Below are 72,089 nucleotides of genomic sequence, written 5' to 3' on the forward strand. Positions count from 1 at the left end.
AGGGTTATATTATATTCCTTCTCAAGAGCCAAGTTATCCATCTCAATCCCAAAGTACATATTGGTACACACCACCACACCCACCAGGTTTTGAGACATCGGTTCTGATGACAACAACACATATCTGTGAGTCACTTAGTTTAGACTCATCACCGGAACCCATTATGTCATCAGAAATGATTGATGATATTTTTGGACAATCCTCTTTAATAACTCCACAACCAAGTCTGCCATAGGATGCCACACAATAGAGTCAGGAAGCACCGTTTCATATTCCATATGATCATGATTATATCAGTCGTGCTTATACATCAGGTCGTATCATATTTTATTATTTTGTTATTCTTTTCTTCTTATACTTATTATGAATAATTATAATTTATGTGTTAAATTTGACGTTATAGGTGTTGATTTGCATCCACAATTTTCTACAGAGGCTAGTCATCCACCATCACAGCCAGAACAATTACGTGTTCGAAGAAATCCTCAAAGGGCAGCACGGGAACGACCACGACGGTGTATTCTAACTCTTGGTACTGTTAGAGGGCATCATCATGACGACCAGTGGCAAGCAAAAGATTATGAGGAAGATCAGGAAGACAATGATGAGTAGACATTGTATAATTATGATTAGACATTAGTAATTACATTATCTTTGACAATGACCATCATGAATAGACATTAGTAATTACATTATCTTTGAAAAACACTAAACATGCTCAAAACGAAATAGACTAATCATTAGAGTTAGACGGACAATTGCGCCTGTTGTGACCTTTTTGTTTGCATATGCTACATTTTGGTCATCGTTGTGAGCTTTCAACCCAATCCATTTCGTTTCTAATTCTTGTGGATTTTGGTCGCCCTTTGCCGCACACAGATGTTGGATCTGGGACAAGTATCCAATCCTCATTACTCGGAGGGATTAAGTCTTCATTTCCAATTGGTTCCCACGGACCATAGTACGCTTTTAAAACATAATCACTGGTATAAACAGGATCTATAAACTGGTAGTAATCAATGCTAACAACACCACATGCAGCTATAACATGAGAACAAGGATAATGAAATGCTGTAAACTTTCCGCATTGATAGTATCATTCCTTTAAATTTACTACCCATTTCTTCCCTCTTGTTTGTGTTATTGGATCAAATTCCTCTTCAACCTCAAATTTTGAAGATTGGATGTCATATCTACAAACTTGGTGGAAACAAGCCTCTTCTTGATTTTTTTGCAAAGCTTCAACCAACTTTGAAACGAAAACTTTCCTAGATGAAACATCGGCTAAAGCGCGACTACCACGATTACTAAAATACTCAGCGCACCTGGTATAAGTCGACCGAACTAATGCAGTGATAGGGAGATTTCTACAATCCTTTAAAACCTTGTTAACACATTCAGACAAATTTGTTGTCATGTGACCATATCTTCGACCATCTGCATCATATGCCATGCTCCATTTGTCTTTTGATATCCCTCCTATCCACCTTTCAACATCAGGGCTAGATTCACAAAACTTTGGCAAATTGCGATCAAAAATGTGTTTACACGGTGTATACCCTGCATACAAATTATAAATAATGCACAATAAAATTTTTGAAATGATTCAAAAATTTAAAATAACAATACGTACTTATCTTCAAAAGCTTTTGTTTTAGTTTCACATCCTTGAATCGATTATTAAAATTACTTGCAATGTGCCTAATGCAGTACTTGTGATATACATTTGGCGGTCTCCAACCAGGTACCTCATTGTCAATGGCCGATTTAATGCTACGATGTTAATCAGATATTAAACATATTCCTTGTTTATTTGTAACATGTAAACGCAAATGAGACAAGAACCACGACCACGCAAGTAATGTTTCTCCTTCAACCACAGCAAATGCAAGAGGAAGAACGTTGTTATTACCATCTTGTGTTGTAGCAATGAGCAATGTACCTCGGTACTTGCCATATAGATGAGTGCCATCAACTTGTATCAAGGGTTTACAAAAATTAAAGGCATCACAACACGGCTTGAATGTCCAAAATAATTTGTGAAATTGACGGTAACCACGATCACAACGATTACCAACAAAAAACTTATCATGACACAGATCATAAAATGACCCTGGAGCAATTTCTTTCATGTATTGGAGTCATCGAGGTAAATAAGCATACGATTCTTTCCAATCTCCAAAAATTTGAACAATTGCTTTTTGTTTGGCCATCCAAGCCTTTCTATAAGATATTTTAAACCCAGTTTGAGATGTTATTCTCTCTTGGATAAGGCTAATCTTGATTGCTGGATCTTGATTAACCATTCTTACATATTAAATATTAGTAATGAGTAAGATAAATTATTATTAATATAAACTATAAACTTTGCAGAACTTACCTTGTATAAATGATGCAATTAACTCAGAATCTAACTTATCATGATCTTGTGACAAAGACATGTTCAAACACGTATGATGTCCACCCCACTGAGTCACTTTTCACTTATCAGATTTCTTTGACTCAATGGCTCTCATGTACCATCCACATCCATCATGTGCATTTGGACATCTAACAACCCACTTGGTCTTTTTCGACTCAACCACATAAAAACTTTGATATATTCTCATTGCATTTTGCTTTACTGCATTTTTAACCACATCTTTATTCTCAAACTCCAACCCCACATATAAATCTTGGCCAATTGACCAAGTATTACGCAGATCCATCCCTGAGATATCTTCTTCATCTGGATGATTCTAATTGATGTTAGTGTAGTGGGGTAAATTACCCCAAAATTGACTTCCACCTATTTTAATAATAATGAATTTAGTAATTTCAATAAAATCAATTTCAACAATTTTTTTTAAACAAATAACAAATTATTGACAAATTTAATTTTCAGATGTTACCTTCAGTAGATGGATAAATTGAAATTGGTTCAACCATTGGACTATTAACAATAACATCCGGCTCCACCTCATTATCAGATGGTTCACAATCATCAATTTTCATCTTCATTGGATTCATCAATGCTTTCATATGATAATGAAACATGATAGTCTTCATCTGCTTCGTCATCTTCATCTTCGTCTCTTGTGATCAAAGGTGATTGTTCAATTGACAAATTTTCTAATGAAAAAGTTGAAGATTCTTGCATACCTATTTCAGCATATAATTCCATTATTGGCATCACATTCTGGCTCTGAAATGCTTCTATCATGCATTGTACATCATCATCGTCACTCAATTCCAATGAAGAATGTATGTTGTTATCATCTTGTGAAACTAAAAATCTGTAACTTACAGATAATATCACTTGATTTGACTTAAGACCAAATTTGTTGTGAATCCTTCTCTTTAATATATCCAAAGTTATACCTCGTTTAATATACATTCCTTTTCTTGGTCCATCAAATGTTACACCTTGAGAACCTTCATACATCTTTTCAGTGTAAATATAAGCAATAATTTGATCCATAATATCTGCAAAAAAATTTTTTAGTACAAATAGCTACAATTTATATTTTAACAACAACAAAATTTTACTCACAAATTTCAATCAGAGCAAAACGTAACTGGTAGGAGGAGTATATATATATGATTTCAAATGTGAACAAAACGTAAGTGGCTCGAGGGGTATATATATTGCAATAGTTGCTTTGGGCCATAGCGACATAGTGTCGCTATGGGCCATAGCAACATCATTTTTTTTTTTTTTATACTTATTTCTGTGTATGTTTTTTTTTTCAATTAATTCAAATAAATCTTAAAAACATGAAAATTTATTAAATATGAAACGCTGAAAAAATTAATGAAATATATATTATAAATAATTTATATAATATAAGTAAATAATTATTCTATAAAAAAAAAACATAAGGTCGCTATAGTCTATAGCGACATTATGTCGCTATAGGCCATAGCGTCACTCTCTTAACTATTTAAATACATAAAAAGAAAAAAAATAAAATGAACCATAAATATATAAAATAAAATTTATATTAAATAAATATATAAATAAACAAATTACAAAAAAATAAAATAAAATATAAATATTTATAAAATAAAAATAAAACAAAAAAGGTGTCGTATCCCAGAGCGACACTAATTTTAATTTTTTTATTTCTTTTTTTTAATTACTTATTTTTTGCCCAAATTTTTTTAAATTTACATATAAAAAAATTATTAATACACTTAAACAATAAATTTTCTTTAAACTACACAATTAATTATTTTTAATTAAATTTATTAACAAATTACTGAAAATATATATTTAATTATATTAAACAAAATACTGAAAATATAAATTTAATTAAATTTGTTTATTTCTGTACTTATTTAATTAAAAATATAAAAATTAAGTTTTTAAAATGAAATGTTAATATTTAAAAAATAAATAATATACAAAATTGGTGTCGCTGCCCATAACGACACCTATTTTTCCAGTTTTTTCGTTTTTATTTTATTTACTTATTTTTTCTCCAATTTTTTTAAATTTAACATATAATAATATAAATTTATTTAAATTATTTAATTTGTGTAGTTTTAATTAAAAATATAAAAACGAAAATTTAAAAATAAAACATCAATATTTGCAAAAAAAAAAAATTATACAAAATGTTTGGCGCTATGGCCCATAGCGACATGGCCCATAAAGCCTCTTTTAAAAAATTCATATAATTTAATTTTAAAATACATTTTAAAAAAACTTAATTTTATTTTTATAAATATATAATAAATAACTCAGTTTATTATTTTTATTTTATATTTCTATTATTTTTGTTTTTTTTTTTTTTATTTTTTTCTTACACAGTTTCGCTATGGGCTACATTGTTTTTGTTAGTCCATCAAATGTGCTGGCCCAACCTATAGCGACACTGGTGTGGCTCATTCCAGCCAACCTAAAAAAAAAAAACCACGTGTCATGGATGTCATTATGGCTCATAGCGACACCGTTGTAAACAGCCCCAAAAATGTAATTAATTATAGAGCAGCCCCATTTACGTAAAATATTTTTAAAAGAAGCCCAATGGTCAATCACCCGCAATACCCTCCTTACACCACGAATATTGATGTTACACTTACTAGTTGTTACCCCCATAATGGGAAATAATATAATAAAATATAAAGAGAGCTAAAATTTAACATGTGGTTCGGTGAAGCATGAAGTTGTGTTGTGGAAGTAAACACAAGCACTTTACAGAAACTACATATATTCTATTTTGGGATTGGGTGTGCGCTTTACACACAGAGTGAGACACAACGTTATCTCTCAAAAAGTCTAAATATAGCTATTAATGTCCAAGTAAGTGTAACCCTTTTGAAATAGGGCAGTTAAATCATTCAAGATTCAAATCCATAACTAAAAGATAATAATCCAATTGAATGTGACACTAAACATGGCTTCCACAGTTCAAAACTCTTTTCCAACAATGCCAATGGATTGGGGCCTACTAATTAAGTTATATGTTTTCCACCGCATAATCATCATTGTAATAATGTGGCCAAGCAATTAATTACTCCACTACTCTCCCAGAAATAAGTACAGCGTAGAATAAGCATAAGAAACTTCAATTTGAAGCAAAGTGATTCACACGGATCTGTGGAACCGGTTTCCACCAAAAAGCAGTGAAAACTGAAGATCCTTATTAATTGCGAAAGAATATTAGGAAAAAAAACACACAAAAAGATTCAACTAGCATGGTGTTGCGTTACCCTTCCATTTGAAAATTGAGGTTCAAACTAAGGTAGCTAGGTCCTTTGTCAACATCAAGAGGCCATGCCAGAGAGACGTTTATGCAATTAAGGTCACACACTCACATTCACGCTTTCCTTTGATAGCAACTTGTGAGCTACAATGAGTTGAAGTGAAGATAAGATATGTCTCGGAGTCAAAGTGTTCACTGTCCTTCCTTCAACACTAACCGTTAATCGCTTCACCAAAGCACGTTGCTGTTGTTGTTGCTGTTGTGATAGTTTTCTTTCCTTGTCTTTTCACCATATACTGTTCCTTTGCTTCTACTCTCTCACTCTCCAGAATTTGGCTTTTTGCTGTGATGTGAAGCCTCTGGTTCCTTCACGTTGCAAAGTTTTCATCTTTGTTCTTTCTTGTATATTGGGTTGTTGAATTCAACTTGTTTGAAACAAAAAAGTGAAAATGGAAACTGGGTCGAGTTCGGAGTTCTTAGATAGGGGAAAGGCTATGAGGGGTGGTGGCACTGGAATGAAGCATGATGTTGGTGCTGCCAAAGCCAAAGTTGAGCCCTTTGTGGCAAGAAGTGATCACGATCCTCAGGAGTTGAGGTCTTGGGCAAAGAGAACTGGGTTTATGTCTGATTACTCAGGGGAAGCTGGGACTAGTGCCAGTGAGAAGTTTGATAGTGTAGGGTTTGATGTGAAGAGTGTTGATGATCAGAGAGAAGGAGGGTCCTCTCCCAAGATAGAGATTGATCCGGTGCTGGGGTTGGCGAGGCCTAATAGGGACAATGAGATTGAACATGTTTTTGTGTCAAAACATGGAGCCATGAGGAGTGAGAATGAGAAAGTTTTGAGGTCAAAGGATGCATGGAATGGGGCAGTGGAGAGACAAAACCAGAAGAGAAAAATTGGGGATGAGCCTGCTTTGTATATGGCTGGTGATGGTGACAAGAAAGTTGGGGTAAGAGGGAATGGTGATGCTAATAGAATGGTGGTGAGTGCGAATAGGGATAGTAATAGCCATGGAGTTTCTGCAGTTGCTCCTCTGCCAGAGCAGAAGAAGGAAGAGGGAGTCGCTGAAGATGTTAAGGTGAATCTGTTTCCAGAGGGGGAGGAACCTGCTTCTAGAGGGTGGCAGGGACCATCTGGATTGAAGTACGGGATCACAGAAAATCCGGGTCTTGGTTAGTTTTAAATTTTAATTCAATTTTCTGTTTCTCACATCTTAGTAAGAGTGCTAATTTTGGATAATTCTAAATCAGTCTGTTTGGTTTAACTTGAATTTGGTTAATAAAATTCTGTGTCTCAACGCTTATGTTTTTTTCAGCAATATAGTATATTTTAATCAAGTCCATTAATCATATGATCTTAGAAGAGAATAGTACTAATTTTTTCAGCAATATAAATTTTTGTTATGAAGTAATTTAGCTAGCTTGTGTGTGTTTGTTTTGGGTGTTCACAAATCGCAAGACCAAAAGTCTGTTCAATTATAAAAAGTAGATTGTCCTCAAGTTTAAGTCCATATATATTACGAATTTTAGTACTGTTTGTTTCAATATATTTTCATAAATTCATCAGTCATGCAATCTCCCCCTTAGTTTGAGTGCTGTTCAACATCTCTTGCTATTTATGAAGTTGTGTTTGATGAAGGGTTCAGTGAATCTCCCCCTTAATCCTGCTTCTGTAGTTATTACTTCTTTTGATTTACCTATCTTTAATTGCAGTACCTCTTATTTATTACGGCCTACAGCACTACCTATCATTGGTTGGCTCGCTAGTATTAATCCCACTAATCATGGTACCAACCATGGGTGGAACCGATGTAAGATATGCCTTTATGTAATGACCCTAGGAAAATTTATATGATACCTTTCCATATTCATTTTTATTCACTTGCACATCAATGATGACAGAACGATACTGCTAATGTAATTTCTACAATGCTGTTTCTTTCCGGCGTCACAACGATACTGCATTCCTACTTTGGAACACGACTACCTTTAGTTCAAGGAAGCTCATTTGTGTATCTGGCGCCAGCATTGGTTATCATGAATGCTGAAGAATTTCGAAATCTTACACATCATGTAAGTTCACTGACAGACAGAAAATGTTAAGTAATTGTCCTTAAGCTCTTTCAGGTTTGTACAATTACATCAAGTAATTTAAATCCTAGTAAACTATGTGTATTAGTACCTGCAAAAAAAATGTTAGAACTTGCTAACGTGCATGATACCCGTGTTTAAACAATTAACTATTTTAATCACTAGAATGGTTTTTTCCTTTTTGCTTCTTTCTGCTTTGATGCATCTACCAAAATTCTTTGTTTTGGATCAACCCAATGTTGGAGATTGTTGTTCACAAATCACATTTAACTTGGATTTTTGTTCTTCTGGTTGGTAACTATTCCCAGTTTCCATAGTAATGCCTGCTTATAACTGCAGAAATTTAGACACATAATGAGAGAACTCCAAGGAGCTATAATTGTTGGTTCAATATTCCAATGTATCCTGGGACTTAGTGGTTTCATGTCTCTCCTTCTCAGGTAACAAGAAGTTGCATGTTATATTTCTTGTGTTGACCAGTGCTTGATAAATTTCTGGTGGGAAAGAAATATCTTTCATCTTTTCCTTTTCAATTTAGTAAAATATATTTATTTTGTTACTTGGCTAAGCTGTTACATTGTTAAATACTCCCTCCTTCTCACGTGTAAACAAATATCAATTATTTTCATCCTATTTTATGATATTCTCATCAAAATACTCTTCATTTAATTGTGATTGGATTTACAGAGACTTATATTTATTCTTAATATTAACTTCTAATGAAAGGTAGTTTTTGAAAATAGTTTATTTTTAAATGAGATTGGTAAAATTAAATGATGTTAATTAATATTATTAATTAGCATAATGTTTGTTTTTGGCTTATATTTGAGAATGGAGGAAGTAATTAATACTAATGTGTATGAAGCATCTCCAATGATAGAGTTCTTAATATATTTTTTATGAACCTCTTAATGCCACGTATAATTTAAGAATTTTTCTATATTTTGCTCTAATAGAAGAACTTAATTGTGGTTCTTAATTCACCTTATGTGAGTTTCATAATAGACCCACTTTCTTTCTTTTTTTACTGCAAAAACCCAATTCTTGTGGATTCTTATTAAAGAACCAGTTCTACACATGAAAGCCATGTCACTATACTCCACTGGTGAAAAAAATAAGAACTGATTTTTATTCTAAGAACCCATATGAGAATCTCTCATTAGAGATGCCTAATAGATACACAAGTGCATAAATATTGTTGTTTTTTTAATATTTCTGGTTAAATCGTCTAAGCCTTTCTTTTAATCTCTTCTGTCAAAGAATTTATATTGTTGCAATAAAGTTGTTAGAAAAACTGAACATAAAACATGGTATAAGACTAATCAAACAAAGCAGTAGGACAAAATAAAATAAAATAATATATATATAAGTTAATTACTTATACACTATCAGTATAAAGTTTTTTTACACTGGTAACCCATCATATCTTTTAATAGTATCATGTCAGTTGCTTATTTAATAAAATAAAAATAAAATAAACTCATTTAAAAAATATGATTGTTTGACGGTGTAAAAAAACTTTACACTGACAGTGTATAGGTGATTAACTCTCTATATATATATATATCCTGTAGGACTGAACACTAAGACGGTAAGATTAAACAGAAAGACTACAGGGCAAAACAGAAAAATCACTCAAATGAAAAAGAGGAACAAAAGCCTATCATTAAATTTCACAGGACCGGTGATTGGAATTACGATTAGGACTTGTCACATGGGTACAACACAAAAATGTTTTTAACTTATTTCAGTAAGCATCACTGTCAAGCTTAGGAATAAGCACTCATGTGATAAACTTTTATTAAATAAGTATTTAGTTAAGTAGTTTGTTCGAATGTGTCCTTTAATAACATAATGTGATATGAATTTATATTGGTGAGTGAAGTGAAGCACAAAAGTTATTGAAATTTCATCTGAAGAAAACTATATTAAGACTTGAGGCTGAGTCTTATGTGTTATTCATTGCAATTTTATAACAATTTTTTTATAGGATAATCAACCCAATTGTGGTGGCTCCAACTGTTGCTGCTGTAGGTTTAGCATTCTTCAGCTATGGCTTTCCACAAGCTGGCACTTGCATGGAAATTAGCATTCCGCAGATAGCATTGGTTCTAATATTCACACTGGTGAGTTATGACCTAAGTAATGGCTGTAAAGTTGCTTCTTGTCATATTAAAGAGGCTGTGTTTGCCTCATGTAAAAAAATTATTGACTTTTGTCCTTTAATTAAACGTTTTCAGTTGTTTTCTGAAACTCATACCGATGGATGTTTCTGTTATTGTTTATTTGAAGCATCTTCGAGGAATATCTATCTTTGGACATAACACATTTCGAATTTATGCTGTAAGTATCTTGAACAAATATGTTCCGTTTTTAATTATTATTTTTTTTGAGACATGGCATAAATTACATGTAGTTTACGTTTCTTGTTTAGATTATTTTGTGGATAAAACTTAGATGCACTATCATGTGTTGTTGGTATTGTGGTATTGTTTTCTAGTTAAAATTAAAGTTTTGCCTCAGTAATATGTATAATAAAAGATTTCATTAAATGTCAATCCATATTATCAAAGTAAAACTCTAATTCTGATTATTGAATAGCATCAAAAATACCTGTTAGGATGCAAGCAAAGCCCCACATCATTCAAACAAGAGGATGAATATGAGTTTATATACACACAGTTGTCTTTATTGGTAGAGAGGACTTTTGGATGGTATCTAAAAGCAAAACTGTGAGGACTAAGTCCAAAGCAGACAATATCTTATCAACATGGAGACATGTGTATGTGTGTGGTAACCCCCAGTACCTAACAAGTGGTATCAGAGTGGTAGGTTTGGGATCTCTTGTGTCGAAAGTCTTCATAAACGGTGGAGGGTTAAAGCGGACAATATCTTATCAATACCTTTGGTATTGTATTTAAGTTTTGTCCTTATTTTTTCTGACAGGAATTCATAAACATTAGCCTGTCGTGTTGTTATGATGCATGTTGAAAATCATACACATAAAAAAGTAATGTTATAATTTGCTGGTTGCATTGTGTCTGATCTTCATTTCAAAACTCAAAACAATTGTATACTTCATTATGGAGTTGAGAACTTGAGATTACCAAGTTTTCCTTAATTAAATGTGGATATACTGACAAATTGTGTTGACAAACTTTTGAATATTTGCAGGTTCCCTTGAGTGTTACATTAACTTGGATATATGCGTCGTTTTTAACAGCCGGGGGAGCATATAACTACAAAGGATGCAATCCCAAAATCCCGAGTTCAAACATTCTGACAGATGCATGCAGAAAGCATGCTTATACCATGAAGCATTGCAGGACCGATATATCCAACGCATTGTTAACTTCTGCATGGCTCAGAATTCCTTACCCTTTTCAGTGGGGTTTCCCTATTTTCCATTTTAGGACTTGCATTATCATGGCCGTAGTGTCGCTGGTTGCCTCTGTGGATTCAGTAAGTACATTATTTACATGTTTGCAAATGCAAAATATCATCAGCATAGTATTATAACTCTAAGTGGTCTAATCAACTAGTCTTTTGGGTTAATTGGTACTTTCCTTGTGAATTATCTAATTTTTCTTGCAAGGGGTGGCAATGTTATGACTTATATATGACTTACGAATCACACATTAGGTAGAAGAAAGCACAATGAGATACTTAACTAGCTAGAAAAAATCAAAAGGGGCTCATCAAAACCAGTAAAATGTTATAGATATTTTGTATTTAAATTCAATAAAGTGGTATATACACATACACAAAAGAGAAAGACAGTAGTATCAAAAAGTAGATTAGAGAAATGCTAGCAATTCAGTCTTTGTTGTTGGCTGTGTTGGAAGAAAAATGTCACAGAATGTATTGGAAATTGTTCGAAACAGTGTAGCTAACACTCTTCAAGTAGTTATTATCAAAGTCCGAAACACCTTTTTTAAACATTAAGATGAATTTTCATGTTGAAAGCAAGGATCAAACATGATCAGAAACTAAGTGATGGACATGTTTGTTTTCCAGATTGGAACTTATCATTCTGCATCTCTGCGAATGAATTTGAGGCCTCCAACTCCAGGAGTTGTGAGCCGAGGAATTGCATTAGAGGGTTTCTGTAGTATATTGGCTGGTCTTTGGGGTTCAGGAACTGGGTCAACAACCTTGACAGAAAATGTTCACACAATTGACACAACAAAGGTGGCAAGTCGGAGGGTGGTGGAACTTGGAGCAGCTTTCATGATTCTCTTTTCCTTTATGGGTAAAGCAGCAAAACTTGATGACATAATCATAATTTGATGTCAAAATTATTAAAAGTCTGTGTGTATACAAGTTTAGAAGAGTTTCTTTACTGGAAATAAAACTTTTTTGTCACTATGGTCCAATTTATGGCTTTTTATTTTGCAGGAAAAGTGGGTGCCCTTATTGCTTCCATTCCACAGGCCTTGGCTGCTTCTGTACTGTGTTTCATTTGGGCTCTTATAGCAGCTTTGGGCCTTTCAAAATTACAGTATGGTCAATCTGGCAGCTTCAGGAACATGGCTATAGTTGGTGTTTCATTGTTCCTTGGTCTATCTATCCCTGCCTATTTTCAACAATACAAGCCTCAAACCAGTCTCATACTGCCCCCTTACCTGGTACCTTATGGGGCTGCATCTAGTGGACCATTCCATTCTGGCATTAAACAAGTGAGTATTTTCTCTATGCTCACACCCCTTGCCTTTTCTAAATATGAAATAGTATAAGAAGGAACATATTTGATAGGTCATACGTGAATATTCAAATCATCAAGTTTGACTAATTAGAATTAGAATTGATTTTGATGTGAAGTGATTTATGTTTTGGTGCATTGTTTCTAAAAATAAGTTAATAGTAAAACTTATTATAAAATATTTTATTCAACCCCATTGTCAAATGTTGTTTCAACTCAAAATCAATTTTGAACTCAATTAATTCTTCAAGGAAAATCATACTTGTACAATAAATTATGCAACAAGTGATACACCACCATTTTTGTATCTATCTCTCTGTTACATCTTTTATTACATTTATTAGTGATAAAGAGATAAACACACAAAAAATATAACTATGTACAAATTGTTGTATGCATATCATTACTCATTTTTCAATTGTGAACATTTACTTTAAATGTTAGTTAGTATTTCAATGTGATTTTAGATAACTCAACAAGAAACTGAACATGCACCAAGACTAATGTGAAAGTTTTTAATTTGTAGATGCAATTATTGCGATTAACAAAATTGTAAAAAGTTGCTGACAAATGTGGTTGCAATTAAAAAAGTTGTGAAAAATTGCAGATAAATGTAGCCACAAGCTGCAAATGCGACCAAGATGCAATCATAGAGAGAGTTTAAAATCTTAATATTGTGGCTACAACTGTAATTGCAGACTCAAATTTAAAACCATACTAATATCACATTATTATCAGCCGAAACATTTCTCTGAGTATGTGTGTAAATTTATGGCAACTAAACTGCTAGCTACTTAATTATTTTGGTGAAGATAAGCTAACTAGTGATTTGTAATTCCCTACCAAATGTTTCAGCTTGATTTTGCAATCAATGGTCTTATGTCCTTAAATATGGTGGCTACACTTTTGGTGGCATTCATTCTAGACAACACTGTCCCGGGAAGTCAACAAGAACGAGGGGTGTATATATGGTCACGAGCTGAAGATATTGCAAATGATCCCTCACTGCCATCAGCATATTCTTTGCCAAGGAAAATTGCTAAGTTTTTCTGTTGGGCAAAATGTTTGGGAGTCTGAATAATAGGCTATATCTGATTTATTTTATTCATGGTAACATTTACTTCTGATCCTTGGAGCTTACAAGATATTGAAGCTCATGAAGAATAAAAACAAATATACTTGGATTTAGGTGCAGCAGCCAGCAAGGCCAAATAGGAAATAGTTTAGCACTGATTTTGCTTGTGTAATATACTGCTGTATCACACAGATCAATTTCTGAACTCAAAACAAAAACAAAAATGGAAGTTATTATTGTTCTTGTACTGTTGTATATTTATATTTTTTAATCAATTAATGGCACGATTTTTTGTAGATTCGATTTGAATTTGGGTTTGCAATAAAAATCGAAAAAATGCAACAAATCTATATTTGTAGCCAATGGACTCAACCTTTCAACCGCTCAGAGTTATCTGAGGATATGGATTGGTATGAAAAGCAAAAAGGAGATGAAAATGTCACACCCCACAGTTAAAAGCTGGCATTTATGTGTTTCTATGGCTGTTTCATTACAGTAGAAAAAAGAAAGAAAAGTGAGTATCACATTTAAACCGGCCATAATTTAATTAATGTTAAAATATTTTTTAAGTCTATATAGTATTATTTACTTTATTTTTTAAGTATTCATAGTTTAAAATAATTTTTTTAATCTACATATTTATTTTTGTAATCTTTTTTAATTCATATAATTTAAGATAAATTTTTGTAGTTCTTATATTTGTAAGTTTTTAATCTTTTTAGTCTTTATTATTTTTTTTTAATGTTATATATTTTATATTAACATGACAGAAGTATTAATTCAAGTTTGTATATCTCATGTCAAATTTTTTCTATCAACATCAACATAATAGAAACAATCTTATAAAAGGTTAGGGACAAAGACTAAAAAGATTAAAAATATTATAAATATAAAGACTTAAAATTTTATCTTAAACTATAAGAACTAAAGAGTATTGAAAAAATAAATGTAGAGACCAAAAATATCTATTTTAAACTATAAAAAGTAAAATGTAAAATAAGTAAAATTATAGATATTATAAAAGTATTTTACCCTTTAACTAATTTATCTTTCGTTATATATTCTACATTCATTCTAAAGTTAAGTATTTTTAATTTTATACTTTCTGTGCCATAATGACTTCAATTTAATGTTTTTATATATAGATTAAAGATAATAATAAATATATCACTTTACAATTTCATTAAAATAACTTACTCTTTCAATAAATGCATTACTTTGACTTATAATAGTTGAATAATTTATATAAAAAAAATTAAAAAAAATTGATATTACATTAAAGTGAGAACATCATTTATTCATGATATTTTTATATTAAAATTGCAAAGATTATGGAACAGAAGGAATACTACATTCTATTTTATTTAAATTAAAAAATACTTATTGATTAAAAGAAAAAAAACAGCAATGATCCTTTATATGTCTATTTTGTGTGCCAAAGAGATTTAGTTAATTTGGTTGAGAATAGTGTGTGGATTGTTGTAAATCTATGTTACTATATTCGATTCTCACCGATCAAAAGATGTCTATCTTGTCTTAAAATAAATAAAAAAAATGTTACAAATTATTATCATGCATGTAAGAGGTAATTAAGTATGGGCAAAGAAACATGTGTGGAGTATTAATTTGCAAGTGTAGCTGATGATGTCTTGGTTTGCCAGTCTTCAATCAGGGAACGGAGGGTATGATTAGGGGTAAGTAATTTGTGGTTCAGCCTCAAATTTTTTGGTGATATTTCATGCCCCGATTGCAACCACTTTTCTATTGCTTCTAGCTCATAAGAAAATCCATCTGCTGCTATATGTGGATTTTTCATTATCTTCTGCACTCAACATTGCAAAAAATACAATCTTTAAGTTGCTTCCAAAATAAAAAAAATAATAATAAAGAGATTGGTATAAAGATTTTTAAATTATCAATTAATTAAAAATCAGTCTAAATAGTACAAAAAGTTAATAATAATTTTCAATTATATTATAATTTATGATTGGATGGTATATTCCAATTAAATTCTTATAATAATAGTTTCATATCGAATTTTGATCCAAACAAAAATACTGGCAGTAAAGTCTTTATCAATGTTTACAAAATAAGTAAAAGAAAAAATTTAGTTTTTTTCCTAATCTAATTAGAATTAAAATTTTATTTTAATAATTTATGTTGATTTTTAACACAAATTTCTATTACATGTATTGTTGAAGTGAATCTTTAATTTAAATTATTAAATAAAGAAAAAAAAATCATGCATTCATCATAAGGATGCTTACATTGTTATTTAGTCATGATAATTAAATTTGATGAATTTGATAACAATTACCTTATAAGTTACACCTAAACTAATTTTTAATTAGTTAGTAGTATTATTTTTTTAAGTGCTTATCTATGTATTAAACTTTGAAACAATAATATCATATGTATTTAATTAATGTGTTACTGTCAGTATAAAGTTTTTTACAGTAGCAATCAATGATATCTTTTAAAGTTGTTTATTTTATTATTATTTCATTAAGTAAGTAACTGACATGACACTATTAAAAGATATAATTGGTTATCAGTATAAAATTTTTTTACACTGACAGTTTATAGGTAATTAACTCTTAATTAATTAAGAAATTGAATTTTTTTGGAGACTAACCTTAAGGATAGGGCAAACGAAGAAACTAGGCACGTGGGTGGAGTCATGTGCATCCACATCACCATTCCATCTATCCCTAGCAACCTTTTCATCACCCTTTCTCATAATCTCATTCAGTTCTTCCATCACTCTTGTTATGCTCATTTCTCCATTGGGCCCACACTCTATGGACATACACCTCATTGCTAAGCCCACCACTTCTCTTGCTACATCCAACGGCCATTGCTCACCAATCTCATCATAAAAAGCCTCACTATCAGTATCCATTGTCACCCAATTTCTTCTTCCAGTCAATAAGTTTTGCAATAAAACCCCTATTGCTTTCATTTCTGAATCATCGTTGCATTCTTCACTGCACCCTTCAAGCCCAAACCCTGTGATTTTTGCAACAAGGTTGCAGTCTAGGAGGATTTTGGATGGAGAAGGAAGGCAATGGATAATGGGCCTGGGCTGGGCTGCATTTAGAAAGCCCAGCCCAGAACAAACTTCAATGGCTATCCTTACGCGATCACGCCAGGTTAAGACACGGCTTCTGTTCATGCCGAATAGCATTTCCTCCAAGCTACCTCTGTTCATGTATTCCAAAACTAAGCATTTGGGCTCTGAGCAGAAGCCCAACACAGCAGCTAGATGAGGTTGCCGAATCCTACCAAGATATGCCACCTAAAACCAGATCAAAAAATATGTTAACTTTAACTTCAATAAAGTTGATAAAAATAAATAAATATTGAAAGATACTCGATAATAGATGGTAGAGATCTATGATAATAGTGGTGAAAATAATAATAATGATAATCTCATAAGAAAATATATGATTAAATTTTAATTTCAATAGCAGATTTTTATAATTAAATATTCTCATTTTTTTCATTTTTAAAAGTTTCTCATTTATATACATATAAGTCTAATTTCTTAAGTAGGAAATACAAAAGAATTATATAAACACTGATAAAATCTTAAGGTTTGTTCTGATCTTGATGAATTCTGAAGGCCCATCTAACTTAAAAGTTTTTGTCAACAAAAAAAAAGAATACAAAAGAAATTTCTCAAAATTAATGAATTTTTTAAAAAATAAAATTTTCATGAATTCACAAACATACCAAACCTTAACTAAACAACATTTGTTTACTTAATGAAATTAAATTTTTATAATGGTTTACATTTTTTTGACATACATTAGTTTTACCAGAATGTGCTCACTGTTTAAACATTTTACACTATTGTACTAACATAAGTTACCATTTTCTTTTACACTATTATTGTTATTGTTGTTGTGCTACAAAAGAAAAAATAATAATCTTGTGTGATGATTTATAACTAGGTAAACTTTTATTGTTGCTTGCTTTTACCTTGGCTTGGAACTCTAGTTGTGACAAATCTGAAGCAAAATTGAGCTTCTTGATTGCAACAGTGGAATGGTTAATTTGTCCTCTGTACACACTGCTCCAATTCCCACCAGATTTCAACCTCTTTTGCTCTGAAAAATTGTGGGTGGCTATGATGATCTCTTCTTTCGTGTACTCTCTGAAACCACAACCCTTTTCTATCATCCTACACTCATTCCTGTGACATCTTTTTCTTTGATAAAACTGAATTCTTCTGTTCAACCCTTCTCTTTGTCTCCTCAGATCATTCATTTCCATAAGCATCTCATTCTTCTCAGCCATTGCCTTCCCTAGTTCGCTTTCAGCTTGTGACATTGCCAATGTGCAAATGTGAAGCCTGTTTACGAGCTCTGATTGCTGCTCTGCCACTGAACTAAGCATTTCCTTGCTCTCTTTAATATCCATTCTAATTTCGTTAACTTCTTCTTTTTCTGCCTCCAGTTCCTTCTTTACTTCTTCCTTTCTTCTTGCTTCTTCCTTTATTAGAGATTCTAGTTCTTCTTCCTGCACAAACAATGGTGACTTCTCGGATCAGAATATGGGTGAAAAAATTTGAAGTGGGTCATCAAGAGAAGTCCAAAAGGAAAATGTTTGCATCTATTAATTATTTTTAGTATGATAAAATTAATTTTAACATAACGAAAAATTTAAGATATACATCTAAATTTTATAGTTTGATATAAAGACCTCAATTAAAAAACTACTCTCATAGATTTAATATTTTTTTTACAGTGGGTAACTTTTTTTAATAAAAACGTGATGAGAATTAAATTTAAGTCCTTTCATTTCTAGTTATTTCAATTTCATTCTCTATCTATTAGACTAATTTTAGTTATTAGATTTAATAATGTATTATAATTCAAAAGCTTAAGATAATAATGAGTCTTATCAATTATATTTGTTCTTATGTAATTCACTTCAAATCAATTTATCAATCATAGTTGGATTTTTTAAAATAAAAAAAAAAGCTGTAACACATCATAGAGCCCAATTGATTAAAAATATTATAATTACTAGGGAAAAAATACACTACATTTTTTATACACTTATAGAAAAATGTATAGTTACTTTTAATTTTTAAAAATAAAAAATATAAAAGAGAATAATAGAGGTTAAATAGAAAACAAGAATATTTAGTTATTTTGAAATTTGATTTTATTTGTAGTTAGTAAGTAATTTTTTTTATATACAATTAAAACACAACAATAATATAATTTATAATAAAATTAAAGAGTAAAATCATATATATATATATATATATATATATCATATATATATATATATATATATATATATATATATATATATATATATATATATATATATATATATATATTTAAGGAGAATGCTAATGTACTCTCACCTATTTTTTAGTGGGAGTATGTTAGCAACCTACACCAAAATTTTAGGACAAAAAAACCACTCATTTCTTTTGATTTGGTTTATTTGTATAAAGGATATTATAGTAATTTAATTTAATTTTAAATGAAAGTAAAATATTTTCTCTCTCTTATTAACTTCACTCTAAGTCATTTATCTCTCCTATTAAATTCCTTCTCCTATTCATTTCTCTTTCCTATTAAATTCTTTCTCTAACATATTTATCTCTCTCCTATTAAATTCTTTCTTTAACTCATTTCTCTCTCATCTCTCATGATGTCTCTTCCATTTTTTTCTGAACAAATAAAAATTAATTAATTAGAAAAAATAAATGAATTGGAGAATGAAGTTAATAAGAGAGAAAAAATATTATTTTCATTTAAAATTAAATTAAATTACTATAATATCCTTTATATAAATTAATCAAATTAAAATAAATGAGTAATTTTTTTGTCCTAAAATTTTGGTGTAAGTTGCTAACATACTTTCACTAAAAAATAGGTGGGAGTACATTAGCATTCCCCTATATTTAAATGAAAATGGGGTTTAACGATTACAAAAGTTATGAACTTATGATTATTACCCGACGATTACATAAATAAATAGCCCATTCAGCTTTCTCATGTCTCTCCCAATTGGCCTCGTCTTCTTTCCTTTTCATTTGGATGGTTCTGTAAGCTTCATTCAGTTTATCTTTGAGGATCTCAATATTTTCTGCAGCACTCTGAGATGGTATCCAATTTGGACAATATGTTAATAATAAGTCTACTATTGGACATAATAATAATAATAAAAATAAAAAGGAAGAATGCTGATAAACAATAATTAGTAAAGGACATATATTTAAGCCAGATCGGATGAATTTTCACCAAGTACCTCTTAGAAAATACAAATAAATTATCATTATATTAAGAACTTTTTTTTCTTCAAGGAAATGATTTAGTTACCTTTCTATCCAAATTGTTAAGTTCTTTGACATATGGCTCAATTGGGCTAGTGTGAGAAACATGGTCGTCTTGCCCTTCCTCCAAATTCAAAGATAGTAACTCTTGTAAATAATTTTCAATTTCTTGGAAACTAATTTCCCATTGATTCTGGTTAAGATAGGACTCCAATTCCAAATTTGATGAGGAAGTTGTTTGTACGCAAGAACTTCTATGTTGGGAGTCAATTGTTTTATTATCAAATAACATTCTCTCTAGCCAATCTTTAAAATTTAACTTATCCCTCATGCTAGCTATTTTGACCCCATTATCATCCTCCAAGATTATCCCATCATTCTTCACTCGTGGCATAACTTGTTTCCCTCCACAAATAATGAACAACTCACAGGACGCAGGCTTGAGATGATGAACGTAGAAAAATCCATTAATGTCAACTTCCGATTTCCTAATGGAACAAGTTGTAAAAGTAATTGAGTTATATTGCATTATGCATGCATGCATGAACTTTCTGTACTCAGGAAGAAAAAAGCAAGGAAAAGAAAAAGTACAAGGAAGGCTTCATGAATGAAAATCCCATGACCAATTTCGTTATTCCTAGACCATGGATCAAGTCTACGGTGCGCTTTTGCATTGGTTCATCAAATTTCTCAACTTCAAATGTTTCAGCTGGCACCTGAAATATAGATTACATAGTGTTTTAAAACCCGGACCGACCCGGCCGGTCGGACCGGGAACCGGTGGTCCAGCCGGTCCGAATCTGAAGTTGGATCGGTTACGCAGTCGACCCGTTTCAAACCGGATTGAACCGGTCAATTTTTCGGTTCAACCGGTGAACCGGTGGGTCAAACCGGTTCAACCACTTTTTTAAAAAAAAATTTTAAAATTTTTTTAAGGGACCATAAATCACAAAAATAATAATGAAAATTGAATCTCTTAATGAAAAAGCAATGAGTCTTATTAAATATAACAATGACTACTTGTTCTAATATATTTGTTTACAATATATACAACTTAAATAACTTTTATAGTATATTATTAATTTTAAATTATATATTTAATAATGTAATATCTATGTAAATATTACATATATTGTTTTGTGATATTAATTGCAAGCATATTATATATGTACATATTGTTTATATTTTTAATTTGTATTAATATACTGTTTAACATGTAATTTTTTTATGTATTTTTTTACAAAATAAAAATAAAAATAATTTTAAATAATATAGAAAAATTAAAATTTAAAATAAGATATGAATTTATTAAAATTTATAAGTATAAAATATATTTAATATGAATATTTTTTAATAAAAATAAATAAAAATCGAGTCATGCGGTTCAACCAGTGACCCACCGGTTCAACCTTTGACCCACTGACCCAGTATCTTAACCGGTTCGATGACCGGTCCGGTTTTTAAAACTATGCGATGAATCTACTGAAAAGAAAAAAGTCATATATTCAAAAGAATGTTTACTTAATTAGTAGGCTTAGTTTTTAACATATTATTTGCACAAACATATATATAAGTTGGAGTCTTTATAATTACACACTTCATTCTCTTACAACTCAATATCATTCCAATTTTCTTTCTATCAACTAATTATAAAAACTATTGTTAGTATAATTTAATATATTTATTATAAGTTAATAAATTTCTATATACTATGGTTTATGATTTCACGGAAGTATATAATAAATTTTTATAATACATATATTATTTATCCTATTATCTACGGGCAAGCCAATTGACTGTTTTTTTTTTTTCATGATTACATGGGAGTTTTATTTCATTTTTCGATCGGAGGAAATTAGCAAGCTTAATTAGTTTATTTGATTTCAGACAATCTCTTCAACAGAAATACGTTAGTAAAGTACTAAAATAAATTTCCTCACATTGTCACATAAAGCTATATACTTGGAAAGAAGCTTCTCAATTATCCTTTGTTCATATTTTCTGACACGTTCCAGCTTCTTTTCACATGCGCCTCTTGCAGGGAGTCTGCCAACTGCAACAAATTAAATCCCATAACTAATTAGTGAAACAAAATTGAACTTAAATGGTAACGAAGAAGAAAATTGAGAAACAAATGTAGGAAAAATACGCAGTGTGGCAACATATTTCATGGTAGTGTTGTATTTCACATGTAGAATGACTATAGAACATGGATGGGAATTCCATTTGTTTATAGCCCATCTCAAAGTTTGAAATCCATCTATGATATCATAGCCAACAGCAACGTAAATTTTTTCTGTTTGAGTTGCATCCATTTTATTGAACCAAGCTGCATCAAGAAGAAACTGTGACATACACTCGTGACAAACTCAAACTTGGATTTGAAGGGTTTGAGTTTGAGGTACCTGTTAGGCAATTCTTGATTGTGTTGTGGATTTATTAGTGTGAAAATCTCTTTTGTGAGGGAAAAAGTTGGTATGTGGTCGCTGTCAAAGATTTTGTCAGCGATTTTTACTAGTTTGCTTTGAATATTATTTTGTCATTGCTAGGTAATATTCTTTGGTATCAATTGCAATGTAATTTTATTTTATTTTGAAATTTATTTTATTATATCAGATCTTCCAAGAGAAAGGCATTCGATATTTTTGTATCGCTTTTCACGCTTCGCAAACTAAGCTAGGTAATATTCTTCGGTATCAGTTGCATTTCGATGGTAATTTTCCCGGCTCTTGTACAACTGTAGAGGTCTCCCTTCATCAATTTTTTTAATGCTCAGAACATTTTCAATGGGGTTGATTATAAGTAACTTTTCGGTGCCACATCATACCACATCAAATTTATGGATTGTTTAAATTTTAGCAAAATTACTTGTACAAGCAACTTTACTAAAATTTAAACAACCCATAAATCTGATGTGGCATGATGTGGTACTGGGAGTTGCTTATAAGCAAATCCCACTAGAGATGCTCTTAAAATGACAGATTAGGGATGATATCTATGAGTGTGGGATAGAAAATTAATAACACATTAGGGTCAAATCAAACATTATTATTTATTTAGTGGTTAGTTGAAGTTTAAGACTTTACTTGCCAAAAAGTCAATAGAGACTTGTCATGAGTATCAATAGAATTTTTTTTATAAATATATCTGTCAAAATAAGATTTTATATAGTATTTAATTAAAATAAGTATTAGTGTTGTATTCTATTATTATTAAAATTAATAATGTTGTGTTTGGTAGAGAATAAAAAAAATTACAAAAATAATAAAATAAAATAGAAATAATTTTTTAAAATTAGTTAATTTAGATTAAAATAAGAAAAAAATATTATTAGACTTAAATCCATTTTTTGTCCATAATTTTGTAAATCTGCAATTTTGATCTTTTAAAAAAAAATTATTATCATGAACTTAGTCTCTTTAGTTTTTAAAATTAAGTAACATTAATCTATCATTAACATGTCATCCAGACATACAAAAAAAAAATGTTAACATATCTATGTGAAGCATTATCTGATAGTTACATACTTAGTCATACTAGCTTCCGCATAAGGTACAATATTGCTTTTTACTACAAATATATTATAGTTCTCTTTTTGATTTCAATTAAAATTTATTATTTATTAAAATATTTTTTAATTCTTAATACTAATATTTTAGGTGGCTAACTATCTAAATGTAGTATCACCACTACAAGAAATGTTACATATAGTGACATATAAAAAGTGTCACTATAGGTATAATATATGTAAGTATATATTTATTTGATATATAGTTACACACAACTTTAGTGTTGATTTTGAATGAGATTTAACAATATATTTTGTTATCATTATAGTTTATACACACCTTTTAATAATATACCAATATATATTGTATTTATTGTGTGGGTAAAAGTAATTTTTAGTGGTATGTATAGTGTCATTATAGGATGTGTGTCATTATATGACAATTTTGTTGTAGTGCAGTCACAAGCATTAGTCCATATTTTCTATTTAATTTTGAATTACATATTAACGGTGAACCAACATTACTTAATTTTGAAAATTAACTAAATCAAATATGCAATAGAAAATTTTGGAGAACCAAAATTACACATTTGAGAAAAGGTGAAAAGTGAATTTAAGTCTTAGTGTTATTATATAAAGACGCGAGGAAAGGGATGCTTATGGATTTTGAGAGGATAGGTTTGTTTCACTATAGGTAGAGCTGTCGAAACGGGCTACTCGGTCCGGCTCATCACGAGTTGACCATTTGGTGGGCTAACCCAGCCTGACTCATTTATCAGTGAACTCAAAAAAATTGAACTCGACCCGGCTCACCACGGGTTGGTCGGTTAAACAGGTTGGCTCACCTTAAAAAAAAAATTATTTTTTTTCTTCTTAATATACAACTGAAACCCAAAAGTTTAAACCTATTTTAAAAATATGAGATTCTTAATTAAGACATCCATAAATGAATCATTCATCTCAAACATTAAATGATAATTTTAAATACAATCAAATCAAATCTAAATAATCTCAAATAGATAAATATAATCCAAAATCATCTTAAACTTCAAATATAATCCAAAATTATCTTAAACTTCAAATACAATCCAAAATCATAGAAATTACAAATCATAATCCAACATTAAATCATTATTGTCTTATATTGGGCTGCACTATGACCCAATAATTTTTGTATTTTTTTTAAAAAAAATTAATCACGGGTTGGTGGGCCAACCTGGCTCACTAGGAGTTCAACCTAGGTGAGCCGGGTTGTTAGTGAGTCGGGTTCAAATTTGACCCGAATTGAAATTTTCAAATTTTTTCAACCCAACTCGGCTCGAACTCGTGGTGGGTCGGGTTGGCTCACCAGGCCAAGCCCATTTTGATAGCTCTAACTATATAGGTGAACCGTATTTTAGAGTTGACCAAAGTCAATGCTATCCCAAACTATAGGGTCAATATTTTTCCAACCACTAATGATGACATGTTAGTTTTACAAATCAACATTAGATAAAGTCAATTTGATTAACACTAGATAGAGTTGACATAACCGGCACCGGCACACAAGACTTTATAATGTTATCTATACCTATCATAAAAGGAAAATATTTGGTAACTACTTTTTGGTTTTCACTTTTCAATTGAATACTATTATCCTTAAATTCATACTATACAATTGTAAAATGGATAAATTTTTGTAACCACCTTTTTAGCTTTCACTTTTTTATGGGACATTATTATCCCTAGATTTATGGATTATCTTCTTTCAAAATCTCCTAAAAAATAAATATATAGAGGTCTGAATGTCTTTTTTCCTTGCTAGTATTGAATCGAAGGAATGAGTAGTGTAAAAATTAAAATATCAATTAATATATAAAATGTACATGTTCATGAAAAACTTTTTGACATTGAGATGAATAAATTGTCACTACAAGAATTTTGCAGATTAGCGAGGGAATTTAGCGAGGGATATAATTCCTCTCTAATCCCTCGCTAATTAGCGAGCAAATAGCTTGGATTTATATCCCTAGCTAAATTTCCTCGCTATTTGCGACCAACCTTTGTCTCCTCGCAAATCCTTCGCTAAAGTTAGTGCTTCTTTAGCGAGAAACTCAGTCCCTCGCAAATGCCTTGCAAATCCCTCTCCAAATTATGAGCCAAAATAAAAAAATAAATTTTTCATCTTGCGAGGGAGTTTTCTTGTCGCAAATTCCTCGCTAATGAATTATAAGTATAGCCCTCGCAAATCCTTCGCAAATTAGGGAGGGAAATTTTTTTTTTCGCTAATCCCTCGCAAACACTACAAGAATTTTGCGGATTAGCGAGGGAATTTAGCGAGGAAATAGCTTGGATTTATATCCCTCGCTAAATTTCCTCGCTAAATAGGAACATTTTGCGACCAACCTTTATCTCCTCGCAAATCCTTCGCTAAAGTTAGTGCTTATTTAGCAAGGAACTGAAGCCCTCGCAAATGCCTAGCAAATCCCTCTCCAAATTATGACCCAAAATAAAAAAAGGGAAAATAGGCAAGATCAAAAAGGGAAAATAGGCAAAAAAAAATGATTAGAAAAGGTTAATTTTTTTTTTAAATTATTTTCAATAAATATGGATGTGCATTCCAATTGGATGGCTGAAAGTGGAAAAAAGAAAAGAAAGACACGAACCGGTGAGTTGATAACTGAGGCATTTTATATATTTATTTATTTATTTATTTTGGTGGGTAAAGGAAATGATAAAACGGAAAAGAAGAAAAGAAAAAATGTAAAACGGAAGAGAAAGTGGCATGGATACAGACAGAAGCCCCGACCCAAGTGCCTTCATTCCTTCTCTCTCTCTCTCTGCCGCGGAGGTTAGGGTTTGATTTATCCTTCTTTTTCTCTGCTTCCAAATTTCTCGCTTCGTTTCGCACTTTGACTTCCTTTGACTTTTTCACCATGTATGGCAACATTATCTAATGCTAGCTAGCTCCATATGCATTAGCAACATATAAACACCACTCTGCTCAACATTGTAGACAAAAATAAAATGAAGATGAGAGGAGTGAAAATTATTCAATTCTTACTGAATAATCATTAATTCTTTTGTTCGGTATGAATTAGCCCCCACTGAAATTACTCAATTTTATCCTTTCTCCAAGTGACAAAGAAATATCCCCTTGTGCATCTCATGATTTTATCTATGCACTAATAGATGATGTGAAAATCATATTAAAATCTCCCATTATTTTGTCTTCATTTTCAAATTTACTTTCCAAAATTTCCTTCTCAAATTGTTTTCTTAAAAGGGGGTAGGAGAGTTTATTCCTAGACCCGCCACATAATTAGGCTTTGTGATTCTAATTACAGGTATGTTGTTAGGTGGCCATCATTGCAGTCTGTAGTGATCCATCGACACATAATCACAGGTTTGGTATCCCTACCTTTATTTTTACTTTAATTTGACTGTGGGTGCCCATTTCAACCACAAACTTTACATTGTACAACACCGTTGCTATCATTATTCTAAATCTTAATGATTATTATATACACCAAAAGCTTCCTTCTTTTCTTATCTCATGCTTATATTCTTTACACGTTCTTGGTTCTTTTAGCCTATAACCTATAATAAAGTATAAATAGAAAAAATCATTTATAGTAGAAAGAAGCAGGGCTTTGCAGGAAATCGTTCCAAGTGTCAACAAGGTATTTGACTTCTTGGACATGCCATTTTATTAATATATGTAGTTTGACACTTATCTGTAGAGCTTGTGAAATTTTGTCTATGAATAAGTAAGGGATTTTGTTTCATGTTTAACTTGACTCTATAAATGATTAAATATGCACTTCATGTTTAATTTTGTTTCTTTGTTCAATGATTTGTCTTGGTAGATTTCGGTAATTTTATGGAATCTTATAGATATTTTCATTACGAACTTGGTACGTAACCATCTACAGTTCTAAACTCTTACAAAATACTGTTGTTGCATGTAAATTTTTTTTAAAATATAATGCTTAAATGAAATTCCAAATGAATTAATGAATTGCATTGAATATTTTCCATGTCTCACATGATTTCTGTATAATAGTTCATATTTCTTTGTCTCTAACGCTACCCTATACAACACAATTTATATCTATGAAGAAGCCAATTTAGCTTCTTGTTATGTCATTGTGTTCTTTCTCGAAAGCATGATTATTTTAATGTATTAAAGCAACTATAGGGATCATGAGACCCGATCGAAGTTGGATGTTGCGAAGATTTGATTGCTTCGACATTGTAAATGAAGAATTCAGACAAGGGGTTGATGGTTTCATTCAAGTTGCTACAAGAGACTCGAAAATTGCCGATGTATCAGGGCGCATTCCTTGTCCATGCGCAAAATGTAGGAATTGATATTGGGATACTACATTTAATGTGGAAAAACATTTGTATCACCATGGATTTGTCAATGGTTATATGAATTGGACCCTTCACGGTGAGGAGACATGGAGGGATTGTGCATCAACATCTGTTGTCCATGATTGTGTTAATCAGAACAAAAATCCCTATGTGGATATGGTTATGGATGCTGCTAATGGTACATTAAATCCTGAAGTAGAAGATGTAGAAGAGGATCCAAATCCTTCAGCTGCAAAGTTTTTTAATTTGTTAAGGGATGCGGATGAACCTTTATGGAATGGTTGCAAGAAGCATACAAAATTGTCAGCTGTAACACAAATTCTAAACTTGAAGTCAGAGTTTAACATGAGTGTGAGTTGTTATGATCGAATGATTTCCATAATCAAGAGTATGCTTCCAGAATCAGAAAGGTTGCCTGAAAATTTATACAAGTAAAAAAGAATGGTTCATGAGATGGGATTAGGATACGAGAAGATACATGCATGTCGTAATCTTTGCATGTTGTATTACAAAGAAAATAGTGATAAGAATGTTTGTCTGGTGTGTAAAGAACCATGGTTTAAACCTAAGGTATCTACAAAAAACAAGGATGTGCCTTACTCAATGTTGAGATATTTCCCTATTATTCCAAGACTACAACGCCTCTTTATGTCTAAACATCAAAATATATGCGTTGGCATATAGATGGAGTGCGTCAAGATGAATCAATTATGACACATCCTACTGATGCAGAGGCATGGAAGAATTTTAATCATACACAGCCTACATTTGCTCAAGATCCACAAAATGTTAGGCTTGGACTTTGCACATATGGTTTTAATCCATTCAATAATTCAGGTAACCCATACTCATGTTGGCCTGTTTTTGTGACACCTTACAATCTTCCCCCTAGTATGTGCATGAAAAGAGAATACATATTTCTTACTCTTGTGATTCCTGGACCAAAGTCACCTGGTAAAAGTTTAGATGTCTATCTTCGTCCTTTAATTGACGAGTTAAAAATTTTATGGGACACTAGGGTTAACACCTTTGATGCATGTAAAAAGAAAAATTTCATTATGAAAGTGGCATTGATGTGGACAATAAGTGATTTTCCTGCTTATGGAATGTTGTCTGGATGGAGCACTCATGGGAAATTTGCTTGTCCCTATTGTATGGGGAACAGTAAATCATTTAGGTTGAAGAATGGTGGTAAACCTTGTTGGTTTGATTGCCATCGTCGATTTTTGCCTGTTGATCATCCATTTCGTCGTGACCGATACTCTTTCAAGAAGTCAGTAGTGGAAAACTCTTTGCCACCACAACAATTGAATGGCACATATGTCTTAAACAAAGTGAATCAACTTCAAAAAATTACTTTTGGCTTGAAATCAAACAAAGAAAAACAACCTAACTTTGGTAAAACCCATAATTGGGTTAAAAAAAGCATATTTTGGGAATTGCCTTATTGGTCCAGTAATCTAATTAGACATAACTTGGTTGTTATTCATGTTGAAAAGAATGTTTTTGATAACATCTTCAACACCGTTATGGACATAAAGGGCAAGACGAAAGACACTGCTAATGCAAGAGAAAATCTAAGGTTGATATGTAAACATCCTAGGTTAGAGCTAGTGGACGAGAATGGGAAGTATAGAAAGCCAAAGGCAACATATGTCTTGAGTTTTGATCAAAGAAAAATGGTGTGTGAGTGGATAAAACAACTAAAGTTTCCAAATGGGTATGCATCTAGCATATCACGTTGCTCGTAATGATGGTGGTGGTGAAGATAAAATTGATGATAAGTTGTCTATTTTTAAATTCCCATGTCGTCCTATTGGCAAAGGTCATAGTAGATTATTAACAGAGGAAGAACTTCATATTGTTGAGACATATGTCATTGTAAATTGCAAAAAAGTAGAACCCTATCTTCAGTAAGTTTCCTTCATAATTTTTCAAATTGTGCAATTTTTTTTTACATTAGTTGCAATATTAATTATTGCTTTTATTAGGCAATTCGAGGATTCAATAAGGGAAACAAATCCTAATATCTCTGAGGATGAAATATTAGTAGCTCGAGATAGAGATTTCAGTAGGTGGCTAAAACATCAAGTGAGTTATTTCCCCCATAATTGTCTGTAATGTATAATTTAATATGCATTATAGTAAATAATATAATTATGTGTGTTTTTGTATTTGTAATCATTTATAGGTGAGTACAGGGCAAGTTGATGATCGAATGATTCAAGAGATTAGTTATGGTCCGGTAAAGATTGTCACTTCTTATAATGGACTAATAGTCAATGGATATAGATTCCACACTAAAAGCTATGGAGCTAATAAATCCACTATGAATAGTGGGATATGTGTTCGAGGCAATATGTATGGTGATAATGATTTGGATTATTATGGCATTGTTGAAGAGATAATAGAATTGTCATATCTTGGATATCAAAACAAAGTGATTATTCTACGTTGTCACTGGTTTGACCCTTTTCATGGTGTTAAAGTAGATGAAATGTATGGACTGGTTGATATCAAACACAAATCAAAGCTTCAGTCAAATGATCCATTTGTATTAGTTAAACAGGCACAACAAGTGTACTATACGAGATACCCCCAAAGTAGGGGTAGGAATACTGGTGATTGGTGGGCAGCTTGTAAGGTTAGAGCAAAATTATTTATGGCTGAGTCATTGAATAACGAAGATTATTTGTCAAATGAACAAACTACTAATGATTATTTTCAAGATGATGGTTCAATGGGAATGCACAATATTCTTATTGATAATGAGGAGATACAATTGTTTGATGCAAATGCCCCAATGGAAGAAGTAAACATAAATGATATAAATTATCCAATGGATAATGTGCAACATGATCAATTCATCAATGACGATGAAGATGATGAGGATGATGAACTCACGGATAATGACATGGTGTTAGATGATTCAGACAATTCAAGAGATGATTTTGTTGATTCAGACGACGAGTGGTTATGAATAAATTGTTTTAATTTTTTTAATGGTATTTATTTGACTATGAAATTTCTCTTATACTTTACATTATTTTGTTCATTTTTTTTAATATTATTAGCACATGATTTCCTAATTCGTTATATTTATATTAGTAGGAACTCAAGATGCCTCCACGAGGAAGAGGACGAGGTCGAGGTAGTCACACCATCACTCTACGTCAACCTACTCAATCGTTCAATGATCCTCCAGAACTAGATCCTTTTTCTCATTCACCAGGTATATTATGTATAATTGTTAAATGACTTTAATTATTACCTTTTTATTTATTTGAATGTAATGTGCACCAATTTATTTCCATTGTGCTTGTCTTAGGTGCTACTTTCACTGATGGACCATCAACTGATGGTGGTCAATCAGCTGGTGGTGGTCAGTCTGCAACCACCACCACCCCAGTGACTGATGGTGGCCAATCATATGTTGCCCCAACATCTGATAACCCACCAATTATAGAAGAGCCTTCAAGTGTAGATTCTCACAATGAAGTAGATAGGAGACTTCTTATATCTGTGGAACAAGTTAATAACCCGTAAGTAAAGCTAAACTCAATCAATGATTAAAATTAATATTACTAATTCATAATTTACAACATGAGTATTTAAAATGGCAGAAGGAGGTTTGTTCCAGATTCTGTTACTCGAGATATTACATCGGAGCTATTCATGAGGATGCCTAATGCAGCAGCAAATTGGAAAAATTATTCTGTTGATATGAAAGAAATATTGTTCAATGATTTTATGGTAAGAAGTTATCATGTTAATATTATATATTATATTACATGTGTGTATGTATATGTGTATATATATGTATATATCAATTAATTTACTTAATTCACATTGTTGTAGAACAAGCATCGTTTTGCATCAGATTACAATCGCAGTATGGCAAGGAAGGTTTGGGATTTGACATGCATGGATCGATATCCTGACTATCTATCTAAGGCAAGGACAAAGGCAAAACAAAGGGAAAATTCAGATAATATTGAAGACTTAAAGGGTCATGGGCCAAGAGGTATAAGGACTGAGATGTGGGACGGATTAATAGATATATGGGCAACACAAGAGTGGAAAAGGAAATCTATTGCAGGTAAAAATAATAGGGCTTCCAAACCCGATGCTATGATGCACACTGGAGGGTCAAGAAGCTTTGGACGACACTTAAAAAAAATGGTATTCATAGTCAATACTTTTTCTATTAATATTGACAATTCATTTTTATGTTAAGCTCTGTCATAATATGTTACAATTGTATGATAAATGGCTTTTGGTTCTTTGTAATATGCTTGGCTAATTATACTTGATAAAAATTTCTTTTGTATCATAAATATTATAATTTTATACTATTATGTTTTTATTGATTGTGGTTTATTAATTAAATGTGTTTATGTATTTATCTTAAATTGCATATTATTTCACAGGAAGCAGAGCATAAACGTCCTATTTCTTATGGTGAATTGTACAACAAAGTTCATAAAAGAAAAGATGGTGAATATGTCTCTAACAAAGCCAAAAATTTCATTGTAAGAGTGTGTATATATTTTTAATATAAAAATTAAACATTGTTTATCTATTACTATATATACCTTGATACATTTTTTTTGTAGGAATCATATGAAAATGCTATGGCTGAAAAGTATGGGGAAGACGCATCAAAGCATCCTATAGTTGACACTGATGTTTGGACACAAATTTCTGGTGAAAATAAGAAAGGTAGAATCCACGGCATGGGTCATAGCTTAGATCTTAGCATTACTATGCATAGTTCATCTTCAACGGTTGTAGGTCCCTCTACCACACCTGTTAGAGAAGACATCACTACATTAGCTACACAAATGTCTCAAATGCAAGAATAGATGCAGTCACAATTGAATCTACAAACACAATCCCAAATGCATTGAAGGCACAAGCTAATATGCAAGCACAAATGCAGGCACAAATGAAGGCACAAGCATAAATGCAAGCACTTTTGCAACAACAAATGCAGGAACAAATGCAGACACAAATGCAGTTTTTGAGAAAAGAGATATTACCTGCCTTAAAGATGTCATCACCATCATCAGTCAAAAAACTTGGGAAGAATCAAGAATGAAAATGTTGAATTCTAGTTTTTTTTTATATTTACATTAGCATTGTTAACTCACTTGAAGAGTTTTATTATATTAGTTGCTATTGAGTATTTTTATTATGTTAGTTGGTATTGAATATTTTTATTATGTTGGTAATTCAGAATTGTTTTAGTTAGCCTTTAGTATTTTTATTTTATTTGATGCAAGTTGATGACACAATAATATATTTGATATGCAAAATACAGGTACTACAATCTTGATATCAAAACAAAACAATTATGATAGTTATAGTATGAAAAATGCAGGTAAAGATGAATATATAAATATTAAAAATAAAATTGCGACAAAGTAGTGAGAGATTAGCGATGATAACCAAAACATAACAGTAAGGGATATGCTAGAAAATAGCGAGGCATATCATGTGAAAGACAAAATAGCGAGGGAAAAAAGAGCAAATAGCTAGGAAAATATAGCGAAGGAATAGCGAGACAATTGCTAGGGAAATATTGCGAGGGAATAGCGAGATAATTGCTAGGGAAGTATTGCGAGGGAATAGCGAGACAATTGCTAGGAAAGTATTGCGAGGGAATAGCAAGACAATTGCTAGGAAAATATTGCGAGGGAATAGCGAGACAATAGCTAGGAAAATATTGCGAGGGAATAGCGAGACAATTGCTAGGGAAATATTGTTAGGGAATAGGGAAGGGTCTGCGAGGGATATTCAGCGAGGGAATTGCAAGGCCTTAGCTAAGAAATGTAGCAACGGAATAGAGAGGGGTTTGTGAGGGAACATTAGCGAGGGATTAGCTACAAATTAGAGAGGGATATTTTGTTACCCCTTAGCGAGGCAATAGCGGGGAAGCTTGACCGCAAATTAGCGAGCGAATAGTAAGCATCCTTAATATAATTAGCGAGGACCTTAGCGAGGGATTGGCGACGGATTTTGCTACAGATCAGTGAGGGATTTAATCCCTCGCTAATTAGCTACCTGTATTTAGCTAGGGAATGGTCTCTTGCAATTTCATCACTATTCCGTCGCAAATCTGATTAACGAGGGATCAGAGACAAAATAGCGAGAGAATAGTCCCTCGCTAATATGTAATTTTCTTGTAGTGTGTTTTAACTTTTTTATTCCTTTCAAATATATTTTTTACTTTAATACCAAATTTAATTTAATAACTAATCTAAAAATCATTTATCGACCATCTCAAATCAATCAAATTTTATTTTTATTTGCATTCTTCATTTTCTTAATTGTTTTCTCTCTCTCTCTCTCTCTCTCTCTCTATATATATATATATATATATATATATATATATATATATATATATATATATATATATATATATATATATAAGGGGTCATCTACCCAAACTGAAAAGGGGTTATCTACCCAAGCTGGGTCATCTACTCAGCAAGCCAATATAAAATCTGGGTCATCTACCCAACCAGCTAAGCCATCAGACTATGCTATGGCTCTTCCAACCCTTCAAGCCCTTTAGGATTGTGGGCTGACCAACCTTCCCTCCAAATCTTGGAAACAGATTTTTTTCAGAAGAACCTAATGACCTCTTCTGGGACCAAAACCTGAAATCAATTATTTCAGAAATAGCCAAATCAAAGGTTACTCTGCAATCAAAAGAATTGGTTGAGCAGCCTCAGCCAGTTACCCAGAAACAACCCTCTTCCTATCTACCAAAAGAAGGAAGATTTTACCCAACAATCCAAATGGAGCTTGAATTCTGGGATCCAAACCCAAACAAGATTTGTGAAAAAATCTTTCCACCAACTTTTCTTTTCAAACCCCTTAGTCTTAACAAGACAAGGAAATTTTACGAATTTATTTAGGTGGATTCAAAGTCTATTTCTATTAAACATAATTTTGACAAAAGCGATAACCAGCTTATCACACATTCAACAATTCAAATTCTTAAAATCTTTACTTTTAAAGATTTTGAAAACAAACCTAATCAAGTCAGAAAATTTTCTCAGCCGTTTGACCAATAGGGTATAATTACTGGGATTACATCAATGCCTGGACAAATGTTTTCTGGTTTCAAAATAAACATCATAGGCATTCCTGGCTTATTTATTTCAAACAAAAGGTTCGATATTTCTTTCCACAATGGTTTGCTGAGTGGTGGGAATTCTTCGGACCAATTCAAAATATCCTTCCCCCAGACATTAAGGAAGGATACAATCAATTCAAAGCAAGATTTGAAGAAGGGACCAACCCGTTCCACCCATCTCTTCATTTCTTCTCCAAATTTTCATTAGCTTGGATTTTTGCCTGGCAACACCAGTTCAAGAAAACCTCCACGCTCCTCCCAATCTTAGGCAAGCAAGCCTCTATTAAATGGTGGGATCAGTTTGATGCTTCCAGGGCAAACTCTCAAGGAGTGGCACTTTGGTTCCAAAAGAATCCAAAAAATCTTAAGGCCGCTAATCCAGAAACCTGCCAGTTTCTTAATCGGAAGGCTAAAATCGCAGCTGCCCTAGCAGCGTCAACAAATGATGAAGTTTTAACTGCAAATTTTCATCAAATCCTTGATCTTCTGCAGACGGACTCAGCATCAAGTTCGTCAAAAGGAAAAGCAAAGAAAGAAGTATCTTCCCCATCTTCTTCATCCGGATCATATTTCCAGAATGAGGACGATTGCTTCGGAATTAATCTTGAAGAAGCATCCGAGGAGGACTAATCTTTATCAATCATCAATAAAATTATGTATTAATCATGATAATCTTATACCCAGGTGGTCATATTAACATTCAATTTCAGGAATTCCCTGTACCACAGGTAGTCATCGCCATCTACCGTTATTACTCCAGTCCAGAAGTCTACATTGACATCTACCCAATCTGAAGACATCAACAATTTCAGTCATTACTGCTCATTTTGCGGAAGTGTACTGTTCACTTTACTTCACTATAGCGGAAAATTTCATTTTACTGTTGAAATAGTAATCACTGTTGTAATAGTAAATTTAGTTTTCCTATTTATACCAATCTCTACCCATGTTCTGAGGCAGAACTTGTAAGGGAGAAACACCTTCGTGTAAGAGAGCCTAGAGTGAGAAACTCCTCCTTCTCTCGTGCCTTTGTATTTCTTATTCAATCAATACAACTCTTTTGTATTAAATCTTGTTCTTTCTTGCATTACATTTCTGCATCATAAAGTTTGTGAAAACCTGGGATTTGTAAGCCTGACTCGTCAGGTGTGCCCTTGATACCCAGTATTGTGCGGACTACCGCCGTGTAAATCTGGTTTACTGTTGCATCTGCACATTCCCTATTCCCCTCTTTCCTAGATCCACTTTAGGGACATCTGGAGCCAGCTTTCCCAACCTCAAACCAAACAAAGAATTATGAGTCTTCATGATCGTTTTCAGAATAACATATGCTCTGATCTCCCTAATGCTTTCTGGGATAGGAAAAGACATATGGTTAGTCTTCCTTACGAAAAGGATTTTACCGATAGACAAATCCCGACCAAAGCTCGGCCTATCCAGATGAGTCATGAACTTGTCAACCATTGCCAAAAGGAGATTAAAGATCTTCTTTCCAAAGGATTAATTAGAAAGAGCAAGAGTCCTTGGTCTTGTGCAGCCTTTTATGTCAATAAGGCTTCTGAAATCGAACGAGGTGCCCCAAGGTTGGTCATCAACTACAAACCACTCAATCAAGCTCTTCAATGGATTAGATATCCAATCCCCACCAGATGTCCCTAAAGTGGATCTAGGAAAGAGGGGAAGAGGGAATGTGCAGATGCAGCAGTAAACCAGATTTACACGGCGGTAGTCCGCACAATACTGGGTATCAAGGGCACACCTGACGAGTCAGGCTTACAAATCCCAGGTTTTCACAAACTTTATGATGCAGAAATGTAATGCAAGAAAGAATAAGATTTAATACAAAAGAGTTGTATTGATTGAATAAGAAATACAAAGGCAAGAGAGAAGGAGGAGTTTCTCACTCTAGGCTCTCTTACACGAAGGTGTTTCTCCCTTACAAGTTCTGCGTCACAACATGGGCAGAGATTGGTATAAATAGGAAAACTAAATTTACTATTACAACAGTGATTACTATTTCAACAGTAAAATGAAATTTTCCGCTACAGTGAAGTAAAGTGAACAGTACACTTCCGCAAAATGAGCAGTAATGACTGAAACTGTTGATGTCTTCAGATTGGGTAGATGTCAATGTAGACTTCTGGGCTGGAGTAATAACGGTAGATGGCGATGACTACCTGTGGTACAGGGAATTCCTGAAATTGAATGTTAATATGACCACCTGGGTATAAGATTATCATGATTAATACATAATTTTATTGATGATTGATAAAGATTAGTCCTCCTCGGATGCTTCTTCAAGATTAATTCCGAAGCAATCGTCCTCATTCTGGAAATATGATCCGGATGAAGAAGATGGGGAAGATACTTCTTTCTTTGCTTTTCCTTTTGACGAACTTGATTCTGAGTCCGTCTGCAGAAGATCAAGGATTTGATGAAGATTTGCAGTTAAAACTTCATCATTTGTTGACGCTGCTAGGGCAGCTGCGATTTTAGCCTTCCGATTAAGAAACTGGCAGGTTTCTGGATTAGCGGCCTTAAGATTTTTTGGATTCTTTTGGAACCAAAGTGCCACTCCCTGAGAGTTTGCCCTGGAAGCATCAAACTGATCCCACCATTTAACAGAGGCTTGCTTGCCTAAGATTGGGAGGAGCCTGGAGGTTTTCTTGAACTGGTGTTGCCAGGCAAAAATCCAAGCTAATGAAAATTTGGAGAAGAAATGAAGAGATGGGTGGAACGGGTTGGTCCCTTCTTCAAATCTTGCTTTGAATTGATTGTATCCTTCCTTAATGTCTGGGGGAAGGATATTTTGAATTGGTCCGAAGAATTCCCACCACTCAGCAAACCATTGTGGAAAGAAATATCGAACCTTTTGTTTGAAATAAATAAGCCAGGAATGCCTATGATGTTTGTTTTGAAACCAGAAAACATTTGTCCAGGCATTGATGTAATCCCAGTAATTATACCCTATTGGTCAAACGGCTGAGAAAATTTTCTGACTTGATTAGGTTTGTTTTCAAAATCTTTAAAAGTAAAGATTTTAAGAATTTGAATTGTTGAATGTGTGATAAGCTGGTTATCGCTTTTGTCAAAATTATGTTTAATAGAAATAGACTTTGAATCCACCAAAATAAATTCGTAAAATTTCCTTGTCTTGTTAAGACTAAGGGGTTTGAAAAGAAAAGTTGGTGGAAAGATTTTTTCACAAATCTTGTTTGGGTTTGGATCCCAGAATTCAAGCTCCATTTGGATTGTTGGGTAAAATCTTCCTTCTTTTGGTAGATAGGAAGAGGGTTGTTTCTGGGTAACTGGCTGAGGCTGCTCAACCAATTCTTTTGATTGCAGAGTAACCTTTGATTTGGCTATTTCTGAAATAATTGATTTCAGGTTTTGGTCCCAGAAGAGGTCATTAGGTTCTTCTGAAAAAATCTGTTTCCAAGATTTGGAGGGAAGGTTGGTCAGCCCATAATCCTAAAGGGCTTGAAGGGTTGGAAGAGCCATAGCATAGTCTGATGGCTTAGCTGGTTGGGTAGATGACCTAGATTTTATAATGGCTTGCTGAGTAGATGACCCAGCTTGGGTAGATGACCCCTTTTCAGTTTGGGTAGATGACCCCTTTTTGGAAGTCTCTGGGGAGACTTTGATTGATTGGGCATCCTCTATTGAGGATGTTGATTTTCCTGGGCGAGTTGATTTACCTAGAACTATTCCTTTTCCTCTTCCTCTGAAAGAGGTTGATCGAAGCCTTAGTTTTGGCGTCATTTCATGTTGTTTGTCTCTGAAGAAATTCACGGGTAAGATAGTCAGGTAAAGTGTTTGAGGTGCCTTTGATGTATTCTATTTCAAAATCAAAAACACTTAAGATTGCTTGCCATCTGGCAAAAATTTGTTTTGATGCTAAATTTTTAACATCCTTTTGTAAAATTTCTTTGGCTGATTTACAATCAACCCTTACTAAAAATTTTTGATTTAGTAAATCAGATTGAAATTTCGAAATACATAGAACAATGGCCAAAACTTCCTTTTTGATAGTAGAATAGTTTTTTTGTGCCTTGTTACAATGCTTTGATGTAAATGCAATGCAATTTTCTGTATTGTGCATGCGTTGTTTAAGGACACCACCATAACCAATGTCAGAGGCGTCGGTTTCAACAATCTTTGGGAGATTGGGATTAGGCAGATATAGACAGGGTAAAACTTTAACTTGTTGTCTAATTTGTTTGACAATATTGGTATGGACATCGGTCCATGGAGGAGGATATTTTTTAAGCCTTTCATGAAGGGGTTGAATAAGGTTATTGAGTTGGGGGAAGAAATCAACAACATAATTAAGGCAACCTAAAAATCTCTGGAGTTGCATTTTTTCAAGAATTTGATTAGGAAATTTATCAGCAAACTCGATGACTCGACAAATAGGCCGGATAGTCCCTTGAAAGATGATATGACCAAGAAATTTGATCTTTGTCTGAAAGAGACAGATTTTGGTTTTAGAAACAGCAAGACTGTTACGTTTGATAACATTGAAAAATATTTCAAGATGTTTGAAATGTTGATCAATGGATGTAGAAAAAATAAGAACATCATCAATATAGACAATGCAAAAATTTGAATAAGGATTGAAAATATCATTCATGATATTCTGAAATTCTGAAGGAGCATTTTTAAGACCGAAGGGAATTACATTCCATTTGTATTGCCCAAAAGGAACAGTGAAAGCCGTCTTATAGCGATCACTGGGGTTGATTTGGATTTGCCAGAATCCAGATTTCATATCAAATTTTGAAAAGATCTTTGCAGAGTGCAAACGGGCAAGCAAATCTTTCTTATTGGGGATTGGATATCTAATCCATTGAAGAGCTTGATTGAGTGGTTTGTAGTTGATGACCAACCTTGGGGCACCTTTTTCGATTTCAGAAGCCTTATTGACATAAAAGGCTGCACAAGACCAAGGACTCTTGCTCTTTCTAATTAATCCTTTGGAAAGAAGATCTTTAATCTCCTTTTGGCAATGGTTGACAAGTTCATGACTCATCTGGATAGGCCGAGCTTTGGTCGGGATTTGTCTATCGGTAAAATCCTTTTCGTAAGGAAGACTAACCATATGTCTTTTCCTATCCCAGAAAGCATTAGGGAGATCAGAGCATATGTTATTCTGAAAACGATCATGAAGACTCATAATTCTTTGTTTGATTTGAGGTTGGGAAAGCTGGCTTTCGATGTGTTTGAAGGATATTTCTTCTTTAAGAAAATTGATCTGATTGAGTTTTTGGTCGATTTGATTGAGACTCGGATGGAGAGGTTTGTTGAGAAATCTAAAAGTAATTGTTTTCCCTAAGTGCTGGGTAGAGATGCCCTCGCTAGAAATATTAATAGGAAAAATAGATTTGATGAATGGTGTTCCTAAGATTACTTCATTCTTAAGATTTTTTACCAGGAGAAATGGAGTTTCAACCTGGAGGTTTTCATTTTTGATGATTGCCGATGGAAGCTTATACTGGATCTCAAGCCGTGAACCATTGGCAATCCTAAGCTTCTCAGAGGTTTTGTGAAAGTATTTGGTCGGAATAATTCCTTCCAATATACAGTTGGAATCAGCTCCAGTATCAAATAGAACAATTGTATTTAAAACAAAGTCTTCGATAAGAATGGTAACATCAATATAGAACTTCTGGATGCTACACTGATTAATCAAGGCATTGAAGAGAGCGTCCTCATCAATAGAATTATGATCGGAATCATGGTCATCACTATGATTGTCATGGTCATGCTGAACCATGTTATCATAAAAAGCTTCAGTTATCTGGGATATAAAAGTCTCATGCAACTGCTGCTTCTTTTTTAGGTCTCGGACTTCAGATTTAAGGGAGTTGATTTCAACCTGCAGGTCCTGAATAGTAACAGGTTTGGCTGCAGATTGTTCAAGTCGTTTGAGGGTTTGAGTAAGGTCAAACTTGTTATTTACAAACCTATTATCAAGATGTGGCTTGTTAGGCTTGTGAAGGATTGTTTTGAGTTTTTCCAGATACTCATCCCTTTCATGAGGATCCTGAATAGATTTTAGGGCATCAAGAAGAAGATTTTGTTCATCATTGTGGATGACATTGATGAGAGGAGAATCAGAGCTTTCGTTACTAGAGGAGGAAAGATCGTCATCCGCTTGAATGTCTTCAGAAGACATTTGCTCTTCTTCTTCATCGCTACTGCCGGAAGAATTGATCAAAAGATTATTAAGCTGATCCTGAATGGTAGGATCCAGATTGAGTTCTCTAACCTTAGAGGAGATTCTACAGAATTTGGCTAAGTGACCACGGCGACCACATTTGAAACAAGTCCTAGTTTCCCTAGAATTGTTAACAGGATTAGAGCCCAGAGGAGTGGTCTTCGTTGTAGGAGGCCTACTGGTGATTTGTCTAGGCTTAAATCTAGAGACCCTGGTTCTAGGCTTTTGGTGTTTCTTCAGCTGAGGCTGGGACAATTTCCTATGTTTTGTTTTAACAGGGTCCTTAGAACAGGGAAGACCGAATTGATGGCAAAAGTTTCCTAAATCTTTGCGATTCTGTGCCTTTTCTTTGGCTAATTATTTCTGGATTTTGTCATCCTGGCATATTTTGAGGGCTACTTTTTGGACATAGGCTATGAGATTTCCATAACTTAACTGGTTGTAAGGGATATCGCCATTAAACTGGGATCTGATTTTTTCCCTAACTTTATCTCCTAAAGATTTTGGGAGTCCAGCTAGGAACTTTTCTTTCCAGAATGGTTGGTTACTATCATCTCGAGTGTAGACTCTAGTGAGGAAGGTGTCTTTATACCACCTAAAATATCCTAACGTTCTACACTTAAGATTGGATAGGAGCTCACCAGATCTATCTTTCCAAATACTTGGATCTCCGATAAAATGTTTGACAATGGCCATGATAAGGGTATTAACAGCATCAGGGATGGATTCTCCTTTGGTAGTGGTGATGATGTTACCCTCAGTATCAGTTTTGACAGCCATAAGGATTTCATGTTTCTCTTCTTCAGAAACATAATTATCCCACCAACCTTTGAGTTGTCCAGAAAATCCAGACGTCAGGATTTCAACAATAGCTTCGTCAGCACTATCAAGAGCAGTTTGATAAGCTGTAGAAACCATCGTCATATGTTGGAGAGTATTGAGAATGTTATACTCTGTTAAACCAACTATGTTCCATTCATAGATGTTAGTGGCGCTAAATGACCGAAAACTTTGATCATTCTTTTCCTCAAGCAGGAGATCAGGGGCAGTGGCCCGATTATAATAGAGCTTAGAAGGTTGTCTCCAGTTAAGAGCCTTATTGATAACAGGATTAACCTGAAGAACAAATTTACTACTAGGCTCAGTTTCATCAGAATCAAAACCTATAGAGGAAGTTCCTAATTTGTTAATCCTAAGGGATTGATCTTTCTGGGAGATACTCCTAGTAATTGGTCCTGTCTTAACAGATCCAACATTAGAAGAACTAGGGGTATCAGGGATAATGATGGAGCTATCTTTAACCTTATTGGAGTCTTCTAAAGTCTTCGTCCAATTTTGATGGATGGCTTTAAACTTGTTTCTAGTCTGGCTGGTTAGACTAAAAGGCTTGAATAAAGGTTTGGTCACCGATTGAGTTTCATCATCCTTAGTATCAGAGGATGAGGCTTTTCCTACAAGGCTTTCTCCTAAAACTTGGAGATACTTGTTGGTATAGTTGTTTTGTTCCATAAGGGCTTTAATATCCTGAGCTCCTATGGTTTCGTCTGATTTGTACTTAAAGGGCGAGGCTAAATATTTGTCCTCTAAGTTTGGGATGAAATAACTACTGTTCGGAGGAAGATCAGATTTAATTAATTTACCATCTTTACGATGCCAAACAGTGAGTGTATTAACAGAAAGGTCTTCTGTGATTGTAATAGTCCAAGGAGGGTTGATTTTGTTTCTGAGAAGGTATACATTAAGCCAGTCAAAGAAACAAACATGGGTTTGAACATTGTTAAGGAAAGTATAGAATAAATCTATGATTTTTGATCTATGATCACTCTTGAAATTGCTAAGGAACCACTTTCTCTGAGGTGTCCAACCGTCAGAGTAGAATTCCTTTTGAAGGGAGGGTTTGTCTATGGTGTAACTATTCATAAGTGACCATACTACATTTCTGATTGAGTAGGGGAGTGAATCTCGGATAAAGTTTCGTCTTCTGCCCGCCTATAGATAGTTCTAGGAATGGACGATGAATTGTCTAATCCTTGAAGATTGGTTTCTGGAATAATGATCCTAGGAACAGAATTCCTACTATAGTGAGATGCTACAGAAAAAGATCTCCTACCACTAGTATATTCAGATCTAGTAGCTTCTGATCTTGAAGAGAAAGAATTTCTCCGATCAAAAATGATTTCAACTTTGCCAGCCTCAGATTGCCTGATTTCTTGGAATTCAGGGGGTTGTCTAGGAAGGGTAGGTGTTGCCCTGTCGATTTGCCAGGATGTAGGTAATTCAACCTCATCCCATTTTACGAGTTTGGGAACAGCCACATTGGCTTTTGTCATGTCTGTGACAAACAAGGTGGTTTCCCTATCAGTAGTTTTGAGTAGAACCCTTGAGTTGCAAGTGTTCATGACTTTGTATTGAATCCTATAAAGGAGAGCTGCAGGGATAGAACCTTCTTTCATGTTTAGCCCATGCAGTCACAAGCCACATCTTGATAATAGGTTTGTAAATAACAAGTTTGACCTTACTCAAACCCTCAAACGACTTGAAAAATCTGCAGCCAAACCTGTTACTATTCAGGACCTGCAGGTTGAAATCAACTCCTACCCTTCCTAGACAAGCCCCTGAATTCCAAGAAATCAGGCAATCTGAGGCTGGCAAAGTTGAAATCATTTTTGATCAGAGAAATTCTTTCTCTTCAAGATCAGAAGCTACTAGATCTGAATATACTAGTGGTAGGAGATCTTTTTCTGTAGCATCTCACTCTAGTAAGAATTCTGTTCCTAGGATCATTATTCCAGAAACCAATCTTCAAGGATTAGACAATTCATCATCCATTCCTAGAACTATCTATAGGAGGGCAGAAGACGAAAATTTATCCGAGATTCACTCCCCTACTCAATCAGAAATGCAGTATGGTCACTTATGAATAGTTACACCATAGACAAACCCTCCCTTCAAAAGGAATTCTACTTTGTTTTGAATACAATTGCTCTATTTGATACTGGAGCTGATTCCAACTGTATATTGGAAGGAATTATTCCGACCAAATACTTTCACAAAACCTCTGAGAAGCTTAGGACTGCCAATGGTTCACGGCTTGAGATCTAGTATAAGCTTTCATCGGCAATCATCAAAAATGACAACCTCCAGGTTGTGTAACATCCCACATTTTTCTACTAATACTACAAATTATTATTATTTATTTTTGTATTTATGAAGATTATTTCCTTATAATTATTTTGATTAATTAAATGAGTTTGATTGAATTTTTAAAGGTTTTTAATAATAATCATTTATGAAAATTATTTTGTATAATATTATTAATTATGATATTTTTGTTATAATTATTATTTGAAGAAAATCATGTTTTAAATTGTATTGATATTTTATTTTGATATATATATATATATACGTTATTTATTTATTTATTAATCAGTAATTTGGATTTTCATAGCTCTGGAACGGGCCGTTCCACTTTGGGAACGGGCCGTTCCACATTGAAACGGGCCGTTCCGGATTGAAACGGGCCGTTCCGGAAACCCCAGAACGGACCGTTCTGGTTTTGGAACGGGCCGTTCTGGGAGAGGCTTTTGTACCTATTCCGTGTGCCCAGAACGGGCCATTCCGAATCCGGAACGGCCGTTCTGGCCACGACCTGATGCCTATAAATAAAGCGTTTTGCACTCTCTAAAACTCATTTTTTCATTTTCTAATCTTCTTCCTCCTTTCTCTCTGAAGACGAAAGGGAACCTAGAGGGGGCGACCAACAAGATTTGGCTCCTGCTTATTGAGGTAAGGGGAGAGTGAGAAACCTCGCTCTGGGTGTGGGATTGTATGTTGGGTAGTGGGATTGGCCCTCAATCCTGTATTTGTTGTATGCTTCTTTAGGAGGAGTTTCTCCCAATTATATTTGTTTCTTCTATTTGCTCTTTTTATATGTTAATAAATATATGATTTAAGATCTCTGTGGGTTCCTATGGGAAACCCTAAGGGAATGAATTAGTGATTGTAAGAGGAGATTGTTTAAAAAGTAATTATATGAGTAAATTATATTATTTTAAATGTTTATTGTATGAATTAGAGTGCTCTGTGGGTTCTTGTGGGAACCCTATGAGAAACAGGCAAATTTTAAATGTATTCTGTTTTACCTTTTGAATTTTCTGTTGTGTTCTTTGATGTTTATAGAGTGTAAATAAGTGTCTAATTTGAAAATAAATAAGTTTTGATATGAATTAGTTTGCTCTGTGGATTCCTGTGGGAACCCTATGAGAAATAGGCATATTTATAATATTTTCTGTTTTACTTCTGATTGTTCTGTTGTATTCTTTGTTGTACGAGATGTATGAATATATGTTTACCTTTGCAAATATATGAGTTCTGATATGAATAAAAGTGCTTAGTGAAAATTGTGAATATGATGTGATAACGCCAATGTGATGATGAAATGTAATGAGGAGATGTGATGATGAGATGTGTTGAGACATGATAATGTGATATGAGAATGAGACATGATAATGTGATATGAGAATGAGACATGATAATGTGATATGAGAATGAGACATGATAATGTGATATGAGAATGCATAGAGTCTTGATTGACATGCATCATTTGCATAAGTGTTTTAAGGGTACGATATGGAATACACCGCCAGAGAAGGCCCCTTAGTGTAACAGCTTTGGGGATTAGTCCTTGGGGATAGCTCGGTTTGGAAGTCCCAATCTCGCCCATTGTGTGCATGGGATGTATCTTGCGCGGCTTAGCTATCCCGACGAGACTCTGGTAGTATATCCTTCTAGTGAGAGTGCGCAGAGGGTGTGACCCGGCATGTACTCCTAGACTACTCTTCGTATATTGCTAGCGGCAATATGCCATGTGATGTTTTACTGGCGCCACATGCATGATAATATGTAGTTCGTGTCCATACATGTGCATTTTCAATGTTATATAATTAATTGATATTTTTATGTCTTGGACGAGTGTGATGTTATTATTAATTTATTTATGTTATACTTGTTTTGTTTGTGTTTGGCTATCCGGCGTATATTTCTACACCGTGAGCCAGAGTGAGATGTTTCTCACTCCCTTTTCTCGTGTTGTTTTGTTTTGACTGTTATACAGGTGATCATCAGCGTGAGGCTAAGATGTTGGTGATGAAGCTTAGGCTTCTATGTTGGGTTTTTGCTCTGATAGGACATGTGACATCGGGACATAGATAAGATTAGTTTAAGATGTTCTTATTAAATCATTTTGGAAAATTCAGTTTTATTTCTTTGTAATTTTACCGACATGTTATTTGGATTAAGTTTATGAATGTGAACTCTTTACCCTTACGTGGTTGGAAATTTGATTTTTAATGATGAAATTTTTTATTTGATTATAATTACTGTATATGTATGTTGGGGTAGAGGGTGTCACAGGTTGAAACTCCATTTCTCCTGGTAAAAAATCTTAAGAATGAAGTAATCTTAGGAACACCATTCATCAAATCTATTTTTCCTATTAATATTTCTAGCGAGGGCATCTCTACCCAACACTTAGGGAAAACAGTTACTTTTAGATTTCTCATCAAACCTCTCCATCGGAGTCTCAATCAAATTGAGCTCAGGATATTAAAGCCCTTATGGAACAAAATAACTATACCAACAAGTATCTCCAAGTTTTAGGAGAAAGCCTTGTAGGAAAAGCCTCATCCTCTGATACTAAGGATGATGAAACTCAATCAGTGACCAAACCTTTATTCAAGCCTTTTAGTCTAACCAGCCAGACTAGAAACAAGTTTAAAGCCATCCATCAAAATTGGACGAAGACTTTAGAAGACTCCAATAAGGTTAAAGATAGCTCCATCATTATCCCTGATACCCCTAGTTCTTCTAATGTTGGATCTGTTAAGACAGGACCAATTACTAGAAGTATCTCCTAGAAAGATCAATCCCTTAGGATTAACAAATTAGGAACTTCCTCTATAGGTTCTGATTCTGATGAAACTGAGCCTAGTAGTAAATTTGTTCTTCAGGTTAATCTTGTTATCAATAAGGCTCTTAACTGGAGACAGCCTTCTAAGCTCTATTATAATCGGGCCACTGCCCCTGATCTCCTGCTTGAGGAAAAGAATGATCAAAATTTTCGGTCATTTAGCGCCACTAACATATATATATATATATATATATATATATATATATATATATATATATATATATATATATATATATATATATATTGTAATGGAGATCACAAAAGGACAACAAAAATGAATTGAAAACATGAAGTCGTCACCAATGTTTATTTTATGGAAAAAAACATGGGAAAATCACAAAATAGAAAATGGTATACGAAAATCAGATTTTGAGTTCGGGAGTCGGTTACGTGTAAGGAATGTATTGGCATCTTATAATTTTCATCCTAAGACGATTACCTTTAATTAATTAAATAAATTATATATAACTTATCAAATATTTATCTCACCCTAAATTAATCAAAAAATTAACCATAAAAATTAAATGTATTTTGTTAACTAGTGCATTTGTTTTATAAAAATTAAAATTATCATTATTGTTACATAAAATATATATATATATATATATATATATATATGTGTGTGTGTGTGTGTGTGTATTATTTTTTAGCTCAATAGAAGGGATGTCCTACTCCTATGTATCTCCATGTAAAATGAAGAATCAGAATCATATAGTTCTTTAGGTAGAAAATATTTTTGTGTTGAAGTTTTTTATTGATTTTATTTTGTCTATTTTTTCTATTTATTTAAGACTTTTGAATTGTCATAGCTCATACATCTTAATGTATAAAATTGACAGAGGTGTACACCAAAGCCAACTCATTATAATATATGATTTTTAATTATCACTATTATTACAACTATGGTATATATATATAAAGAGATTTTGGTTGGATATTTTATTTGGAGAAAAAATTTAAAGATAACAACTTGTCACAACTTGTACTTTTAAACTCAAAAAATTAAGAAAATGTCACATATAATTAATCATTTCTCCAATAAATTTTTTTATATAATAACTTAAAGTATTTATATTAAACATTCTAACAATATTTTCAATACTTAATTATATTGTTAAATTTAGATAAGAATTTTTAAGATACTAAGTTGTCACAACTAGCATTCTTAAGTCCTAGGATTAATGGAATGTCACATTCAAATAATCCTTTCTTTAAATGATATATTTTGTTAATATTAATTATTGATAAAAAAAATATTATTAATACTTATTATTATTGTTATTATCTTTTTTTTTGTGAGGGGAACAAAAAAAAAACAAGAAAGAAAACTAAGAAACTACATCTAACAGAAGCCAATTATTGTTATTATTTATTATTATTATTATCAATATTATTATTATTATTATTATTATTTATCTTTAGATAACCTGATTCTTGTTTTTTATAAGACTAATTTATTATCATAATTCTTATTTATGTTAACAAATAACATATAATAGCATCTAAATGCTAAAAGAAAAAAAAAAACTTTTATGCATCAACGGATGAAAGCCCACCCCACCCACAATAAAAGTAAAAAAGAAAGAAAAGAAAAAAAAAATATTACAACAGAAAATAAAGGTAAAAAAAAAAAAGAAAGAAAGAAAGATGAGATAGTAAGTTCCTGGAAACTTTGTGGGAAAGGGAAAAGATGTTTGCTTTCTATTATATGCTCTCATGTGGAGAAGCTTTAAGAGTGCTAGAGTGAGATGGCCAGAGAGAAAAACGAAAACAGCTTGATGACGACGAACAAATGAAGTGCGAAGAGAAATGGAAAGACGATGGTGGAAGAGAAGGAAATGAAGGAGAGAAGCAAGTTGTCACAGTAACTCGTCTCTGACAACAACTCTGAGAAAATTCACATAGATTTGGTCAACATAGCAGTTTATTGTAGCAAAGGTTGAGTACGCATGACAAAAATGCGAGAAAGAAGATAAAGGTAACATTGTCGCCGCCATAAATAACCTCTGACAATGGCGCACAACCTTGCTAGATATAAATGCTATAAATCTTTTTATTATTTTTCTTTATTTTCTTTTTTCCCTATTTAGCTGGATTTTGATGCTTGAAACAAGCTAGTAGCTTTAGTCAGTTGTTTGTCTTATATTTTCATGCATTTAAATGATATGATAAGGGTGGAGTTTTAATAAAGGAGAGAATGAAGTAATTTACATGTTTTATGATTGTATGTATGTAATCATAGTGCTTTTGTGTGCTCAAGAAATTACACAAGAATTTAGTAGACAATAACAATGTTAAAATATCGAACAAGAAATAAAAGGAGAGTAAAAGGTCATACCAATGTTGTGCAATTGTTTGTTTATCTTTCCTTCTACAAACTTCTTCCAATCCCCCTTGATCACTTCTATGCTTTTTTATAAATTTTTTTGTAGCCAATTTCTAACACATTTCTACTTGTTTCTCCACCAATTTATAGACACCAAGGTGTTTTCAACTTTAATGCCAGTGACTTTTGATCGTTTTTTATCAAACAGAACTTAAGTTTCCTTTCTCAACTTTCTTTTGGCTTATTGATTTGGCATACTTGTCTTGAATCTGAGAAGATATGTTTGCAAAATAGGCTTTGTGTTGTCAACATCTATCCTATTTTCCTTTTTGTGTGTTTGAAAAAAAAAAAAACAGGTATATTGGCATTGCAAGAGTGAAAACACAAACTCAACATTTGGCTTTGTTCATCCTCAAAAAACACCAAATTTAAGCATTTTGAAATTGAGAATTTGTTTGTTTGTACAAACATCTTGAATTGTCCTTTTTTGTCTTGTTATTATTTTTTATTTGTAATTAAACATGTTCAAATCATAGCACCTTTTATTTTATTTTATTTATTTATTTATTATTTTTGTGATATATATTTTGTTGAGGTGATCCAAAGTGAATTGAGTTAAAAAGAAAGAAGGGAACAAAATTGGGCATTCACAATATAAAATATGACAAAATTTAAATTATTTATAGCAAGTTTAAATTTAAAATTTGTTGTTTAAAGACATGCCATACAAATTTAAAATGAAATAAAGGTAGAAAAAATGAAAACCAAATACAATGGTTGTCATTAAACCATTTATTAAACTATGGAATTAAAGTACATATACATATAATATATATATATATATATATATATATATATATATATATATATATATACACTAAACTAAAACAAATGAAGTCAAAAAGTCTGCAATCTTCTTGCCAAAATGCAATAATTCCTGACCATTTAATTTTAAAAAACAAAAGTCAACATAAAAATTAACCATATGCAATAATTTTTGTAAGATAAAAAAAGACATAGTACTCCAAGAAGTAAATATATATAATAAAATTAATTGGAATCAAATACCTATTAAATGTATATATCCAGCAAATTAAAACTTAATAGGAATCAAAGAGTTGAACTTAATACTCCAATGTCTCATCGAAATACCAAAGCTCCTACTAATATTAGTTGTAAAAAGGAATAAATACATGTAGAACAAATCAGAAGTTCAATAACAATTAACAAAATGAAATGCTGACAAATATATTCTTTTAACTTATATTCACCTTAAGATTTAGATTCTATCAAAAATCTCCTTAAAGACAATGTTTGAAGTTGACTTACATGGAATTCCATCTTAGTCAAGAATTAAAAATTTTAAACATTTTTTAGTTTAAACTCTTGACACCACAACATACAATTGACCATGAGAAAAAACAAGTCTCGGTAGATAGATACCAACATGAGAAAGAGATTGTCCTTGACTCTTGTTTATCGTCATTGCAAAACAAAGAGCTATGAGAAATCGTCTTTTTTGAAATCTAAAAGGCAAACTAAAATCAATTGGAATTAAGTTCATTCTTGGAATAAACACCTTCTCTCCAATACTTCGGCTAGTCACAACTATAGCAACTATAACATTAGATTTCAACTAATCAACAATAAGTCTAATTCCATTACATAGACCACTTGCTTGATTTATATTTCTTAGAAGCATCACTAGAATCCTAACCTTCAAAACCAATCTATGATTTGAAATTCCTGAGCATTAAATATCATTTAGAAACTATGTCATAAACCAACTCAAGTGAAGTTCATCATTTGCATCAGACATGCAAGTTGTATTTGAACTCATGTATTCTTTTTAATCTCTAGTTATTAAGGAGAAAATAAATTCATTGACTTTCTCAACATTTTCCAAAATAGGAGTTACAATTGCCCTTTCTTCCCAAAATTAATAGTTATTCATATTATCAATGAAATTGGGATAGACAAAGTTCACTAAATACAAAAGAGAAACATTTGTCTCCAAAATTAAAAGATCTTTAGGTACTTCAATATTTGATTCCTCATCTTCAACAACTCCAATTGTTCTACCACCTATTTGAAGCATCCATTCAGAAATTTTTTGCATTTTAGTAGCATCAATTATATTCAAAGTTGTCAACAACCTCATATTTTTGGTTAATTTCAAAACCTTGCAGACTTTCCAAAGGTAAGATGAATTTATTTTTACAACATGATATCTTCACAACACGCTTTAAGAATAATAGGAAGAATTTGTCTAAAATCTGCTCCTAACATAACCATCTTTCCTTCAAATGGTTTGAATTCATAATTAGTTGGATTCAATTTTCTCATGAGATCTTTCATGGTATAGTTTAAGGCTTCAAAACAAAATTTTCTTATCATAGGAGCTTTATCCCAAACAATCAAACTTGTTTTCATTAGGAGGTTTGCTTTGAAACTACCTTGCTTGATATTGCATGTAGAAGTCTCATTAATTGTTAATGAAATTGAAAATCTAGAATGTGTTGTCCTACCTTCAAGTAAAAGCAAAGAAGCGATTCCAGTTGAAGTAACAGTAAAAACAATTTATCTCTAAGAACAAATTATTGAAGAAGTTGCTTTCTAAATAAATAAATGCCTTTCTTGTTCCTCCGTAACCATATAAAAAGAACAATCCCGTAGTTTGATTTAAAATTGTAGAAACGATTTGATCATAAACCTCTTTTTGTTCATCAATTAAGCATGAATGGAACTTTGTACTTTCTTCCGCTTGTTCTACTATGTCATAATTCAATTCATCAAGAATAAATATATTTTGTAAAAGATTTACATAAAAAAAAAAATATGGAACTAGAATGCAGTTGAATTCCGTAAGAGATCTCCTATTAGAATAAAGTAATTTTTGAATTTCAATTAAACAAAAATTCTTCATATCAGATTCTCGCAATTCAAGTTCTGAAATTCATAAAATTAAAAGTTAACTTTTAAAATCATATTTTTATAACAAAAAATATAATTATTTTTTATAATAAACAATAAAAAGAAGAAAAATTAGAAATAATTATTCATGAAAAATTAAAAAAAATCCAAAAATAAGCATATAGAATAGCAAATAAAAAAAAAACAATAAGCACTAAAAAAATTAGAATTAAAATTATAATTAAAATTAAAATAATTATAATTATATAATAAATTTAATATCTTAATACCTGTAAGATTTAAAGTTCTTCTCCACCTATATAGAATTCCTTCCGATGACATAAGCCATTTTTTCCCAAACATAATCTAATTTTATCATGCTATTACTCACAAGCAAAAACACAAATAATTTTCATAATTGATGTCCAGAAGATGATTCATAAGCTTCAAAAATTCCATCAATGAATTCCTTATAATTTGTAAGAAATCCCAAAGTAGCACATGCTTGTTCGAAGAACTTGTAGATAATTTCATGAACTATCCTTATGTCCTCATAATTGTAACAACCTCTTTAAACTGATAATAATAATCACATGTAAAATAGCTCACCAGTTCCTGGAGGTATGTAGTGAACTGTTCCAATTTAGAAGCCCATTTTCCTAGGTTTTCATATGCAAAGATCCCTATCGATCACAAATTTCATGGGGAATTCAACATAAAGTAATTCTTTTGCACTAGAAAATCTTGCATTTGGCTCCATCCAAACAAGGAACATTGTAGGTTTTTCCTCATTATTGACAACAATATCTATCTTTTCATCATCTCTAAAATTGATAACTTGCTCACTAGGAAGATGCATTGTCAATCTTTGGACAAGGGACCATCTTTGATGGATGTCAAATGCAAATGTTCTCCACAATGTTTCACATGGAAATATCTACAATGAAATAATTAATTTACTTCATCAAAGAAGGTATCAATTAAATATATAATATATATATATATATATATATATATATATATATATATATATATATATATATATATATATATATATATATATATTTCATCAACTACTATTTTTTCTCCATCTTTATTTGTTGAATTTGAAATATGAAAGTGGCTCTATCTACACCTTTGTTAACATATTTGAATAGATATTTTATAACATTTCATTTATTGCAATACTCCATGTTAATATGAGCATTAAATCTCATCAACAACTTCGGATTATAAGGAACAATGTTCCTATTATCAACTCAATTCCTTATTTTTATTGTTGAAATTCCAGAATTTGTCCTCTTATAAGAAGTATACCCATTCTCATTAATAAATGTCCACCTTTGAAGTTTCTTTGGGTAGAATTTTGTGCAATGACCATCATTCATGCAAGGACTTCTATAGTTTGCTCTTCCACATGGTCCATGAACCATAAAATTAGAAACTATCTTATGAAGAGATGGGTAAAGATTTGGATCTAGCAATTTAGTTGAAATGAATTTATCAATTTGCTTTGGAGTGTTTATTTTATTGTTAACAGATAACCAAAGCAAGATGTGAGCATGTGAGAGACCTCTTTTCTGAAATTCAACTGTATACATTCCTAAATAATATGAAATAAAAAAAAATGATATCAAATCAAATATGTAAAAGAAAGAAAAAAATTTGTTTTTGATAATAGGAAAACTTTAATGAAAAGAAAAACTAAAAATTGCCTACATCAACTTTTCCAAACACTCTTCCTTTCTTAAAATCTCATATCATTTGATCAAGTTTCATTTTAAAAAGTCAACATGAAATATCTGGCTTGTCTTTTGGCTTTAAACCTCTATAAGTTATGAACTGATTAAATTCAAGCCACCTAGAGTTGTAAGTGAAGGTGATAAAAAGATCAGGGTACCCCAACTTTTTACAATCGCCATAACATCCTAGCAATTATTGAACATATATCTCATGCCTCTAGTAAATGAAGTACGTAATACAACCCATTTTCCTGTAAACTCATATCAATTTCACCTTTATTGACTGCTTCCTCTAAACCATTTAAAATATCTTATTTGATTGTTGCTTGCTTATTTCGAATGAAAGATAGGCATTGTGATTCAATCATTGAAAATCCATCTACTAAAAATTGCTAAAACAACTTTCCAACATTAGCCACAATACCAAACTCAATCAATCTTTCTTGAATTCTAAAAGTCATTCATTCTCTTATAGTTACCATTGCATCAACTTTTTCCCTAATGAGCTTCAGTTTCTCTAAGAGGAATGTTGTCATAATAACCATTTTCACCTTTTGGAAATAACAAAGGATACTACAATGGAATGAAAGAAACATGTGTCTTTGGAATTCTCATAAGCTCTCCACATTGCTTCTTAACAATAATATCCCTACCTTTGTTTGATGTATCGAAATCCCTTACTATAAGTGCAACAATTTCATCAGAAGCAGGTACATTATACATCCTTACATCTCTTCCTCTAGATCTATAAAGTCACAAATGAAAATTTGAAGAAGCATCATTCTTTAGTTGATCTCTAACTCTTCTAAAATTGTTGGCTAATTCATTATCATGATCAATCATCTTCTATAAGTCTTCTACTAAAGATGCATCCAATTTAGAACCAGATTCCTCATTCCTTCAACAAATCAAAAAAAATTAATTAATTAATTAAATTTATATATGAGAGTTATTTAAAAACTTGAATGAAAGAAAAAATAGTTAGAACAAACCTAAAAGAACTCAATCTATTTGATACTTCATTAGCAGTGTCATAAATATACAGTTGACAACTTTGGAGCTTGACCTCCGAATGTGATCAAACTTCCCATTCTATGGAAATTTTGTCCAGTAAGAATGAATTAAGGTGAACCAACTCCATCCTTAATGGAAGAATGGATTTTTCCTCCAATAGAGGTGAAAGCAAACATGTTATTATATGATCTAATGTTCTCTTTGAATTTTTTAAATCTAAGATCATGTCCAATCATTAAGTTCCATAGAAATGTGGGAGGATGCTCCAAAAAAGGCAATTGAACCTTACCTTTCATGCAACCCATAGAGAATCCAACATGCGAAGGGTTTTTTTTTTTTTATCTCTTTGATCATTCTTCAAACCACATCATTGCATAGCAAGATTTACAGTGAATAGGATAACCTACTTCTAAAAGTTCTACACAATAAAATGACATAATTAAAAAATAATAATTATAATAACAAAATGGATACAATGACAAATTTGATGCAATTAAGATATACCTTCCATTTCAACCAATTTGTATAAGGAGTTAAATTATTATTTGTAGCATCTTGTTGATTTCCTAAGTTTAATAACTCAGTTTGTGTTTCAAATTTTTCCAGGTTCAACTCATTAATAAATTGGTTAACACTCCTAGTAACAGATGCGATATACTATCCTCGTGTTGAACCACTTGTTTCTTGCTTTGAGCATGAGATGATGGACCAATAACTTCAGAAATTGCAGAACTTCCACTCCACTTTAAATTTTCTATAGATAAATAGTTAATGAATTTAATTAGTAAACTATCCTTATCTTTATAATATACCTCAAATTCTTCTATAGGCCAATGTTATTGTACAATTAAATAGATAACTACCATTATTTTTTTTGCTTTCTGAAATTATTTTCAGCTTTGAATAAATGAGAGGCAATAGGTTGGGACAGAGAGCTATTATTTCCTACAAACCATATTTGAACATAATTTGTATATTGAATCACATTAACAGTATCATAAACTATTGAAACAGTATGACATCCACGTCATAGTTACACAACAATCGAGGAAATTCAACCTATTTCTTTAAATGTACAAATTAAAAAAAATGGTTAAAGAAAAAATCTATTAGGATGATATTAAGTGGAATTCTATTTTGTCTCTCTAGCTTTGGAAGTTAAAACATAAAAAAATTCAGTTCAAGAATTTAACATGAAAAATAAATGAATTTACCATTTATAAAATAGCATAACCTATTTACTTAAGGAAAGAGGTTGACATCTTTGGTTAGATGAACCGCAAGAATGAGCCAAATTTTCCTTTAGGGTAGAAAAATATTGATTGGAAGGAGAATATGATGCAAAGGTAGCAAAACTTTTCTTTCTTTCACTGTTCAAAACCAAGCTTTGAAAGGCCTTTGCATTTCTCTGGTTAAGGATTTTATTGTTGCCAATTTTTCCATTGCAATAGAATTACCAAGTCCTGGAAACAACAAAAGTAAATGAAGCCTTTATACAGACATGGTCAATAATTAAAAAACACCTAGAGAAAATGAAAAGGTAGTACCTCAACACTGAAAATAGATTTGTCTACGAAAAGCCATGTTTACATTGAGAAATTGTCATATGAGAAGTACCACACAATAAATGATTATGCCATTTTTTTGATAGTTATCAAGTCACCCAATTAACCTTTAATATTCCATTTATGTGCTTAACCCAAATTAAAAAGCCACTACTACTATCAATTAATTCATTTATTCAATTTGATGGTTTTTAAGTCACAAGAATAGCCTTTAATATTCATTCATGTGCCCAAACAAATAAAAAGGTCATTGTTATTATAAACTAATTCATTTATTTTCATTTACTATCAATTTCTTGTTCCACCTTCTAGTATAAGTTAATAGAAAATTAAAGGAATACATCTTTAATGAATGTATCTTATTAAAAGACCACCTTTTAATTAATTAGAAATACTTTTCCTTTTATACCTCTATAATATCAAAAATAGGATAAATGTACTATTATCCCTTTAAAGTAGTTATCACTCTGTGTGTATAGAGAAAGAAAAATGACACTTAATTATATAATTCTAAAGCAATGTACAAAAATTTTAAAAATTTTAACAATGAGGATCCAAAATTAAACTATATATTAAGTTTAAAAAATATTAGATTAAGTGAAAAATACTACTTGTGACCTATACAAGACTACCAAAATTAAATTAAAAAAAGAAAATTTGTTCAAGTTCTAGACATTTCTTTAACTGAAAATGATGTTTTCCTTTATTAATTAATGTTCACATTTTTAATAATGCTCTAAAATTCAATCTTAAAAAGAAATTATTTTACATTTTTTTAAATGAAAGAATTTATATAACACAATAAGGTCCAAATTGAAATTTTGAACTATAGATTTTTAGATTTTAAGAAAAATGAAAATTAGTTATATAATTTTCAATTGGTCCCTTGAGAGCTTAAAGCATATTCTTAATAAAGGGACCTAGTATAGGATTAACTAAATCATACCTCTATTTTTTATTCTATCATCTTAGAACAATGTCTTACAAATAGGCAACTACAACAAAAATTGGTAATTAAGCTTACATATTTTCTTGCATGGAGAACAACCAACAACACATTCTTTAATTAGTTATTTTTAACACACTATTAAAAAATGAATTTCAAGTGGATTACTTCATTGGTAGGAAAGTTGTTAGAAAGTGTGTTACATTCAATTTGTCAAAGTTATGTTACTAAAGTTTTTCTTTTCTGCATTACTCCGTGATAATAAGATTTTGCTCAACATTCAATTTAGAATTTTACTTCACATATGTGATTAGAGTCACTAAACCAAAAAAGTATAAGGGAAAAGAAGAATAGACTAGCATACTTAAAAAAATATCATTGTGATTTATGCTTTTACTTACCTATTATGGATAGTTACTTCATAAAAATTAGAAAGGTCACTTTAGGAACATAAGAACTTGTGAACATTAACGGGCCTGGTGTTTGAAAAGTATAAAAAAAAAAAAAAAATAGGATAGTGATACTTGTTTGAACTAAACAGAACCCAGAGCATAAGAAATAAAAACAAGTAAGATAAACAAACCATAGAATAAAACACCAAACAAAGGTACTGGCAAACTGTTGGAGAAGAGATACACATGTTGAATAGTATATATCAAAAACTCGCACTTTTGGAGACAATGAAGTAGTAAAAGTTTGACAAACGCGATGTTGAAATGCAAGAGACAAAGGAGTACAAGTCTTTTATACTGATTCATCTCATAGAGACTATGTCCAATTCTCAATCCAACCAGATCGAATTCCACTATCTTTCACAAGATACAAGTATTCTAATAACAAACCACTTCTGGCTCAATTACAAGTAGTCTTTTACTTGCCTCTCCAAGCAAACAACCCCAAGTATTCTTTAACAAATAAGTCTCTCCAGACTTAATAACCAAGTATTCTTTTAACTATAAGCCTCTTTAGGCTCAATCTTTCCAAATAGAAATTTGAAAAGAGTTACAAGGATAACTTCATCTCTTCTAGACGTGATGCTATGAAAATTAAGCACAAAGAAATTGTACAAGATAGAATTTACCTACAATGTATTTGCTTGAAAATTTTTCACAATGTGGTAACTTCTTTTGTTGTCTTTCTTATTTCCTTCTTGTATGTTGTCTTAATTGAGAATCCCTTATATAGTAGCTTAAAAGAAGATGATTGTTGAGCAATCTTCTCAAGATGCTTCGTTTGTCTTCTCTTCGAGACCAGAGAGAATAAATTAACCATTGTTACAAGCATTTAATGAATTACGTGAAAATGGTCATCTTTTATATGATCTTGGTAGCTACTTTTCATTATTTCGCTAGGTAGGGTGAAAAGGAGCAAGGACGGAGCCAAGGGGGGACCTACGGGTGCCACGGCCCCCCCCAACAATTTTAATTTTTTTTTATATACATATATATTACTATATGGCACCCCCTATTTTTAATATAAACTCATATGTATAATTAAATGAATAACCCAAATTTATTTTTTTATTCAACTTTTGGACTTCTGGTACGGCCTGCTATGTGGTATCACTTTGGAATTTTTTTTTTTTAAAAAAATGTAGCGCCTCATTTGATCATTCTCAATTCTTGCCTTCTCAATTCTTGCCTTCTCAATTCTCGGCCCCCCAGTATTGAAATCCTGGCTCCGTAGGAGTGACTAAATCTAAGCAGTGCAACACATTTAGAGTCCCTATCTACTTTTTCGTGATTTTTGAGATTTTTCTCTTTCTTTCCTGATGCAAGATTGACTTTCCATTCCTAACAACTTTTGGTGTCTTCAAGGAAGCTGTTTCATTCGATTTGTTAATGGATAAAATATTCGATGCTCTAAATGATAAATTGACTTGATAATGATAAATAAATTTAGCAAAGAGTTAGATTGTATGCTTCGTCTAATGTCATTCGTCTTACAAATAAAATCTGATATTTGTTTCATCTGAAAGTCTCTTCTAAAAAAAATTGTTTGTTATCATTAAAATTTATAGACTCTTGAGTGATCCAAGATCATCTTTTAATTTTACATAAACAACTACACATCAACCAAAACATGACAAATTGTGCCTACATGAAATATCCTTCTACATAAACTTTAAACTTGTTCTAATATTTTTTCTATATCTAAATTTTCTTTTTCATGGTACAACTGAAAGTGTCATCTACCACTCCAGATTGAACACCAGCAACAAAGGTTTTGGAAGGAGTATAATCAGTCTCCTCAATTTCATCCACAATCCCAACTTCAGGTACACCATCAATGTTAACACTCTCAAAGTCATGAGCAAAAATATCAACGAAATTTTCCAAAGACTTGTTGGCATTCAGTGTAAACTTAGAATCTGTTTGCTCAAATAACTTTTCAGGATCACAAATATCGAATCGAGCAAGAAAGTCCTGAACATGATAAAAATCAATTATCAATTATTAAATACAAAGACAAATATTAGAATTTAGAAATGAAATTACAATGACGTCAAACCTTTCGACTAACTGGATGTTAAGCTATAGCAGAATCTTTGAATTGTTTAATTAACACAAAATCAGAGGAATTTTTGCTTATACAATAAGTCGTGGCGAGCTTTGGATTCTTAGATAACTTCACATCAACAACAAATAAAGACACCATGCCTACCAACTTCTTTAAATCCATAGGCAAATCAAACAACTCTCTAATCTGCAATAGAAAATACATGGAAATTTGAACACACCGCAAATGTTACTTTGAACTAACTAAAACAAATAATATACCTCTATTTTGTTAAGTGTGTAGTCTAAGTTCTAAAATTGAAGTAGTCCCACATTGTTTAGTTTAACTTACTTATTAAGTCCCACATCACTTAGTTTGTAATGCTTGCCTCTTCCTTATGCTATATATATAGAGGCACCTTGTAAGGTTTTAGATACACCAAAAAAACAAATACTCTTAGTATTGTTTATTTCTCTCTTCTATCCTTTTATTCTCTCTTTTAATGCCAGTTGCCTAACAACTGGTATCAGAGCTCTAGGTTCGGGAGAGTATTCTTAGTATGCTCTGTGGTTGCAGTTTTATCTGATCTTCCACAACAGAAAAGAATAATCTTCAGTTTAGAGAGTGAGAGCTTTTCTCAGAATTCCTCAGTTTAAGAGGAGAGAGTCTCAGTTTAGAGAGCAAGAGCTTTTCTCAGCAGCAGAGCAATGGCATTAGAAGAAGGGAAGGTGAAGATAGAGAAGTTTGATGGTAAAGACTTCGGCTTCTGGAAGATGCAGATAGAGGATTATCTGTATCAAAAGAAGTTATATCAACCCTTAATAGGGGAGAAGCCAGACGATATGAAACAGGAAGAGTGGAACTTGCTAGATCGACAGGCTCTTGGCGTGATCAGGCTGACATTGGCCAAGAATGTCGCATTCAACATCGTCAATGAGAAGACAACTGCAAGTCTGATGAAGACACTATCAGACATGTATGAGAAACCATCTGCAGCCAACAAAGTACACATAATGCGTCGGTTGTTCAACCTTAAGATGGGAGAAGGTAACCTTGTGATTAATCATATTAATGATTTTAACACTATTCTTGCTATGTTAGAGTCAGTACAAATCAAATTTGAAGATGAGGTGAAGGCATTGATACTATTGTCATCATTACCGGAAAGTTGGGCTGCAACTGTTACTGCAGTCAGCAGTTCTGCAAGGGATAACAAGTTGAAGCTCAACGACATTCGCGACCTGATCCTGAGCGAAGATGTTCGCAGGAGAGATTCCGAGGAACCTTCCAGTTCTACTTCCAGTTCAGCATTAAATACTGAAAGTAGAGGAAGAACCACTCAAAAAGGTTACAACAGCCGAGGAAGATCAAAGTCAAGAGCTAAAGGTCAACCAAAATTCCGGAATGACATTGTTTGTTGGAATTGTGACAAGAGAGGTCACTTTACCAATCAATGCAAAGCTCCGAAGAAAAACAAGAATCACAAGAAACGTGATGATGATGAATCCGCAAATGCAGCAACTGACGAGATAGACGATGCATTAATCTGCAGCCTAGATAGTCCTATTGAGTCATGGATTATGGACTCAGGTGCGTCATTCCACACCACTCCTTCTAATGAATTGTTGACTAACTATGTTTCTGGAAAGTTTGGAAAGGTTTACATTGCAGATGGCAAACCTCTGAATATTGTTGGAAAAGGAGATATTGCCATCAGGACCTCAAGTGGGAGCCATTGGACACTGAAAAATGTCAGACATATCCCTGCCTTAAAAAGAAATTTAATATCTGTAGGGCAGCTGGATGATGAAGGGCACGAAACCACTTTTGGAGATGGAGCATGGAAAGTCAAGAAAGGCAATCTCATTGTCGCTCGTGGAAAGAAGCGAGGGTCACTTTACATGGTTGCAGATGAGAACATGATAGCAGTTACTGAGGCTGCCAATAATTCATTCTTGTGGCACCAAAGACTTGGGCACATGAGTGAGAAAGGAATGAAGCTAATGGCGACAAAGGGTAAGTTATCAAAACTAAAGCACGTAGAAGTCGGCACTTGTGAACACTGTATCTTGGGAAAACAGAGAAAAATTAGTTTCTCAAGGCAAGGAAAGACACTGAAAACAGAAAGGCTTGAATTGGTGCATACAGATGTTTGGGGGCCAGCTCCAGTGAAATCTCTTGGAGGCTCATGCTATTATGTCACCTTTATCGATGATGCTACGAGAAAGGTATGGGTTTATTTTCTCAAAAATAAATCTGACGTGTTTTTTGTGTTTAAAAGATGGAAAACAGAAGTTGAAAATCAGACAGGTTTAAAGTTGAAAAGTCTGAAATCTGACAATGGTGGAGAGTATAATAGCCACGAATTCAAGAACTTCTGTTCAGAACATGGGATCAGAATGATCAAGACAATACCAGGAACACCAGAACAAAACGGTGTTGCAGAAAGAATGAATAGAACATTGAACGAGAGGGCTAGGTGCATGCGGATCCAATCGGGCTTGCCTAAGGTGTTTTGGGCAGATGCAATCAACACAGCAGCATATCTCATAAATAGAGGACCATCAGTTCCTTTGGGTTATCAATTGCCTGAAGAGGTATGGTCTGGGAAGGAGGTAAATCTTTCACATTTAAGAGTATTTGGCTGCGTGTCATATGTTTTGATAGACTCTGATAGTAGAGACAAATTGGATCCCAAGGCCAGAAAGTGTTATTTTATTGGTTATGGTTCTGACATGTATGGCTACAGATTTTGGGATGACCAAAACAAGAAAATCATCAAAAGCAGGAATGTCACTTTTAATGAGAATCTATTTTATAAGGATAGATTTTCTGCAGAATCTATTGATACAGACAAGTTGCCAGAGCCTTCTGAGAAAGTAGAACTTGAAGAAATTTCAGAAAGCGGCGTAACCAACAGAAGCCAGAGTACAGATATAGAGGTTGAATCAGAACCAGCATCTCCTCCTTTGAGAAGATCCTGCAGAGTTTCAGTTGCACCAGAAAGGTATTCTCCTTCATTGCACTATTTATTGTTGACTGATGCTGGTGAGCCAGAATACTTCGATGAGGCTATACAGGGGAATGATTCTGTCAAGTGGGAGTTAGCAATGAAGGATGAGATGACATCTCTTCAAAAGAATGGTACTTGGTCGTTAACTGAATTGCCAGAAGGAAAGATGGCTCTACAAAACAAGTGGGTTTACAGGCTGAAGGAAGAATCTGATGGCAGAAAAAGATACAAGGCGAGACTTGTGGTCAAAGGATTTCAGCAGAAACCAGGAATTGACTTCACAGAGATTTTCTCTCCAGTTGTAAAAATGACTACCATCAGAGTCATACTGAGCATTGTTGCTGCAGAGAATCTTCATTTGGAGCAGTTAGATGTTAAAACTGCATTCTTGCATGGAGATTTAGATGAAGATATTTATATGACTCAGCCAGAAGGTTTTAAAGTTTCAGGCAAGGAAAATCTTGTATGCAAGCTTCATAAAAGCTTGTATGGCTTGAAACAAGCACCAAGGCAGTGGTACAAAAAATTTAATGAGTTTATGCAAAACTCAGGATTTAGCAGATGTGACATGGATCATTGCTGTTATGTTAAGAAATATGTTAACAGTTATATTATCCTTGCTCTATATGTTGATGACATGCTAATTGCAGGGCCAAATATGACAGAAATTAACAGGCTAAAGCAGCAATTGACAGACCACTTCGAGATGAAGGATCTTGGTCCAGCTAAACAAATTCTTGGCATGAGGATTTCTAGAAACAGACTAGAAGGAGTCTTGAAGTTGTCTCAAGAGAAATACATAGAAAAGCTTCTTGACAGATTTAATGTTGGAGATGCCAAAATCAGGAACACCCCTTTGGGAACTCACATGAAGCTCTCAAAGAAGCAATCTCCAGAGACAGTTGAAGAAAAGGACCACATGTCAAGAGTACCATATGCATCAGCAGTTGGGAGCTTAATGTATGCCATGGTGTGCACCAGATCTGACATAGCACATGCTGTTGGAGTTGTCAGTCGATTCCTATCGAATCCCGGGAAGAAGCATTGGGAAGGTGTAAAGTGGATATTAAGATATCTGAAGGGTACTTCAGGAATAAATTTGCTCTTCAAAAGAGGTAATTTCACTTTACAAGGGTTCTCTGATGCAGATTTGGGAGGAGATTTGGACACTAGAAAAAACACCACTGGTTACATTTTCACCTTGGGGGGAACTGCAGTGAGTTGGAAGTCTAAGCTTCAGAATAGAGTTGCTCTCTCAACTACCGAAGCTGAGTACATAGCTATCTCAGAAGCAGCCAAGGAGATGATCTGGCTAAAGAACTTTCTCAGTGAATTAGGGAAAGAACAAAAGAATGCTCCATTGTTCAGTGACAGTCAGAGTGCTATATGTCTTGCGAAGAATCCTGTCTTCCATTCTAGATGCAAGCACATTCAATTAAGATATCATTTCATTAGAGAATTGATAAATGATGAAGAATTATCTTTGCTGAAGATTTCAGGATCAGAAAATCCAGCAGATATGCTAACTAAGACTGTTACAACTGACAAGCTGAGGCTCTGCATTACCTCAGCTGGTCTTCAGGGATAATTGAAGATAAAGAAAGCTGCACTAGGCGAAGGAGCATATGAACTCGATGCTTACAAGGAAGCTAACTAGAACTCAGACTCCAAGTGGGAGAATTGTTAAGTGTGTAGTCTAAGTTCTAAAATTGAAGTAGTCCCACATTGTTTAGTTTAACTTACTTATTAAGTCCCACATCACTTAGTTTGTAATGCTTGCCTCTTCCTTATGCTATATATATAGAGGCACCTTGTAAGGTTTTAGATACACCAAAAAAACAAATACTCTTAGTATTGTTTATTTCTCTCTTCTATCCTTTTATTCTCTCTTTTAATGCCAGTTGCCTAACATATTTGTTCTTCTATCATCTCAAAACACGACTTCTTAAATAATTCATTTACTTCTCGATCAAAGATTATGCAAGTCACACAATCTGTTTCATCAATCAACCTAACTTTGATACGATATCTAGGCATAATAACAATAACATGATGTTTGCAGGTTTTCTCATAGTAATACATTCCAGAATCTGGATACACTAATTTATGGCATTTGTTGCATGTAGTTTACCACCAAGATCCTTCTAAAACATTCTCGATAGTAGCCAAAATAATGCAACAACAATCCTTAAAAGACAACAAAAAATTGTTTAAAAATGAAAATGTGAGAATTTGTAAAAGTTCAGAAGATATAGTAAGAGGAATCAAACCTCCTAACAATCTTTTAGCTCTTCAATAGTCTTTTGTGGGGTGTTACTAACAAAATTTTCATCAACAGGAAGTTGAGAATAATCTTGAATTTGGGATAGAGTCTCTGACACCGCATCAGAACGTTCCAAGAACCTTTAGTGAAAAAGAAGAGAAAACATAGAAAAGCGAATCTCACAAATGAATGATTAAAAAACTTGAAAAAAAGAGACAAGTTAAGATAATGTGATAACCTTGTTCGTAACTCTTTTCCTTCAAGAGTCTGAACATTGAAATACAACTTTGTAGAAGTAAAAACATCGAAAAGACTCAACTTGCCTGTACATAGCAAAAATAATTATAGCAAAAATAGTTATAGTTAACAAGAATTAAATTCGATTAATCTCATAAAACAATATAACCTTGTAAAGTCTTGACTTTTGCTATTTGAATGACAACCACAGTGTTACAAACATTTCCAATAACAACAAATGAATTAAGCTCATCAACATAATTTCCAAAAAGTGCACATTCCATTCGATATCCAAGAACACATAGTTGAATCACATTCATCTTAGTTTTATTTTCATATTTATCAATCAATCTCTTACTTCCAACACTTGTTAAAATTGTTATGACATCTTAAAAGAGAAGAAAATTTTTTTAGTAAAACAAAGTATATGGAAAGCTAAATAATTAAACCCAAGAAAAATGAAAAACCAGTACCAACTAAGGATTGTTGATTTTAAATCTAGAACAAAAAGATTAGTAATTGAGCAAAAATGAGTAGTTTGAATGGTTAAAGCCTTCGGATGCTTTACTTGGGTTTCATATTGGAAATTCAACCTATGCCCATGAGACATGGTCCTATGTTCACCGTTGTTTAGACCAACCCCAAAGTAAAAAATGTGATATGATTCACCTTCTCGAAGCAACTTCTAAAACTTATAAATCAATTTTTTTCTCACCATAGTGTGAATTTTCTTACATTGACAAAAATGAAAATAAAAAAATAAAGCAATCAGAATATTGACAATTCAAAAACTAAATTTCAAAGAAAAAAGTCGATCTCAAAAAAGTTACTTTTTGATCTTGAAAGATCATTTCATGAGAATACGGCATTCCGACATGACTGTATTGATCATCGACAACCCACAATCGAATAACTCGAACATGCAAATTCCATGTATCTTTGACTGTAGTTATCAATTGAATGGTATTTATAGGACCCTCCATGATTCTAAATTTTGAGAAAAATGGATGAGATCAAAGAGAGAATTTGAAAAGTTTTAAGAAGAATGCAAAAAATAAAACAAAACCAAAATGACTATTATAGGCAAAACTTTCAAAATGTATGTAGGTGGAAAATTTAGAATCTCTTGCATGTACAGAGTTTAATTCTCCTATATTGGAATTCCAAAGATGCAATAACCAAGAGTCGTCTACAACTTGAGAGTTTAATTCTCAATGCATTGGAACTCCAAAGACACAATAATCAAAAGTACAAAACCTTTAATAATCGTTATTAGATAGTGACTAATAAAATAATGTTTAATATTTATAATTGTTATAATGGATTAGTGAGTTAATATATATATATATATATATATATATATATATATATATATATATATATATATTGTGAAGAAAAGATAGACACTGGAAGGGGGTTCAATAGTATATATCAAAAACTCATTTTTTGTAGTAAAGTAGTAGTACTAATCAGATGGAGTGCTAAGAGAAGTCATACGGAACACTAAGTATTTTTATACTGATTCATTTCAATTATCAAGATTACGTCTAGTTTTCAATCTAACTAAATTGAGTTTCATTATCTTTAGACAAAGATACAAGTATTCTTTCAACAAGTCGTTTTTGGCTTAACCCTAAATATTCTTTGACTTGCTTCTTCAAGCAACTATCCAAGTATTCTTTTAACAACAAACCTCTTTAGACTTAACAATCAAGTATTATTTTATAGACGAATCTATTGAGACATAACCATACAACAGTAGTTATAAAGGTTACAAAGATGTTATTTTGTCTCACTCAGACATTATACAACCAATATAGTGCAAAGCTTTGTACAAGAAAGAATGAAAATTATACACATATAATTTATAAAATATGTCTCTTCTTCTTTCTAAACTTAAAATATTCTAATATAGTAGTTTTGAAGAAGAAGACTGTTGCAACACTTTGAGTTTAGCTCATAAGTTTGTTTCGTTTGTCTTCAATGTTTTTCCTTATGATAAGAGATAAGTGTTGATTCTTTAATGCAAACATTAAATGCATTTTACCAAATGTGACCTCTTATCTAATAAAAGAGGCTACTTATTATCTTTTCATACCAAATGAAGCTTATAGAAGTAATCTTAGTGTAGAGCAGCAACAACAATGTCTTTATTTGCTTTTCTCCGTGATTTTAAGGATCTTCATCCTTGGTTTTGACTGAAAGCATGACTTTGTTCTCTTTAACAGATTTTTGATTTTTAAGATAACTTTCTAGTTCGATATATTAAGGAATAAAACATTCAAATGAAATTTGTTATTAGTCTTAATAAATAATGGATATTTAATGTATACAGACAGATTGTATATTCCGTCTGATTGTCTTCAATCACACTTACACAAATAGCTAAAAATAACTTTTGTATCATAGTATAATTTTTTATCATAAATTCAAATAATAGTTTATATATTCAAAAATATTTATTTAGATAAATTTTAGTTATAATATTTATTTATTAATAAATACAATGATGTAAAAATATTTTCTTGTGCATTATTGCACTGCTAAAATATTAGTTTAGTTCATTTTAAATAACACTTAATTAGACTAAAAAAATTAAAAGTAAAATAAAATCGAGGATAACAAAAAATATCAAAAAAATAAAATGCATATTGTTCTAAAACCCGTCAAGTGGACTTAGACACACATGAATGAATAATGGACACAATTACTAAGCCCAATCTAATATTTTTCTCAATCGCATATTGGTGCAATATGTTACCAAGTCCAATTGTAGATATATAGATCCACTACTACAAGGAGTTGAGAATCTTTCAAACCTATACATACCAATATCAACGGAAATATCATGAGATTCCCCCTTACGACACCTTTCATATGCGTTAAGACCTTTTATGCCTCTACGCGCATGAATTATTACTATAACTTGAGTAAGACTAATTAAATATATCAAAAGACCTCAAGTTTGATCTCCACCTACAAACACCAACATAATACACCATTAAAATTTGGCTCTGGGTACCAATGAAAATTCTGCTTGAATACTTCATTCCATAGTAGTGCTAAAACGCGTAGTTGAGTCATAGAATAAGCCTAAAATTTAATTGTGGTTTTCTTCTAAAATCTGGCATACTCTTTGAAGAAGTCACATAAATTTTCCGTTTATGTTTAGATGATAGGCATATATATATATATATATATATATATATATATATATATATATATATATATATATATATATATATATATATATAGAGGGAGCATATCAAGTGAGAAGAATTTATTATGAGAGGGTGAGAAGGTTAAAATATAACCCTTAGATTAATTTTCTCTCACTTGATTAATCTAAGGGTTATATTTTAACATTCTCACCTTCTCATAATAAATTCTTCTCACTTGATATGCTCCCTATATATATATATATATATATATATATATATATATATATATATATATATATATATATATATATATATATATATAGTAGGGTTCAAACGACACCGGTGTAACTTTTACTAAGTGTTACACCGCTCAATAATTTTATATTAAATGTGAATTTTGAAAATTCAACCGTTAGATTGAAAGTTCATATCTCTTAAATCATATATGTCAAATTTTGTTAAAATCGAACAACAACTTGAAGGTAATCAAAGTGTTCATATTTTAGTATATTTTGAAATGTATATATTACGTCAATTTTGTTTTATGAGAATGAAGTATCAAATCATCTTAGATTAATATAAAATTTGACATATATGATCTAAGAGATATGAACTTTCAATCTAACGGTTGGATTTTCAAAATTCACATTTACTATAAAGTTATTAAGCGGTGTAACACTTAATAAAAGTTATACCGGTGTCGTTTGAACCCTCCTCATATATATATATATATATATATAAAAGAATAAAGATCAAGTTATGAAACTCGAGAGTCTATACAAACTCGTGGAGCTCTCGTAGACTCGACTCATAGACTCATAAAAGTCTACCTAATATTAAAAGATATTAAAAAACATGAACACACAATATAATATCACTAATTCAACATTCTAAGTCTGAAATAAGTCAAATAACAACAATAAAATGTCATAATACAAATTTTAACCATACATGAACAACCAAAAGTCAAAAACACATAAGTCCACTAACGAGTAACGAAGTCAGACGATGACTGGTGGGTGTTCGTCAGAAACTGTAGGGATGACGCTGGAAGCTACGACGACGGCGCTGGAAGCTGCAACGACGGCACCAGAAGCTGCAATGACGGCGCCGGAAGCTGGAACGACGGGAAGCTCCTTTCTTTTAACTAGCTTCCTTCCTTCTACCGACGAGCAGTCGCGGTCGAACACCCACAGCGAAGCACTTACCAAACGTGAAGGATTCGTTCCTCTCCCAGCAAGAGGATGCGCGTTCGTATGCGGCGGAGGGAGAGAAATCAAACTCGCGAGAATGGTGGAGGCAGCGTTTGTTCTATGCGCAGAGGGAAAAACACTATGGTCACTTACTAACCCTAGCTGAAATGACGTCGTTTTGGGGCATTTAGGGGAGGAAAAAAAAACCTAACTAGACTCGTGGACTCAGCGTCACACTCGCGATTCTGAACGAGTTAGCCCGAGTCTACTCGAGTCAGCCCGAGTCTACAAAAAATCGAGTATATTCGCGAGTTAACCCGTTTTACTACTCTAGACTCGTAGACTCGTACGAGTTTACGAGTTGACTCGCGAGTTTGACAACCATGATAAAGATGATAGTATTAAGTGACTGTTTATTTACCATTAATACTTAATAATATAACAAGATTCAAGATTCATTGGCACCAGTTATAAATTTAAAAATGGCTTAAATATGTTTTTAGTCCCTCAAATTTAGGATAATTCTGTTTTTGGTCCTTAAAATTTAAAATTGTTGTTTTTAATCCCTATAATTTCAAAAACTCTTATTTTAGTCCTTATATTCATATTTTGTTAATAAATTTATCAAATATTATTGCATAAATTCTACCTATTAGTGTCCCTATTAGTGAAAATATCACATTAAATCCAGTTAATATTGCATAACTATCAAATTTTACATAATTAAAAAAATTATTTAATAATTTATCACATTATTTTATTTTAATATATAATATAATATTTAAAATCTATAATACCTATTTTTTTAATAATATATCTAAAAAAATTTAAATCATTTAAAATTTAATATACATAATCTTGAGTATAAATATCACAATTAATAATTGAATCAGTCAAAGTTATATTATACAAAAAAAATTATTGAAAATACAATATTTGATATAAATTTTTAAATTTACACCTAGTGTTAACAAATCTTGATTCATATAACAATTAAAAAATAATGTAAAACAGATTTGGAAATAAAAATGCATAAATATTTAAAATTTAATGTTCAAAATATATTGGTATGACTTTGAAGTTACAAAAGCTTAGAAAAATAACACTACTCAACACTTGTTTAAAATGTATAATTTTTACAAAAAAAAAAATACAAAATAATCATTTACAAAAAAAAAAAAACTCCAAATATTTCTTCAAAAAGAAAAAAAAATCCTAATATATATAATAGCGCCCGACAAACGTCCACAATTGCATGCATGTTACGTGTACATAACACAATCTCGATCAAGTTGGAGAAGAAAGGAGGAAGTATTTATTATGCTGCTGAAAGTTATCGAGCAATTTGAAAGCTTAGTTCAGATATGAAAATCCGCAACTCAATATTCCTCATCTTTTGAGGAGTTACATACATAATCCACTTCCTACAGTTACTATGACTCGGCTTTACGAGCAAAAAACTCCCATCTTTCATTCTTCTCAGGAAAAAGGCTTATAGAGAGGTCAGAGGCATAAATTGCACCAAAGACTAGCTTTCGATTTGTTAGCAAACAGAAAATTAGCTAGTTGATCATTTTCAACAATATATTCAATTATAGGACTGGTGATGAGGCCATATAAAGAACCCAGGAAGTGGTGGTGGTGGTGGTAGGGTAGTGAGTGTTGTTGCATTTGCATTGGTCACAGTTGCAGAAGACTCAGCGGTGCTACTTGCACCATTGGTGGGGTGAAACTGGTGGAAGAGGTTGTGAGGGTAGCATGTGTGTGCAGGGTCAAAGGGTATAGAAGCAAGTGGCTGAATGTTTGAGAAATTGATGCTGCTACTCACGTTTGTGACCTCAGGTTGTTGAGTGCTGCTATTTATAGGAGCTTTGGTCTCAGATTCTGGGGAAAGCTTCAAGCGTTTTGCTACCCCACCAACTGGAAGAGAGCTATTCAGTATAGCTTCCACGTCATATCTGCTCATCTCAAAGTTGGTCACCGCGCTTGAACCTCTGAACTTGATGGCTGCAATGTCATATGCCTCTGCTGCCTCCTCTTCAGTTGCTGTAACAATGCAAGAACCGAAAAATGTTCAACTTCAAAAAAGAGACAAACAAAGAACATGATGCATGGGATAAGAGTTGTTTCAACTTTCAAGTCATACCAACAAATTA

At 32.4% G+C, this 72,089-nt stretch overlaps 5 protein-coding genes and 1 pseudogene across 6 annotated transcripts in view; 3 read left to right on the forward strand and 3 right to left on the reverse strand.

Moving 5' to 3' along the window:
- The first annotated feature begins 5,525 nt into the window (after window positions 1–5,525).
- On the forward strand, window positions 5,526–13,854 carry LOC109799819 (nucleobase-ascorbate transporter 11). Its single transcript, XM_020360455.3, has 10 exons — window positions 5,526–6,863; window positions 7,404–7,501; window positions 7,593–7,763; window positions 8,121–8,221; window positions 9,772–9,907; window positions 10,074–10,124; window positions 10,956–11,243; window positions 11,799–12,033; window positions 12,180–12,460; window positions 13,339–13,854. The coding sequence occupies exons 1-10, from the start codon at window positions 6,140–6,142 to the stop codon at window positions 13,558–13,560; spliced, it is 2,307 nt and encodes a 768-aa protein (XP_020216044.1). The 5' UTR covers window positions 5,526–6,139; the 3' UTR covers window positions 13,561–13,854.
- A 1,176-nt stretch (window positions 13,855–15,030) lies between these two features.
- Window positions 15,031–22,796, reverse strand: LOC109800404 (putative U-box domain-containing protein 50). Its single transcript, XM_020361187.3, has 8 exons — window positions 22,009–22,796; window positions 21,800–21,912; window positions 20,451–20,575; window positions 19,906–20,347; window positions 19,542–19,682; window positions 17,543–18,082; window positions 16,194–16,856; window positions 15,031–15,380 (listed from the first exon to the last, which is right to left on the reverse strand). Exons 1-8 carry the CDS (start codon window positions 22,211–22,213, stop codon window positions 15,180–15,182), a joined length of 2,430 nt encoding a protein of 809 aa, XP_020216776.3. The 5' UTR covers window positions 22,214–22,796; the 3' UTR covers window positions 15,031–15,179.
- Window positions 22,797–29,437: 6,641 nt separating this feature from the next.
- On the forward strand, window positions 29,438–30,946 carry LOC114916028 (uncharacterized). Its single transcript, XM_029271897.2, has 4 exons — window positions 29,438–29,639; window positions 29,718–29,817; window positions 29,918–30,731; window positions 30,838–30,946. The coding sequence occupies exons 1-3, from the start codon at window positions 29,443–29,445 to the stop codon at window positions 30,704–30,706; spliced, it is 1,086 nt and encodes a 361-aa protein (XP_029127730.2). The 5' UTR covers window positions 29,438–29,442; the 3' UTR covers window positions 30,707–30,731; window positions 30,838–30,946.
- LOC145958243 (uncharacterized) lies at window positions 30,847–33,049 on the forward strand. Its single transcript, XM_083074971.1, has 7 exons — window positions 30,847–30,958; window positions 31,055–31,268; window positions 31,350–31,479; window positions 31,585–31,908; window positions 32,157–32,258; window positions 32,343–32,448; window positions 32,521–33,049. The coding sequence occupies exons 1-7, from the start codon at window positions 30,847–30,849 to the stop codon at window positions 32,589–32,591; spliced, it is 1,059 nt and encodes a 352-aa protein (XP_082931097.1). The 3' UTR covers window positions 32,592–33,049.
- Window positions 33,050–64,984: 31,935 nt separating this feature from the next.
- LOC145957857 (uncharacterized) lies at window positions 64,985–66,004 on the reverse strand (annotated as a pseudogene).
- A 5,221-nt stretch (window positions 66,005–71,225) lies between these two features.
- LOC109799892 (AP2-like ethylene-responsive transcription factor AIL7) overlaps window positions 71,226–72,089 on the reverse strand; it is a 5,535-nt gene continuing 4,671 nt past the window's right edge. For both annotated transcript variants that reach the window (XM_020360540.3, XM_083074972.1), the window contains exon 9: window positions 71,226–71,979. In XM_020360540.3, coding sequence (XP_020216129.1) covers window positions 71,522–71,979 — 458 coding nt within the window. In that variant the 3' untranslated portion in view covers window positions 71,226–71,521. The remainder of the gene's footprint in view (window positions 71,980–72,089) is intronic.

The sequence above is a fragment of the Cajanus cajan genome, chromosome 5 (genome assembly GCF_000230855.2).
Source record: "Cajanus cajan strain Asha chromosome 5, NIPB_CcT2T_4, whole genome shotgun sequence".
Lineage (NCBI taxonomy): Eukaryota > Viridiplantae > Streptophyta > Magnoliopsida > Fabales > Fabaceae > Cajanus > Cajanus cajan.

What these genes read in the sequence shown, in the direction of transcription:
- LOC145958243 (XM_083074971.1), top strand. Translation starts at nt 30,847, where the DNA reads ATGCCTCCACGAGGAAGAGGACGAGGTCGAGGTAGTCACACCATCACT. An exon ending in TCCTTTTTCTCATTCACCAG is followed by an intron (nt 30,959 to 31,054) that starts GTATATTATGTA and finishes TGCTTGTCTTAG; the next exon opens with GTGCTACTTTCACTGATGGA. An exon ending in GACGACACTTAAAAAAAATG is followed by an intron (nt 31,909 to 32,156) that starts GTATTCATAGTC and finishes ATTATTTCACAG; the next exon opens with GAAGCAGAGCATAAACGTCC.
- LOC114916028 (XM_029271897.2), top strand. Translation starts at nt 29,443, where the DNA reads ATGGGTATGCATCTAGCATATCACGTTGCTCGTAATGATGGTGGTGGT. An exon ending in AAAGTAGAACCCTATCTTCA is followed by an intron (nt 29,640 to 29,717) that starts GTAAGTTTCCTT and finishes TGCTTTTATTAG; the next exon opens with GCAATTCGAGGATTCAATAA. An exon ending in GTAGGTGGCTAAAACATCAA is followed by an intron (nt 29,818 to 29,917) that starts GTGAGTTATTTC and finishes AATCATTTATAG; the next exon opens with GTGAGTACAGGGCAAGTTGA.
- LOC109799819 (XM_020360455.3), top strand. Translation starts at nt 6,140, where the DNA reads ATGGAAACTGGGTCGAGTTCGGAGTTCTTAGATAGGGGAAAGGCTATG. An exon ending in CACAGAAAATCCGGGTCTTG is followed by an intron (nt 6,864 to 7,403) that starts GTTAGTTTTAAA and finishes CTTTAATTGCAG; the next exon opens with TACCTCTTATTTATTACGGC. An exon ending in TCCATTCTGGCATTAAACAA is followed by an intron (nt 12,461 to 13,338) that starts GTGAGTATTTTC and finishes CAAATGTTTCAG; the next exon opens with CTTGATTTTGCAATCAATGG.
- LOC109800404 (XM_020361187.3), bottom strand. Translation starts at nt 22,213, where the DNA reads ATGTCACAGTTTCTTCTTGATGCAGCTTGGTTCAATAAAATGGATGCA. An exon ending in ATATAGCTTTATGTGACAAT is followed by an intron (nt 20,576 to 21,799) that starts GTGAGGAAATTT and finishes TCTATATTTCAG; the next exon opens with GTGCCAGCTGAAACATTTGA. An exon ending in TCGTTTGCCCTATCCTTAAG is followed by an intron (nt 15,381 to 16,193) that starts GTTAGTCTCCAA and finishes TGTTGAGTGCAG; the next exon opens with AAGATAATGAAAAATCCACA.